This window comes from Pleurodeles waltl, chromosome 7, assembly GCF_031143425.1.
Source record: "Pleurodeles waltl isolate 20211129_DDA chromosome 7, aPleWal1.hap1.20221129, whole genome shotgun sequence".
In the NCBI taxonomy this organism is placed as follows: Eukaryota; Metazoa; Chordata; class Amphibia; order Caudata; family Salamandridae; genus Pleurodeles; species Pleurodeles waltl.
This window is the reverse complement of record NC_090446.1, coordinates 1,374,166,490-1,374,238,578: the sequence shown is the minus strand read 5'-3', so window position 1 is coordinate 1,374,238,578 and position 72,089 is coordinate 1,374,166,490. Positions and strand designations below refer to the sequence as shown.

General features: G+C 46.3%; 1 protein-coding gene across 2 annotated transcripts; it reads right to left on the bottom strand.

Moving 5' to 3' along the window:
• Nucleotides 1-16,136: 16,136 nt before the first annotated feature.
• On the bottom strand, nucleotides 16,137-49,678 carry LOC138246339 (ferritin heavy chain B-like). Of its 2 annotated transcripts, none has more exons than XM_069200851.1 (4): nucleotides 49,533-49,678; nucleotides 24,190-24,336; nucleotides 19,373-19,498; nucleotides 16,137-16,463 (listed from the first exon to the last, which is right to left on the bottom strand). In XM_069200851.1, exons 1-4 carry the CDS (start codon nucleotides 49,641-49,643, stop codon nucleotides 16,311-16,313), a joined length of 537 nt encoding a protein of 178 aa, XP_069056952.1. In that variant the 5' UTR covers nucleotides 49,644-49,678; the 3' UTR covers nucleotides 16,137-16,310. The 2 variants fall into 2 exon arrangements, with proteins under 2 accessions (XP_069056952.1, XP_069056953.1); XM_069200852.1 differs by lacking the exon at nucleotides 49,533-49,678 and adding an exon at nucleotides 27,871-28,250.
• Between the last annotated feature and the right edge of the window lie 22,411 nt (nucleotides 49,679-72,089).

The window sequence follows — 72,089 nt, the reverse complement described above, 5'->3', positions numbered from 1 at the left end:
ACACAAGTAGAGTTATCAGAAAGCAAGGTGGACACCGGCGTTAGAAGAACTAATGGTACGAGGCAACGAGGCAGCTCTGCTAGCAAGTGCACGAGGGAGCACAGGAGTTCAATGGACCCAGGGTCCCAGGAACCTCGTAGTGACCTGAGGCTGCAGTAATGGAAGGAGGTGGAGGGGGGGGTGTAGATGAGCACGAGAGCCAGGACCTGTTGGGCTGCCAGGAGCTGAAAGCTGTATGAGGATAGCTACAATCTGCAGTAGAAGCCACAGGGCGGGGCAAAAGGTGGCTGATGACCATCAGGAAAGTCTAGGGAGTAGTTAGATCATGAATGTAGAGGAACTAATTTTGGATGTTTAATGACAGACGAGAACAGGACCCACAAGTTATATTGAGAGAAAAGGAGCCACAGAAAGTGCAGAATCAGCAAGAGCAGAGTACATGAACAATGGGCCCAGAAGCCCCAGGGCCACTGGGAGCTGAAGGAACCATCAGCCCAGAAGCTGTGAAGAGGGCAGATGTATTTAGATCTGCAGTGTCAGCCACAGGGGGAGGGTCCCAGGATCCTCAGAGAGGTCATTGGGTTCAGGGAGAGCACGAGATGCATGCTGGCTAGATTCTGAAGGAGCTAGGGTGAAGAGCACATATGAGATACAGGGTGGCAGGTGCCAAAGGAAGTAGAGACTGTGGTGATAGGACAAATGAGGTAAAGACCCAAGAGCTGCAGGGAGGACAGGTACTAGAATGACGACAGGAACTGCAGGGAAACCTGGAAGCTAAAACTGCAGTAAGATTTGGGACGGCATGGAGAACCAGGTGCCCCAATGAGAAACAGGACTTAAAACTCGTGGCTGCAGAGAAACACAGAATCCTCAGTGTTCATGAAGAAGCAGGGAAGTCACTTGCTTAAGGGAAGCCAAGGGCTGCAGTGATTGGATAGGAGTGCAGGGTCTACCGACTTGCTGGTAGATGGAAATGGCACAGGGAGGACAGATAAGCATGAGATGTGGAGATGCAGGGACCCTATCTGCTGAAGAGATGCTCCAGCACAGGAGCAACAAGAAGATCAAGAGGTGCAGCAGAATCCAGGAACTGCAATGGGATCTGCAGTGGCAGTTCAGGTAATGCGCCCAGGAGCTACGGGGAGGACCGGAGCTGCAACAAGTTTCTTAGCAGTGAGCACAGAGCCCATAAACTTTGGTTTGGAGGTTCAGAGGGGTCTGGATCCGCTGAGGCACCAAAGATTGCTTGGATAGTCAGGAGCAGTAGAGAAGTACTGAGGGGTGGGGAAGTCAAGATCTACTGGGAGGCCATGACCTGCTGTGGGAATTAAGGAGCAGTGGAAGGCCAAGTGTTGCAAGGAGTTGAGAAGGGAAATTACCAGAGCGCAAAGCCAGGGGCTGCAGTGACACTTAAACCATAAGGAAATCAAGAGCTGAAGAGAGGCCAGGAATCTCATGAATAGGGGTAGGTGATATTGTGGGCCAGAAGTTGCAGGGTAGCCGTGATCTAAAAGGCCCTGGAGGTGGAGGAATGCCATGAGCTAAAGTGAGTCCTAAAGCCATGGAGTGCAGTTGGAGCCAGGAGCAGTAGCAGAGCTCACTGGTGGTATGAAGGCTGGAAGTTGTAGGGTGCCAGGAAGAGCAGAGCAGAACAGTTAAGAAGGGGGCCCAATGAGTTGTAGGGAAGCTGAGGGAGACAGAAGCCAACACAGGGGAGCAGGCGTCTTGGAGGCTCAGTGACTGCACTCAATGGAGTACCAGATGTTGCTTATTTGTGTTCCTGAGCCCTTTGCTCACATCAGACATGAGCATGTCCCGTGCTATGTCTCGTGAGTCTGCTATTCTTTGTTCCCCATGTGTGTACTGATGCCTTTGAAAGGTTCATTGGTATCTACACTACTTGACCTTATTGAAATCTCTGACTGCAAATACTCCGAGTATCATTTGGATCTGTTTCAATTCATAATGCAAATAAACAGATTTTCAGGGGTCCAAACCCTCCCCTCATTACATTGATGGCCCCTTCAGTTATAGAACAATAAAGGTAAGGTGACAGGTCCCGAGCACCATTTACTTGACTTCTGGACCATGATACTGGCCCTCAATTTTAGTGAGAAAGTAAAGGAAGAAAACCGGCCTCTATTAGGAGGCATCTTACCCTAATACATTTATCAAAATAATGTGTTCAAATAGTGCATTTGAAAGCACAGTTTTCACATACATTTTCTAAAAACCCATAGACTCTGAAAGGCACTTAATACTTTTCAAATCCTTTCACCATGTGCCAAGCCAATAAAACCTGACGCTCATTAGGAGATGATTGCATTTTTTTAAAATGTACCATGGATGCAACCATTTGTCAAAAATGAGCTCCAATGTGACAGGGCTAGCATTTTGTCATGGATGCGGTCATATGCCAGTGGCAGAATGTTTCCATTTATTGCAATGCATATAGCACAAATGACCCTTAAGTCACAAATTACTTCAGTATGTCAGGAGCAATATTTTGTCATGGTTGTCCACGTCACATATGTCAGGTTGCCCTCCTTTAAGGCAAGAATTACCTCCAATGTGCTAGTATCAGCATTTTTCTACAGATTTTCCATATGCCAGGAGGTACCTCTAGAATGCTGCTACCAGTATTTTAACATGAGTTTCCATTATGCCAACTTCTAGTGTGTCAGCAACCTGTATTTTGTCACAGGTGCAGGGGTGTGTAATTTAACAAAATATCTACTTGTCCATGGGACTGGTTGCTTCATAAATCTACTTGTCCTGTAAAAATATCCACTTATCCATTTGGTGCCTCATAGTGTTGTAACCGATTATGGCAGCAATCTCATTATATTAAAGCTCTGATAAAAAGCCTTTCTGATTATGCCAGAGCTCATGCTATGGTAGTGTTTGAAAACTATCAATTCCCTTATTTTGCCACCTTTTCATAAATCTACATACTGGGGCTGGGGGTAGCTGTAAGCAATAGTTCCAGGGTTGGAATGTACTTTTGAGTCTGTGAAAACCTACTAATTTGCAATTTTGGGGGGTTTCATCAGCTCTTCTCTAACCTTTTTCCATACTGATAAAGATCAGAAATGTACTCCTGATGAGGGCAGAAGTAAAACTTCTTCCAGGTTTGGAAAAAAAGTAGTAGGAGGGAATGTGAACTTGTAAACGCTCAACGGATGTTTGCATGAGCAAACCTACACATGCATATTTGCTTGTGCTAAAATGCAATTCACAAACACTTTTAGGAGAATGATTTCCTGGCCTACTTTTGTAAATACTTGTAAGATCATGAAAGCTGTTAATCTGCACTAATTCAAGAACATATACCATAAATGCACTTTTGGTCTTTAAAAATTGGACCCCTAATTAGGTCTGGTGTTAACTAAGACCTTTTGTTTTTGAAAAAATTCCATCGTTTTCTGTCTATCTATCTTTTGGCTGATTTTACTGAGACTGGTAGCAATCTTTTCTTTCACAAGAAGCATATTATCACACAAAGATGTGTTGTTTAGTGCCTGGAACTATTGTGGCAATACGTGCTTTTTGAGACCAAAACATATTTGTGGTTTTTGAAAATGGTTTGATGGTGAGAGTCTGGCAGCTCCCACAACAATAAAGTTTTACAAAAACCATGTCAAAACAAGACACACATTGACAAAACCAAAAGGCTGATCACAAATATCAGACCTATTGGCTTGATCAAGGATTGCTTATTTTCATGTTTCCAATAATTTTGTAACACTTGTTTTCCATTAAGAATATTTTTTGGATAACACTAGCAGGCTTTACTAAATGATGCTTCAAAGAAATGCTACTTAAAATGTTATAGTAGTTTAGCAAAATGTTTTTTTTCCTAGTTGCACTTGTTTGTGAACAATTTACTTTGAAAGCAAAGAATCATCAATCTTTCTTTAGAGCTTCTATAAATATTTGCACCTAAACATAGAGCATTCTGGGAGCATTATGCATAGCCTCTTATTATTAAACTTTGCAAACGTGATGTACATATTTTTATACTGGAACTACTGTCAATAGTACAGTCCAAGCTTACAACATTCCCTTAAAGCACTCACCCTAAAAATAAAGCCTTTGCATTAATGAACCATAAATAAAGGTTGGAGCAGCATTACCTTAACTACAGATAGTGCCCTTCCTTGATCCATAATTTGGTACTGCAACCTGGCAGCCAAAGAGTTTGTGTTGCAGGGGATTAGGCCTACGTTTCCCAAAGACAAAATAAACACAAACACTTGTTGTCTTTGACCCCAAACAATATACCTGGGTTTTGGGCTATAGGAATTCCACACCCCTGAAGGTGTCTGTCATGCTAAGAAATGTCCTCAAGTATGCAAGCACCACAGTACAACACTAGAATTACCTTCATTATGCGAGGGCCAACGACAGACCTACAGGCATAAACCCACATTCTCATGCACACTCATTTTTACTCCCACTCCCTTACACTGATGCTTTTTCTTTCTCACTCACTTGCCGTCACTCATTTTCATGGCTCACTCATACTTACTGACATTCTGGTGGTCATTCCGAGTTTGGTGGTGACTGAACCGTCAAAGACCGCCGGCAGTGTGGCGGTGCAGACCACCATATAACGAGTAAGGTGGTGAACCCAATGCAACACAGACAACTCACCGCCAGAACAGCCACTGCCGACAAGCAGCATCCAGCGGCGGAAGCCAACCTCAGGCTGGCGGAAGCCAATGTCCCGCCTGCGATATTCCGAGTCACCACACCGCTAGGATATCCAGTGCGGGCAGGCCGGCGCAAAAAATCTGGCAGAAACAAAAAGTACAAAAGGAGACACCCACTCCCAGGCATGCCTCAGCGGCCGCCATGGCACATGAACTGCTAATCTTCCCAGCGTTGTAACCCCCCATACACCTTCAGGGCCACCGACAAAGACGAAGACAACAACCGTAAGTACGCCTAGCACAGAGGGGAGGAAATGGCAGTGATACAATCCCACACATAGTACACATTCCTCACACAGACAGCTAAGGCCACACACAGGCACACAAAATATACGTCAATGGCAAGTACCCAATACACACACCAAGCCAAGCTGATACGTGCCAAACATACATCGCAACGCACACCAATACCACCAATACACCCCATAACCACACTACGACAACTCAATCACAACCACCTCAACGCAGGCATAGACAGGCACGTTGTGCAACACCACACATACACACACACTATGAACTCTATGTAGCAATGACACACAATCAATAACTGTGAACACACATCCAAACAATGATACAGGTGACACAACACGTATAACCAACAATCAAGGAAATCCACACATGCAGCACCATACACACGGACGCACACAACACCCCATACAATCACACAAGCAAGCAGTTACACACATCACAACATCCCCATGGCCCAAACCATCTACCCAGGTCTTGCAACAACACAGACACAATCCATACACAGACCTCACACACCTTTGCACACAGATGTCACACCACCATGTGGATGGAAACCAGGACAAGCATCTCAACTTGACAACCACAGCAATGTGGGTAGTTGTATTCAACAACAAATGAATTAAAAAAACTATATACAAAATGTGCCAATGGCAAGTTTAATGTCCAGAAATGCAGGACACATTGTCCATGAATCATGGGCCCAACTTGACTCCTGACAGCAAACAGGCCTCCACGTCATAGGGGCATCAATAGGACAGGCAGGCACCTCAGGGATGTGGGTGCCGCAGGGGAGGCTTGGATCTGGAAGGGATACATTTTGGTTTGGGCTTATGAGGGGTGACTTTGGCACTGGGACGGGTATATAGCTTGCTGGGTGGAGGAGCAGGGAAAACACCAGAGAGGGCACCCGAGGAATGAGAGGTAGAAGGGCCTGAGAGGGGCAGGGGGACACAGCATTTATGGGGAAAACGGGTTGGGATAGGTGTTGGGTTGTGTCCTTTGTGCCTCCTGCGCGACCGCACAATGGAATGTGGAATGTAAGGAATGTAGAATGTTGGTTTGTGAATGTGGGTTGTGGGCGGCAGTGGCAGAAGGAAGGAAAAGCTGTTACGTTATGACTCAATAAAACTTACTTCAATCAAGAGAGTGTCCGGATCTGATACTTTTCAGTGGCGACGAGGGTCCTGCTACATCTTCCGGTGGCCGCATGAAGATTGTGTCTGCAGCTTTTCCCTCCATCGGTGTTGACGTTGCTTCTCAGTGTCGTCGTACTGTCGTGGAAGTTCGCACTACTTCCGAGGGGAGAGGTGAGGAACTGCCGCCGCTAGAAGAATTTAACATTTGAGGATCCTTCCTCTCTCTCGCGTTCACCTTCGCGCATCTAGTGCGCATCCACCGCGTTTTGTGTGCATTCTCTGCGGCCATATTGTTGCGTGTCACGGTGACACGCACACCCTTGGTGACCATTTTGTATTTACGCAGCGGCCATATTAGTGCGTGTCACGGTGACACGCACACCTCCAGCGGCCATTTCCAGATTCTAGTGATACGCACACCTTTTCTTTAACAAAGGAAAAATAAAAAAATAGAAAAGATCACTTACAGAAACGTTTATTCAGCGCGTCATGGTGATGCGCACACCTATTTCTGTTGAAGGTACATTTGATTGTGTGCAATTAGTGGCACTTTGCTGGCTTCATTTTTGTACTCTGTTACCTATTTACCAGTTTTAATTTTACTTCACCCTGTTGTATTAATAACCTGTATCCATGCAGCAGTCCATTACACCACCACCTCCTTTTGTTCCTAATCCGACTTTGCCGGATGCTGATTGGGAACAGTGGAAAGAGGCATTTGAGTCATATTTAGATGCTCTTGAGGGTGAAACTTCCACTCAGGAATAAGGAAGAGGTCAGGGGCGGCAAGGAAATCTTTCTTATGTATACGGGGCGGTCACATGATTGAGGGTTGGGAGTGGAGGTAGAGGGAGTGCTCGTTTGACGTGTTGATGTGCTGTACGTGGATGCTGATGTGTGCAATGTCTGTATGCGTGTGGTGGCTGAATGTTGGGTGGGTGAGTGTGTGTGTGTGCATTTATTGGGAGGAGGGGGTCAGAGATGCAGGGAGAGGGAATGGGAGATGTGAGAGTGAATGTTGCGGTGGCATGAGCAAGTGAGGTGGATGTGCTGCAGGTGGCAGAGACGGTAGTTGTGGTGAGTGGGATATGGTGTGTGGGGTGTGTGTAATGCTGGTGCCATTGCGGTACAGCCTTATTGTTGTTCCAAAGATTTACAGTCCTCAGTCTGCTGTGTAGGCCTGCTGCATTGTCAGCTGCTGTGTGGCAAGTACCTGTTCCTGACCACTCAGGGGGGTGAACAATGGAGGATGTTACCTATGTTACAACTTTCCTGTCCCACATGTGTGTGACTACCTATGCAGACCCTTATATATGTGGTATCATAGCTGCTGGGCCTGTCATCCTGTGTATGTGTTCAAATGCTGTGGATGTATGTATTGTTTACATGCCTTACAACTTTGTCCCTGATTCCATTTCATTTTCCCTCTTCAGGTCATTCTCTGACTGCAAGCTGTTTTGTCTGTTGCCATTGTTGACACTGGAAATCATTACAATTTGGATTTACTTTACCTGCCTGGGTGTCCCACTACATCTGCCACTTCAACATTGTTGTGGTGCTGACATGTGTATTTATTTGCTGCTTGGAATTAGGATTGCCACTAAATACGATGAAGAGACGTTCACCATGACGTGTTTATTAAGTGTAAGATATCACAGTCCAGAGAAGTGGGGTATTGATGTGGGTGCTCATCAGAGTAGGTGGTACAGCTGTTTATCTCACAGGTCCTGCATCCATTTGCCCAGGATGCTGTGTACTAGGTATTGGACAGCCAACAGGGTTTGACAGTGGCACACAAGGGTGACAGTTCAGAAGAAGGATCACTTCCTGGTGGGGGGATTGGTCTTTGTCTGAGGTCCTGCAGGATGTCTGGATGTGTGGCTTCTTTTGCAGGGCGGGTCCCTCAGCTGCAGGGGTAGGGGTGCTGGTGGCCTGTGGGTACTCCTGCTGTGCCTCAATTCCAGTGGCAGGTGTTGATGTTGTTGCCAGTGGTGTTGCCTGACTACTGGATGTGGCCTGCTGTTGTGTTGAGAATGTCCGCATGATGTTGTTCATTTCCTTGAACTCCCCTAATATGGAGACCATGGTGGCATTGAGTGCCCCCTCCCACTGACACCAGGACCGTCATTGTCTTGGGTTTGCACCATTTACTCCTGCCCCTGTCCTCTGGGGCATACTGTTGTTTGATGTGACCTTGGAACACAGGTATGGGATGGTGGGCTCTGCTGTACATTGGCTGCCACCGGGTAAGTGGTTGCAGTTGTGGGCAGGGTGATGCTCGTGGTGGTGGACTGACCACTCATGCCTGATGGGCCAGGTTCATCATCCAAATCCATACTTCCAGGGGAGTCTTCCCATATTGGACCTGCTTCCAGGCCTGGGCTCTCTGTCACTGGGCTCCTCTGCTGTGTGTCAGTATTTGGGAGACATGTGCAATGAGATGTATTGTGCCAGATGATGGTATTGTTGCAGTGACACACATGGCTGTATGCCATCATTAACTGGATTTGCAGGTCAGTAATGGCATTGACAGTTAGCAGTACACTACTTGTGTTACCATCAGTGGAATGTTGCAATGTGCATATTTTGGAAGATAGTTCATGTTTGCCTTGCTACTGTCATTGCCATGTACTGATGTGCATTCCTCATACTTATTGGTGATGGGGAGTGACATGGTTTAAAGTGCAATTGCAGTCATGTGATGTGGATGTCATGCAAGGGTAGGGAGTGTTGCATTGTGGTAGATGTGGTACTTGCTGCAGTGTGGGGTATCCATGCACTAGGTGGGCCTGTCTGGGAATGGTGTCAGTAGGGTGCTGTGGCATGTAAGGGTGGGTATTGGGTCCATGGTGGGTTTGTGCATGTTAGGGTGGTGTGAGGAGGTGAGAGGGTGGTGGGGGTACATGTTGTGCACGGGACATGTTGGCTGGGGAGTACAGTAGACTTACCAGTGTCCAGCCCAGTAGGTATTCCCTTCTGGATGTAGTATCGCCAGGACCTTCTCCTTCCACTGTGACATTTCTGGGGGTTCCGGTGGGGGCCCACCACATGTCCTCATAACGGCGATTTGGTGCCTGGAAGCTATGGCCCGTACATTACCCCTAAGGTCGTTCCACCTCTTCCTAATGTCCTCCCTTGTGCATGGATGGTTCCCCACTACGTTCACCCTGGTGACTATCCTCTTCCATAGGTCGTTCTTCCGGCCTATGGATGTCTGCTGGACCTGTGCTCCAAACAGTTGCGGCTCCACTCTGACGATTTTGTCAACCATTACCCTGAGCTAGTCTTCTGTGAATCATGTTTTTTTTTGGTGGTGCCGTGGTGGTTGTGTTGTGGGTGGGGGTGTTTGTTGTGCAGGGATTCTGGGTGTGCTGTTTGTTGATGTGAGTTTGCGTAGTGGTATGTGTGTGTGCTCTGTAGGGTTTGTGTGCAGTGGTGTGTTGTGTGATGCGTGTTCAGTGTGATGGTACCTGTGGTATCTAGGTGCAGGGCCTCCTTTCAGTGTGCTCTTGCCTCGCTCTGTCAGATTTTCTGGTTGCAACGGATTCTGGGTATGTGTGTGGGGGTGTTTTGTAGTGCTGTGGACAGGTGTGTGTATGTGTCTCAGGTGTTGGGTAATGGTATTGTCCAATGTGGTGCAGTGTTCTGGTGGTGGTGCCTTTTTTCCTGCGGCAGTTCTGATAGCCAATGGATTGCCACCGTATTGGGTCTGTGGTGCTGATTTATAAATCGTTAATTGGCGGTGGGATATTCTCGGCGTGGCGGTGCTGGTGGTGCAGCCGCCTCCTTCACGCCGTCGTTTCGGCTGACAGTGTTGTTTTTGGGTGTATTCTGGGCGGTGTTGTGTGGGTAACTCGTAATACGGCGGTCTTCAATCCGCCATCACTGGTGGTCTTTCTGCTGCCGATTTCACTGCGATCTTCGGTGATGACCGCCAAACTCGGAATGACCACCTCAGTCTCACACATTCTCACTCACTACCTGTCACTGACTCTCACTCACACACATGCTTACACATACATTCACACTTGCTCAAGCATACACTCACAATCACTCCAATATAAACACACTCTCATGCATGCACACAACATACAGTTAAAAGCATTTTTGAATTACCTTAGCTGTTAACAAAGGTCCCATTCCAGCTAACTGTACTTCATTTTTTATTGCACTAACAGTGAATAATCCTATATTATTTATACTAGTGTACAAAAAAAATAAGGCGTGTGGAGTCTCCCCCATGTTCTTGGGATTGATTTTACCACTTCTGGGGCCTGGGATCACAAACACAGAGCCAGGAGTTGCAAGAGGGAAGCCAGAGGTCACAGCTGCAACCCTTGCAACCCCACATAATGCACATGCACATTCCAAACATTCCCAAAGGGCCTGAGGTCCAGCAATACATGAAAACAGGTGCAGACTACTGACAGCATCCCTGCTAGCTCCTTCTCAATACTGCCCATTCCTCTCAGAATCTGCAGGAGAAGCATGTTCCAGCTTGGGGAGGTTTGGGTGTGACAGACCTTGAAGGGTGTGCTGCTAGGCAACAATTTAACCAAAACCTTTTAGCTAAGGGGTCAGATTGAAACAGTTGCAATTTGCAAGTGTTACTTATTCCCAACTACACCAGCCTGGAAATCGCAAAGCTGCATTTATTTTTAGGCGAAAAGCTTCCTCTGTTCTTGCACTGCCCTTTGCAGCCTGAACTCAGGGGGTTGAAAGGACAGTGTCAGGGGGCAAACCAGGGGTCACAGCTGCAAACCCTGGTGACCCCTAAATTACGTTAATGATTGTACCTGACACACACCCTATTCTACCTAACACACGCCCTCTGTCGGCACGTGCACCAATACTTGGAAGCACCGTAATCAAGAAATCAATGTGAGTTATAGGCCTACTGAGTATGGATTGTGTTTCAGTTGCCTTTTTTACTTTGTGATATGGCTGTTTAGGAAGTCAATTGCTCTATTTTCCTTTCAGCCTCATGTTTCTCAACTACAGAGCCTCCCTGTGGTAAAGTATAGGGAAAAGTAAGAGTTTATTTAACTTGAAAATAATGGTAAAAAGATGTTTATTATTGTGAACCAATTTTATGTATTTATTTTAAGTTTTTTGAATATAGAAAAAGTCTACACTATTAACTTAATTTTTTTAATCTAATCTTTGATTAATTAATATATAAATTCAGTACACGATTTTGAAATGAAATTGAAATTCTTTTTCTGAAGTTTAAATAAAAAAAATACATTTCCACCTAAAGTAAAAAATGTTTTTATTATGCATTAATGGGTATTAAAAGTCCTGACTAGAATTACCATTAAATTATAGTTTAAATTAATCAAGTAAATTAGTTTCATTTAACTTAACATTATATCCTAAGGGGTTTTATTTTAAGTCCCAACTTCTATTATTTTCTATGGAACGGTATTACAGCACCAGTGGCAGGCCATGGACCTACCTCGACTCTGGGATGGAGTCATTTATGAGTGTTTTGGGACTCCATTGTGACTGCTGTAAATTTAGAAGTGCAGTTAGTGAATAGCAATGGCTTATCTCTTTTGTGGGTAGGTGCACAATCCTCCTTGAAGCCCTCCCTAAATCTCCCTTAAGAGCTGCGTACGCCTTCCTAAACATAAGTATTCCTTGTTTTTGTCTGAGGATCTTCCCACAGTAAAGCTTGGAGAGGTGATGTGGAGATTAACACTTGTGGGTTTGGGAAAAGTTATTTGTAGTACTATTACAGTACTAGTAAACATACCGCCAAATGCTAAATAGGTTGCCAAATAGGCCCACACGTTACTATGGTCCTGAATGAATCAGCAGAGAGCTGCAGTGGCAAAGCACTCCTAGTACACAACACAGCTGGGGAGCAAATCAACATAAAACATCTTTAAAACGAATCAAATGGAGAGAGAATATTTGGAACTGAGAACAATTTATTGTCTCCACTTATAGCAAGGCAGAGATTAGTGCAACAGTACAGAAAAGCATGTACAAGCCCACCTTGGGGTGCCAATTATTTGGCTGATTCCCAGGAGAGAACTCTCTTTAATTCGGACAGGATGGTAATCATAGTTGGGGTCCTTTTAGAAAAGTAGAGTGTTCCTGAGACAAGAGGTGGAGATGAGGTCGGTTGTACAGTTTGCGGCCCCCGGCAGTGGGTGAGTTCATGGGAGGCTGTGAGGGTGAAGAGCAGAAACCTGGTCTCTCGCTCTGCAGAGAAGGTGCCAGTGGCCAAAGGGGGTGGAGTGAGACGGCAGGCCGTGCAAACATCAATAAAAGAGTTTCCAGAACTCAACGCATGAGGCAGAAGAAAAGGGAACACCTCCAGTGAGAATCTGAAACTGAACAGGGTTGCAGACAGCATATGTTTAAGAACAAAGGGTGCGCTTTAGCGGTGATCCCCATGAATGGTCACTGGGTGCCACAGATTTGGAGTCTTGGGTATGAGGAACAACTTAATAAGTCTCTGGGACAGAATCTAAATGTCGATAGGAATTCACTGTATTCTCTAAGGGTGAGATTTGCAGTTGTACGACCCACCAGAGTACTCCACTGGGGAGGAAAACCAGACTTTACACGTTGCAGCATCAGGTCTCAAGTGGGGATAGTGTGCAATGAGGTGGGAATCGGTGACCTCCAGTTGCCAGCACTGTGGGTAATAGTAGCAGGTGTGTGGAGGTACACCACCCCAACACATATTTTCTTCTGGGTGCAATCCTATGGTGATCTGGGTTGCTGCACATCGTGGGGCCTAACTAGTCCTTGCAGACCCAGCAGCTTCCGCTTCCCTTGGGGCTTCGTTCCAGCAGCACAAGCAGAAGAGAGCAGGGTTCTCCTGAAACTTCATCTTCCCAGGGATGATTGGCAGCCACAAAGGCCAGTCATGGGAAAATCTGATTTTCAATATAATAGGCTCTGATCAGTACACAGAGCTCCCTCCTCCTTTCAATAAGATTACAGTAAAATAAGAAGATCCGGATGCCTGTGATGCCACTAGCTCCAGATAGGCAATGCTAGCACTAATGGTGGGGAAAGTGTAGAAGTAGAGATGTCGCCCTGCACTGGCCCACGTTCTGGTTCTACCGCTGAGGTGGTCTGGGCTCCTGCACATGGTGAGTCCTAGACTCATTTTGCAGACCCAGAAGCAGTAACCGGCCTTAGCTCTTTGCACAAGATACACAAGTCAGAGAAAAGAAAGGACCCAGATCACTAGCTTCCTCTTATACTCAGCAGGGACATCTTAAGACGTTTGGGGGCCCTGGGCCAAACGTATGTTGGGGGCCCCTGCAAGGAACAGCTTTGAATTTATGACCAATTTCAGCCTTTTCATGCCCTCTTTGGCCAGGTCACTAACACTGCTCAGGCACACTCCTCCAAATTCTAAGTGTTTATATCCAATGTTCGGGAATAGTAATGTGTTTTCAATATTGTAATATAGCAGCAGCTGATTAATTGTACAGAAAATAAACTCTGTGACCCACTGCCATTTCCCATATGCGACCTCTTGTTTCGATCTAAAAGGAACTTTTTTATAGATGTTGCATGGTGTTGAAACACATAAAGGGGGTCATTCTGACCCCGGCGGTCTCAGACCGCCGGGGCCAGGGTCGGCGGGAGCACCGCCGACAGACCGGCGGTGCCCCGCAGGGCATTCTGACCGCGGCGGTTCGGCCGCGGTCAGACAAGGAAAACCGGCGGTCTCCCGCCGGTTTTCCGCTGCCCTTGGAATCCCCCATGGCGGCGCAGCTTGCTGCGCCGCCATGGGGGATTCTGACACCCCCTACCGCCATCCTGTTCCTGGCGGTTCGCCCGCCAGGAACAGGATGGCGGTAGGGGGTGCTGCGGGGCCCCCTGCAGTGCCCATGCCAATGGCATGGGCACTGCAGGGGCCCCCGTAAGAGGGCCCCACTGTGTATTTCAGTGTCTGCAATGCAGACACTGAAATACGCGACGGGTGCAAACTGCACCCGTCGCACCCCTGCAACTACGCCGGCTCAATTCTGAGCCGGCGTCCTCGTTGCAGGGGCATTTCCTCTGGGCCGGCGGGCGCTCTTTTGGAGAGCGCCCGCCGGCCCAGAGGAAATGTCTGAATGGCCGCCGCGGTCTTTTGACCGCGGTGCGGTCATTTGGCGGCTCCCTCCAGGCGGGCGGCTCCCGCCGCCCGCCGGGCTCAGAATGAGCCCCAAAGTGATCATTTCTCTGCATAATTGCAGTAAAAGATTGCCATACAATTAAAAGAAAGTGGTGCCCGTAAAGGTGGGGGCCCTGGGCCAGAGCCCACTTTGCCCATGCCTTGAAATGTCTCTGATACCCAGGGATGACTGTAATCAGCAACAGACAGTCCCAGGAAAAAAGCTAACCTTGCATTACAATTGCGTCTGAGCACCACACACTGCTCCCTCCTTCAGTCTAGAACGGTCCCGCAAGATTAGTAGTCCATCAAACTCCAATGTGGGAAGATCATTCTATGTTAGGAAGAGCTTCATTAGATCACTAGATTCAGGGACTGATTCAGAGGAAGCAGCCAGCCCTTTTTTCTTGTCATTGAGAGCTCCGGGTGAGGCCTAGTAGTTTGCGGATCCTTTCCCAGAGCCGTAGCCCATCCAATGTGCTTTCACACAGGTGGACGTACTGTGGTCATGGCAGATAAGACATTGAACAGAGCTGGAGTGCGTGTATCTGTCTCTAGTATGGTGGACGGGCTTCTAAAGGTCAGCTTTTCCCTGGAAGGAGGTCACCTGCAATCCATTGTGGAGGAAGCAACAACAATGGCTTCCTTGCACCCATGGGTCGCCAGACAGATCCTGTCCATAGATGCCGGACGTTCCCCTTTTATGGGGCTATTGTTTAACCTGGGGGAGAAGTAGACATAAGCAAAAAGAAAATGAGAGACAGGGAAGGGTGAGAGATATATAGAACAATAAGGGGCAGAGTAAAGAGGAAAACGTGGTTGCGATACAGACAGAAAGAGACGAAGAATGGGGTTAAAGAGAGTGTAAAAAGAAGCTCTCACAGCCCCCCACTCCCTCCCAACCCACCTCCTGGGGAACTCCTAATGGAGTGATCCACTGAAATGAAATAAGTGAGACTCATTTCAAAGGTACAAGGCATCAATTAAGGAATGGGTGAGACTTCGGGAAATCACATGATTCAAGGCAGTGAATGAGTGGGACACCGGGGCACGATTCCCATAGTGTTAATGAATGAGACCCCAATCGGAGGTCTGCTTCCAGTGATGGATACATGAGTGGTACTCCATTGACGTAGAATGTCGCTTTAGAGCAGTGATTACGGGATGAGTGACTCTCGACTGAAGTGTGTGTGTCAAGGATATGTAGTTCTTAAATGAAATGTGTGGGGCTAGTGGGGTGGCTAGAGTGAGAGTGCACCGATATGTGTGAGGCCAGAGACAGATATCAGCTAGATCCACACTGAAGTGTGTGAGATCAAGACTTCATTGAAGTGTTTCAGGCAATGGATGAGAATGAGTGGGGCTTTATTAAGTATGTGAGGTCAGAGAAGCTAATATGAGAGACCCCTCATTTAAGTGTGTGGGGTCAGAAAAGTTGAACTGAATTAGACTCCATTGAAGTGTGTGGGGTCAGTGAAGTGGGACTGGGTGAGACTCAATTGAAGTGTGTGAAGCTAGGAATTGAAGTGAGTGAGACCTCAAGTGTGTGAGGCCGGGAATGAGACTGACTTCATTGAAGACTCCATAAGGCCAGTGGTAAGGAATTTGTGAGACTATACTGAAGTGTATGAGACCACTGGAGGGATGCGTTGAGACACCCTTAAATTATAGCACTAGTGAATGAAGTATGGGTGAGACTCCGATGAAGTGTATGAGGCTTTTATTGTGAGAGTACAAGTTTGGGATGGAGTAAGCAGGCCTCCATTGAAGTGTATAGTGATTTTGATGTACACAATAGTCTAATACTTTTAATAGGATAAGTGTCGCCAACCCTAGTTTTGATACAATAACAAAATGCCCTACCACCTCCCTTGTGGACAGACTGAGACCAGAGAAATTAGAAACCCTGAAGATCCTTTATTAGACATGCATTGAGGAGTCAGCAATATTGGGCCCTGCGGCATCGTGATATTGTATGATCCACCTCGCCAACAACATAGGATGAAATATCAATGATTACACCACTGACTGCGGAGCGCAGAGATGGATGGGCGTGGCTTGTGGTAATCCAGTGGCCTAGCTGCTCTCCCCCAGGGTGTGCTTGTCGAACAAGTACTCGCCCATGCCGTTTTGGGGCATGCCCAGGCGACGAAGGTTTGTGATGTGGTCCCCTCGTTGCTTAATAGCCTTGACCTGCTCCTCCAGGTACTCCTCCAAGAAGTCACCCAGCTGCGGAAAAAAACAAAAGTCAAAATCCATCAGAAAATGTGAACCCGGCAAACATCACCCTCCCGCTTGGGATCCAAACTGCTCTGATAATCACTGCTGTTTAGACTCAGAATCTGAAGTGGGAGTGTCTATGAGGAAATCCAGTGAGACTGGAGCTTCCAAAAGACTTTCATGTACGAGTCAAAAATCATATCAGAACCTTGCTTGTCCTATGGCTGACCCTTCCCATATCACTGGCCTTTCCACTACTCATGAATATTGAGATTATCTCTGGTTCCCCTACCATCTATATGTTGCTCCTTCAGTCTCTAGTTTTATCAGCTTGAAGAGATTTCTGACCAAAGGCCTGTTTGACGAGCTCTGTTGTAAAGCAGCGAATTCTATGATTTTTAGGATATAGGGAATAAACTTTACTGTCCATAGAGTAAGCCTCAGGTTCTATGAAATGATCTGCAAAATACTAGAAATATCTTTTGAAGCTACTTTAAAATTTTCAAGATCCACTATGCAATTTGTAGCATCATCAAAAATTATTTTTAAATCCCAAACTTTTTCTTTAGAATCCATGGAATGATCTTTAGTTTTTACAAAATGTTTGTCAGGATTTAAGATTCCCAGTCATTAGGATGTAAACATTGAGCTGTGGGATCTCTGGATGTTCTTTAGGATCTTGGTCATTAGGACTGAGGTACTTATTTTAAGATCTATGACACAATCTTTATACTAAAAAATATTTTTGCTCTACAGGTGTTTGTTAAGATCGACAACACAATATTTTGTATCTATACAATAATTCTTAGGATCTATGGCACACTCTTTTCGGATCTACAGGCCATAACTAGTTAGAATCTAAGATGCAATATTTAGGGCCCATGGGATAATCAACAAAAGACGATGTGTGGAATGCTTGTAAACGTCTCAATCACTGGCAATCCCTTGGCCCGCATTTTTTTGCACATTGTGCCACATCAGATTGGAATATGGTCTAAACAATTACCAAATAGGCTGTGTCTGAGATTAATTCAAGCATTCCACCCATCATTTTTTTCTAAATGAGCTGCCATAAGCGTGAGGGGTATGCACGATGTATAGATGTATACTCCGGGCATATTGTGCATTGGACTCCAGTTGCACCTCACTGATAAGGCATACACAGGCCCAAACCAGTCTGGGTTTCTGGTGTTCCTGTCTTTTGGGGACCTGCTCTGGCAGTTGAGGCTGGACTTGTTTCCATTGGAGAAGGATCAAGTCCAATTTGCTTACAGTCAGGCTCTGTCTAGAGTGGCATTGGGGGCAATGACACGATTAAATGGAGGGATTAACTCCCGGACTACATAACAATTTTTTTTTTCTAATTGAGACAATCTTTAGAAACTCCAGCATATTTGAGGGATATTTGACGTGATATTTAGAATCCAAGGAACACTTTTTAGGAGCTACAGCATCATCTCTAGGATCAAAGCACAGTGTTTACTGTCTATACCACATTTATGATCAGTATTTACGATTCATGGTGCAATGTTGGGATCTATGCCATGAGCCTAAGGAATGACCTTTCAGATCTGTGGTGTGACTTTTATGGTCTCTGTAATAATGGTTAGGATCTATTGAATGGTTTTAAGATCCGTGGAACAATTGTTAAGATTCATGGGACCATCTTTGTAATCCAGTGCATAATATTTTACTCTGTGGTACAATGTTTAGGATTTATAGAATTATCTTTATGATCTGTTACAATATGTTTATGATCTATGTCATGATCGTTTGGATCTAAGGAACAGCTTTGGGATCCACAACACAATATTTAGGGTGTATGGAACAATTTTGAGGATTTGTGGGGCAAACATTAAGATCTATGGCATGACCTTTAGGATTTTCTGAACAATATTATCATTGTAATGATCTGGAGGATAAATGGGATGAGTGCGGTCCATAGCACAATCTTTATGGTCCATGGCACAAACACTAGGCTCTGAGTTAGACTCTTTAGGATTTAGGTTAAATCTTTAGCATCTGCAACATGTAGTGAACGGAGCCAATGTATATATTTGGATCTTCTTTTAAATGCCAGTGCACTCTGGGTGTTGATATACTCTGTCCTAATAATAAGCAAAACCTTCATATGCAGAGCTCGTTACCACAAGTGTCTTATGGACAGAGAGGAGCCTTTGTTTATAGGATGATGCTCAACTGAGTGTCAACTATCTGGGGCGAGTAATCAATGGGAATGGTGATGGCCTGTGGGGGTTGATACCCATCAGGAAACCATCCTTTGGTAGCTGGTAATGCTTGAGGAGTATGCTTGTGTGAAATGTTTCACGATGCCATTGGAAAGGTGCAATCAGGAAATGTAAGGCTTTATAAAGTCTTTCAAAATATCCCAATTTCATCACATCTCCAGGGAAATTGCTACACAGAAGCTAGGCTGTAAAAAAAATTACAGCCTAGCTTCCCTGTAGCAATTTGCTTCACAAGGGTTTTCTGTGAGTGGGACATTATTGAGCAGGGAGTCGCTATTGATCCTGGCTGGCACTGGACACTACAGGTGCTGATCCATTGCCCCAGCAGGGCAGTGCTGTGCAAGAGAGGGAGCGGGACAGAGGGCTCCTTACTATCATGACACCATCAATCGGGAGTGAAGAATGGACAGTGATGTAGTAGTGCCCCCCTCAGCCCTTCAGCCCCCCTTTAGCTGTTCTGAGCAGACACTCATGACAGCAGGGTTATTTCCAGCTGCTTTGACAAACTGATTGAGTTACACAGCTTACACTGTATGCGTAATGCAAAGTGTATATATTTGAAATTATGTACCAATATACATGTTCTGCAATTTTGCAGCCCCCTTTTAGGATTCAAATCTCAGGGGGTGATACTCAACTAAAGGTTACTCTACTGGGGCTGTTAGTCACCTGGGGGTCAGTTCTGTCCATGGCCAGCTTGTGCAGGTCCAGCAAAGCCTGGTTCATGTTCTTCTCCATCTGCAGCGAAGTCAGCATGGCATCCAAAGAGTTACCCCATTCGTCCTGCAATGGCTTCTGCAAGAGAGGTGTCAAAGCATATGAAGATTAAATCCATACTCCAGGACTGTCTCTGGGGTATGCATGAGGAACAAAAGGACTAAATATAGGTGGAAACACACCCTAATAGAGCCTCTTTAGCACCCACATGGCACTGAGGTGGGGGGGAGGGCTTACGCTGCTGGAGTACAATAGTACTGATGCAATATGGTGAGGCGGAAGCTTAATTGCAAGACGAAAGTTTACAATATTAGATGGAAACTCACACTGTTGGGGGCCTATGGCACTGACAAAACACTGTAGGAGGAAGCTCACACTGTCGGAGCAGTATGCACACAGAGCACCGATAGAAGGAAGCTCCAACTGCTGGTTCAGTATAAACACAGGGCACTGCAAGAAGGAAGCTTGCGCAGCTAGTCCAGTGTACACATGGGGCACTGCTAGATGGAAGCTTGCGCTGCCGGTCCAGTATATACACAGGGCACTGCTAGAGTGAAGCTCGCACTGCTGGGCCAGTATGCACACAGGACACTGCTACAAGAAATCTCTCACTGCCTCTCCAGTATACACACAGGGCACTGCTAGATGGAAGTTCGCACTGCCGGTCCAGTATACACACAGGGCATTGATAGTAGGAATCTCGCACTGCAGTTCCAGTATAAAAAAAGGGCACTGCTAGATGGAAGTTCATACTGCCGGTCCGGTATAAACACAGGGGCTGCTAGAAGGAAGCTCTCACTCCAGGCCAGCATGCACAAAGCTAGAAGGAAGCGCACAGTGCTGGTCCAGTGTAGACACAGGGTGTTGCTAGAAGGACGCTCGCACTGCCTGTCCAGTATACAGACTTGTTTCTGCTTGAAGGAAGCTCGCACTGCCGATCCACTATACACAAAGGGCACTGCTAGAAGGATGCTTGTACTCCCAGTCTAGTATACACACAGAGCGCTGCTAGAAGGAAGCTTGCATTTGTGGCCCAGTATACACATAGGGCACTACTAGAAATAAGCTTGCACTGCCAGACCAGAATACACACAAGTTGCTGCTTGAAGGAAGCTCGCACTGCCGGTCCAGTATACAAACATGGTGCTGCTAGAAGGAAGCTTGCAATGCCAGCCCAGCATACACACACAGGGCTTGCTACAAAAAAGATCGCACTGCCAGACCAGTATACACACAGGGCGCTGCTCGAAGGAAGATTGCACTGCTGATCCAGTAAACACACAGGGCTCTGCTAGAAGGAAGCTTGAACTGCCAGTCTAGTATACACACAGGGCACTGTTATAAGGAAGCTCACATTGCCCGTCCACAAAGGGCACTGCTAGAAGGAAACTCGCACTGCTGGCCCAGTATACACACAGGGCACTGCTAAAAGGAAGCTCGCACTCCCAGCCAAGTAAACACACATGGCACTGCTATAAGGAATCTTACACTACCAGCCCAATATAAACGAAAGCTTGCACTGTTGGTCTAGTTTACACACAGGGCACTGCTGGAAAGAAGCTCACACTACCGGACCAGTATACACACACTGCACTGCTAGAAGGAAGCTTGCATTGCCGGTCCAGTATAGACACAGAGTTTTGCCAGAAAAAGCTCAAACTGCCCATCCAGTATACACACAGGTTACTGATTGGAGGAAGCTTGCACTGCCAATCCAGTATACAAACTGGGCACTGGTAGAAGGAAGCTTGCACTACCAGTCTGGTATACACACACAGGGTGCTACTAGAAGGAAGCTTGCATTTGTGGCCCAGGATACCCACAGGGCACTACTAGAATGAAGTTTGCACTGCCAGTCCAGTATACATACATGGTGCTGCTTGAATGAAGTATGCACTGCTGATTCAGTATACACACAGGGCGCTGCTAGAAGGAAGCTCACACAACCACTTGCACTGCCAGTCCAGTATACACACAGGGCACTGCTAGAAGGAGGCTTGCACTGCCGGTCCAGTTTACACACAGGGAACTGCTAGATGGAAGCTCACACTGCCGGCCCAGTATACACACAGGGCACTACTGGAAGGAAGCTTGCACTGCAGGCCCAGTATACATGCAAGCTCGCACTGCAGGCCCAGTATGCACACTGGGCACTGCTACAAAGAAGTTCGCACTGCTGGGCCAGTATACACACACTGGGAGTTGCTGGAAGGAAGCTTGTACTGCCATTCCAGTATACACACAGAGCCTGCTAGAAGAAAGCTTGCACTGCCAGTCTAGTATACACACAGGGCACTGTTAGAAGGAAGCTTGCACTTCCAGCCCAATATACACAGTGGGCACTGCTAGAAAGAAGCTAGCACTGCCGGCATAGTATACACACAGGGCCTGCTAGAAGGAAGATGCCACTGCTGGTCAAGTATAAACACATAGCACTGCTAGAAGGAAGCTCGCACTGCTGGCCTGGTATACACACACAGGGCACTGATAAAAGGAAGCTTGCACTGCCAGTCCAGTATACGCACAGGGCGTTGCTTCAAGGAAGCTTGCACTAACGATCCAGTGCACATACAGGGCGCCGCTAGAAGAGAGCTTGCACTGCCGTTCCGGTTTACACACAGGGCTCTGCTAGAAGGAAGCTCGCACTGCTGGTCCAGAATACACACATGGTGCTGCTTGAAGGAAGCTTGCACTAATGATCCAGTACACAAACAGGACGCGGCTGGAAAGAAGCTCACACTGCCGATCCAGTACACACACAGGACACTGCTAGAAAGAAGCTTGCACTGCCAGTCCAATAGACACACAGGGCGCTGCTAGAAGGAGATCACAATGCAGGTCCAGTATACACACAGGGTCTGCTAAAAGGAAGCTTGCACTGCCAGTCCAATATACACATAGGGCACTCCTAGAAGGAAGGTTGCAGTGCCAGTCCAGTATACACACAGGGCACTGCTAGAAGGAAGCGTCCACTGCCAGCCCAGTATGCAGACTGGGCACTGCTAGAAGGAAGCTTGCACTGCCGGCCCAGTATACACACAGGGCACTGTTAGAAGGAAGCTCAACACTGTCAGCCCAGTATACACACATGGCACTGCTTGAAGGAAGCTCTCCCTGCTGGTCCAGTATACACACAGGGAACTGCTAGAACGAAACTTGCACTGCTGGTTCAGTATACACACAGGGTCTGCTAGAAGGAAGCTTGCACTGCCAGTGCAGTATACATACAGGGCACTGCTAGAAGGAAGCTTGCACTGACAGTCCAGTATACTCACAAGGCACCACTAGAAGGAAGCTTGCACTGCTGGTCCAGTATACACACAGGGCACTAATAGAATGAAGCTTGCACTGCCAGTCCAGTATTCACCCAGGGCAGTGCTAGAAAGTAACTCACACTGACAGTCCAGTATACACACAGGGCACTGTTAGAAGGAAGCTTGCACTGACAGTCCAGTATACAAATAGAGCACTGATAGAAGGAGGCTCACACTGCCGGCCCAGTGGACACACAGGGCACTGCTGGAAGAAAGATGGCACTGCAGGTCCGGTATACACACAGGCACTGCTAGCAGGAAGCTCCCACTGACACCCCAGTATACACACAGGGCACTGCTGAACAGAAGTTCCCACTGCCAGTCCAGTATACACAAAGGGCACAACTAGAAGGAAGATTACACTCCCGGTCCAGGATACACACAGGGCACTACCAGAAAAAAGGTTGCACTGCAGGTCCATTATAAGCCCATTGCACTGGAAGCTTGCACTGCTGGTCCAATATAAACACATTGCACTGGAAGCTTGCACTGTCGGTCCAATATAAACACATTGCACTGGAAGCTCGCAAGGACGGTCCAGTACACACAGAGGGCACTGCTAGAAGGAAGTTTGCACTGACAGTCCAGTATACACACAGGGCACTGCTAGAAGGAAGCTGGCACTAATAGAGTCCTATTAAATAGACTGATCAGTGCTTGGGGAAACCCTGGCTGATGGATCCCTACAGTGCTGGTGGTAGTCTGCTGGTTGGAAGCTTACACTGCTGGACACATTAGTGCTCACAAGGCAATGCTGATTAGAAACTCACAGTGATGGAGTCCTATATCAAAGCCAGAACAGTGCTGGAGTCACAGACACTTCTGCAGTCCTAAAGCACTGATGTGGTACTGTTGTCACAAAACTTAAACTGCACATCACCCACTCTATCACCACTATCCTGACAACTCCAGCATCCCTCTAATTTCATCTGCCCCCTCTCTCTTCTACAATCACACCCCTTACTTACGCTTACTCCCACTTCACTTAAAGCCCCTTCACTTCTATAGCCCTCACTCACCTCATCACCATCTCAACTCACATTACTAACTGTCTGGCGTATAACATCTTCTCAGTTTAACACTTACATCAGTGTAACAATTCACTGTACCTGTAACTAACCAGCTCCTGTTTGACTTCCAGTGCCATTTCACTTCACTAGCCTGCCTTCAAGAGTACCAGCTCACCTGATCACCCCTCACCTCATCAATGCCTCTCACCAAACAAGTCCTTATAGCTTTAATGTCTCCTCACTTCACAAGCCACTTGGACTTCTTTAGTTCCTACACACCATCACCACCTCATATCACAAACACTCTTAACTCAGTCCTCCCATTTATCAACTCACTCACCTTGACCTCCTGCAGTAAGCATCATGCACACTCACCTCAACATCCTGCTGTACGTACCACGCGCAATCCCCTTGACATCCTGCAGTAAGCACCACGCGCACTCACCTTGACATCCTGCAGCACCACGCGCCCACCGCGCTTGTTCTGGTACTTCATTAATTTCTCAGCATGCTCGCGCTCCTCATGGCTCTGTTCCTTGAAGTACTTGGCCACGTGGCTCAGTGCCACGTCGTCCCGGTCGAAGTAGTAAGACTAAACAGAGAGAGAGAGAGAGATGAGTGAGCATACAAGGGAGCATATCTGCACTAGCAGCTCCCTTTGGCCCTGGACTCCAAAATCCATTCACAGAACATAGGAAGCTGAAGTACTTTCTGTGGACAGTGTGGATGAGCAGGCAGAGGTGTTTTTTTTATTGTGGTGAGTAGGGTATAGTCTACCACTGACAGTAAGTGGCAGAATATTGTTTTACCATGGGCTACAAGTTGTAACCATGTACTCATAATGAACAGAAAGGTGTAAGACTTGTAAATGATTACAATTATTAAAATTGTAGGGTGTTTTCACTAAGACAATCAGTGTGCATTCATTCTGGGCAGGACAGTGTAGACCTCATAGGTGTAGGATATGTGCTCAACATAAACAAGAAGATCAAGGGACAGTGTGGTACAGGTCATATGCTCACGATGAACAGGTAGGTCTAGAGTGTCTATTCTTCATGGAGTTAATACTACACAAAGATGAAGAGCATTTGAATGGAAGGATACTATTAATATCCTAATATCTAGGACTTTAAAAACGCATTACAGAGGACAACTAGACAGGTGTTGCTCAGGGTATGTGAGGTGACTGGCTTTCTGCAAGCTTCACCAGGGTTGTTTCCTGTTGCCTTTTCTCTTCCTGCTGGCCATAGACTAGATCATGAAGACATCCACAGCAAGGAGAAGGAAAGGAATCCAGTAGAAACCTTGGACACAGCTCAGGGCCCTGGACTTTGCAGACGATCTGGTCCTACTCTCCCATACCCATCTTCAGACGCAAGAGAACACTGACAATGTGGCAACCAAATCAGCGCAACTTGGCCTCAACATCCACAGGAGTAAAACCAAGATCCTGAAGGCTAACACTGCCAGCACAAGTGCAGTCACTCTTGCAAACGATGCACTGGAAGAAGTTGAGGCCTTCACCTACCGTGGCAGTGTAATAGACAACCAAGGCGGCACAAGATGCAAGAATCTGCAAAGCAAGGACTGCCTTCACTCAGCTATAGAAGATCTGGAGCTTCAAGGTTCTAATGCTGGAAACCAAGATCAGGCTTTATAACACCAACCTAAAATTGGTCCTTCTATTTGGAGCAGAAACTTGAAGACAAAAGTGACGACCACCAACAAAGTTCAGACCTTCATCAACACCTGTGTGAGGAAAATCCTACAAATACGTTGGTCAAACACCTTTAGCAGCAACGACCTATAACAGCAGACTTTCAAACTTCCTGATCATGAAGAAATCATGAAACGATGCTGGGGCTAGATAGGTCACACCCTCCAGAAGCCTGTTTCAAACCCCAACAGGCAAGCCCTGACCTGGAACACTCAAGGGAAAAGGAAAAGAGGATGGACAAGAGAGACCTGGCGCTGAGGCCTGGAGGATGAGTGCAAGGAGCTAGGTACGTCGCACCTGGAGTCAGACTGAAAGAAAAGCCCAAGACAGAGATAGCTGGAGAGTCCTGGTTGATGGTTGAAGGGTCAGTCTCTGAGATGTACCATAAAATGTAGTCTGTTGCAGTCCACACGGGCTGTCATTGTGAGGAAGCAAGGTTTGACTGCTGTCACTCCAGTGGGGACCTCACCTGTGAGACCATGGCCAGTTGATTCTGTTTGCAGTCCAACCCAACCCTATCTACTCCAGGATATGCCACACCTTCCAGACAGGCTGCGGTTGAGTAGGGAAGGGGACAAGGGGCATCTCAGACCCTAGATAAACCCCCACTCAAACAAGCACAGCCCATTTGCGGGAGCTGGAAAGGAAACTCTAGCTCAGTCTAGGGCCTGTGGTCTAGAATCCCAAGGCAGTGTGGTGTGACAATAGTCTCTGAGTTTTGGAGGCACTCAACAGCATCAAAGTCATCAATCAGTTAGTTGGAGCACTCAAGACAGAGCACCATACAGAGTTCAGTTTTATCAACTGCGTGATGTGGTTTCTCTCCCTCCACTGCTGAATGGTCAATGCCAGTCACACAATCATGGGCACAGTTGTAACTGTGTGATGTGGTGTTATATTATGTGTGGGCACACAGGACTTACTTCATTGTCGGACTCTGTCGTGCCCTAGTATTCTTTTCCTGGTAACCCTACGGATCACTCTGTGGCCAGAAAGAAGCCAAGGTGATCCTTTAGGCCTTGTATAGGCAACTGGTGGCACTCTAGGTCAGTGGGAAGTCCTAGACCTGTGACTGGCAGGTTCAGTCCTTCTCTTATACTCCTTTTGCAGGCATGGTTTCAATATTCTTTATGTGCCATCCTAGCAACTTTGGAGGAGCTTCCTTAACAGTCTTTGTCTCCCGGTGATGGTAGGGAATAGGCAGTGATGCTGTAAGTTTCCAGTGGGACAAAGCCACAACATGAGCACAAAAAGGAGAAATGCTTTCACACCTAACATTTGTCAGTCTTTTAGGGGCAGCAGGTCTGAGGCAACATAAAGGGCAGGCCCTGACAAAAGTTAATCCTGCACTTGAGAGGCGATTGCCGTCTCCAGAGTCCCCACACCTTCCATCTACTCTAGGGGGAATGCTACAAGAAAAAACAAAGGCACGACACAGCAAAAGGTCCCTGCTGCACTTCTAATGGGAGCCCAGACTCCATCTTCCCCACACTTCAGAGTCTGATGCTGCACAAAATCTTCAGGAATGGTAGTAATACACAATGCTAGTCTGCTGTCACTATGTGCTGGAAGGTGTGAGCAGAGTGCTCACTGTGCACACGAGGTTAGCAGTGCCCTTACTATAAACATGAGGGTGTGAGCAGTGTAGTTGCCCTATACAGGAAGATGTACTCAGTGTGCTCACTATGTACAGGGACGGGTAAGTGATGTATTTGTTTGTTATGTACAGGAAGGTGTAATCTGTGTGACCACGCATTATGGTCACTATCTACAGGAGGATGTAAGGAGTGGAATGTAGCGTGCACTCACTATACAGGGGAAGCTCTACTGGTGTCTTCACTGTGGACAGAAGGGTGTACGCCCTGTATTGACTATGTACAGGAAGATGTAAGCAGTGTGTTCACTATGTATGAAAAGGGCTAAAGACCGTGCTCCCAGTGCACAGAAAGGTGTAAGCAGTGTGCTCAATGAGTGCAGGAAGCTGTAAGGATTGTGTTCACTATGCACAAGAGATGCAAGGAGTGTGCCCTGCATGTGCAGGACAGATGAAGCAGTGCTCACTATGAACATAAGGGTGTAAGTAGCAGGCCCACTCCGCATAGGACGGTGCGATGAGTGTGCTCGTTATACACAAGAAGGTATACGGAGTGTACTCACTGACTACAGGAAGCTGCGAGCAGTGTCCTCGCAGTGGACCGAAGGGCGAACGCGGGGTATTGACTGGGCAGAAAGATGCAGGGTGCGTAGCTATCGTGGATAAGTTAAGAATGGAAAGAATGGAGGACTTAGGGCCTTGAATTCACCCACGAAGAGAGAGGCACAGGAAGGTGTACATTGTGCACTCACCATGATCAAATGCGTGTAGGCATGCACTAACCCAGTGCAAAAAGGAACAGGCTGTGCACTCACCATGGACAGGTAGGTGTCGGACATGTGCAGCTCCAGGTTCACCAGGCGGTTGATGGCGACCTCGCAGTCGTGGCTGTAGTTGTGGCGCACCTGGGACTCCATCGCGACAGCGGTAATCACGGAGGCGCGCGAGGGACTTTAGGAAGAAGTAAAAGTCAGAAGGAGAGCGAGGTAGAGGGGCGCGCGAGACGATTCCGTCCAATCACTGTTGACGCAAGAATCCGCCCCGGCACCGGTGTGAGGCGCCGGGGCGCGGAGGGGGCACTTATACCGGCGCGAGCAGTGGCGCAGGTGCGCCTGCACCAATGGGGTGCCTGGAAACGGGGCACCATGGTGAGCCCCCGGGGGAGGCGAGGTGTCCGTGCACGCGCCAGCTCTCAGGTTCCCATCCCTATCAGGGGCTATGGAAACGGATGATGCTCATTTATTTATCAGGGAGACGTGATATGACCGGCCGCGCCCAGGGCGTGGCTGGTACCCGGTGTGCTCACCAGGATCCAGGCTCCGGTTCGAAAGTGAGCAGTACAGACTCTCATCATTCTGGGGTCGGTTAAATGCTCATCCTTTGCAATAACGGTTGTTTTCTTGAAAGATATTCAGAAATGCAGGTTGGGGAGCGCAATGATGGCAGCACAAACGCTGTGCAAACCATAGCACTTAAAACAACTCGGTAGGGTAAAAAAACAAATGCAGTCCTTGTCAGGTAACTTGTCAGGTAACCCGGCCATCCACAACCCTAGACAGAACGACCGGAAGTTTGCGGCATTTAGGGCTAGACGGCATGCGGCAGGATTGCCGGGGCTATGCTGCAAGCATATCAGCAGCGTATGGTTTGATATAGAATTGATCCAACACATTCTGCAGCTAGCATTAACTAGGTAGCCTGACATGTTTTAACAAACATTCCAATGAAAGTATGCACGCGCTACACAAAATACACGTTTCTTAAGGCTAGGATACACAGAAACTCCTACTCAAGTTGTAATTCGCAAAAATAACAACTTTGTCGTGTATGGAAACACTTAATGCCCTTTCATGAACAACGTGAGATCTATTGCCCCGCTGCAGGAGGCAGAAACGCTTTCCCAGCCCATCAGTTGGGGATGTCAGTCTACACTATCTGGATGAAACAGTCGCCTCTTTCAATGCTCGCATGCACGAATCGAAGCTCGAAAGGCCGTTAGTTAACTTTCATGGTTTTTGTGCTAAAGGCTGGAGATTGCGCAGCCCGTTGAAATGAACCGGGTATGGCGACATCACTCCATTCACAACAAAGATTCAAGAATTGGATATGATTGTCTAACGCCATCGCAGATATGTAGATGACGCTCCCGGGAAGAAAGCGTTATGTCATGAAAATAATACATTTACACGACTTAGAGTAAAGTGGTTCAGCTGAATTAAATATGTCATCGGGCGATTTGTTTTTAATCTGTACTCTCCCGTTCAGCAGGGTATTTTTAGGTGTGTCTAGAATCAGTTTTCAATCTGTAGGCTGTGTGCATTGGAAAAGTCGCTCCCACCCCTCTTTTGTGCAAGGCTCATCATGACTCAGCATACACAAGCTATCTCTTCCTCACCATGAATTAGCAATTCTTACCGCGATGAGCTAAAACAATATCGGTATCATGTGACCCCCCTTGCAGCCGCCGCCCATCAGCCCATTCACCCTGCTACACAATGCGGTGGGTCGGACAAGGTGACCTTGAGGATGAGTCAAGCTCTCCGAAATATTGCGTGCTTGCTACTTCCAGCTGTTGCATCAGCGTGTACTCATCAGCACTTCAGCCTTGACTAGCTGAGGATGTATGTTAGGGGTGGGCGGCAACAAATTAACAGGGAGAGCCAAGGGTCTGATTTGGCCCTTAGAGCCTGTGCACGAGCCAAGCCCTGAAAATGTTTGCTATGTAAATTGTACAATAAATATAATGTAATATACAGAATATGCTGAGGTCTATTCAAGATTCAAAAAAGTGTATTTATTTAACATGTGGAATCTTTTTCGTTAATACTTCTTCACTCAATGGAAATGCACTGAGGAATAAAGTGATAGTTTTTAAACATGAACAGTTAGCGAACTAGGAGGCAAAACAGTTGCCATGTAAACCTTGTAGGGGACCCCTATTATTATAGATCAACACTATAGTCTATGAACTCAAACACAATAGGTTTTTGTCACATATTTGAAAGTACTTTCATATGCAAAAGAAGCTTTGGCAGAATAAAAAAATGCCTTAGGTCACACAATTTAAGCAGGGAAGCCACAATTTATCCAGGTTTTGTGGTTTCTCTTTGTACCAAATAGCTACTACGTGGGTATCTATTTCTCTCTCCTTTTTATGTTAACACATTGTTTTTGCCTCGTAGCACATTTTTCTGCATTTTTTACATAAAGTGTGTTGTCAACCACACACTTCCCTAGCTCCGTGGGACGACTCTGAGCCTATTTAAATATTATTTATGGCTTCTTCTGACTTTGACTCTCAGGTCCTACAGAGGTGCTAATAAATGCAAAATGACATCAGCGGAGCTGTGGGTGTGGACAGAGATGTTTAAGCATGGACGTCATTTAGGGGCACCAGGGGTGGCAGCTGCGACCCCTGTCTTGCCCTTTGCCCCTCCACCCGCTCCCCCCCTCCCCCGGCTTCAGAGGTACAAATTTCAGTGCCAGGAACACAGTGGCAGCATAAGGACGCCAGTTGGTGCGCCATTCTCTGTCTTCTGTCAAGTTGGTATTACATTTAACAGTGAAGAATAATATATTATTCACTATTAGCGTAGTAAAACTTGAGTACAATTAGCTGGAATGTGCCCTTCCACAGCAGTTGAGATAGCTAAAAAATGCTTTAAAATGTACCTTGTGTGCGTGCTTCCGGGTCAGAGTGTGTTTATGTGAGTATATGTAAGTTTGAATTTGTGTGTATGTATAAGTATGTGTGTGAGAGTGAAAGTGCAAGTCAAAGGGCATGAGATACCACATCTGCTACTCCTGGCATTTTGGTGAATGGACGTCTATGCGTTTAAGGCATTGGCAAAGTGGGAAATTGCCTTCGGCCTCCACCTTCCAAGGGGCCCTCTAAGACATGATCTTTCTCACTATTTGAACTAGGGGCCATCTAAGAACATGATCTTTCTCACTATTTGAGCCATGCTTACGCTACGCTATTTCTCTATGTAAGCTTCTATCCCTGTCTCTGTCTACCTTTACCTTTGAATCTTCCTTCCCATTGTCATCTGAAGGATTTATGGGTCCCATACATGCATATTTCAACTGCTTATGAAGGTTTCTCAAAGTTTAACATATAATTCAGTATTTTTTGGCACCATGTGGGCTTGAGTTATAAGGAAATGGTAAATGCATCTTAAAATTTTCCTCAAAAGGGGCTCCCAAAATAGGTCTTGCCTAGGGCCCCCAAAATCATTAACATGACACTGGGTGTGGACTGAGAGTTGCTAGGACAGTTGAGCACAGCGAATGAGAAATTATAACACTGACAAATAAAAAAGTGAGAGTCAAATGGATTGAATGCACAAGAGGAATATACATGGAAAGGAGATGAAAGGAAGGAATAGTGGCAGGAAAGATAAAAAGGAAGGGTGGAACGAAGGAGATGAAAGTAGAGGTGGGAGGATGGAATAAACAATAGAAGTAAAGTAGGAAGGAAGGAAATGAAAATGAAAATAAAGCAATAGAAGAAAGGATGTGATTATACATGATAACATAGAAGATAAGTTGGAAGGAAGGATAGAGCGACGGGAGAATGACAGATAAGATGCCAAAATGGAAGAAAAGATGAACAGAAAGATGAGAAAAACAAGGATATATTCTAGAATGGAAGAATTGCAGTAAATAAGGAATGTAAGGAAAGATGGCAGGATGGAAGGATAGATCAATGGACGAGTGAAGGAAATATGCAGGGACAAAAGGTATATAAAAGGCTTTTTTAAATATAAGCAACATCATCTGACATTTTGTTTTAAGTCTTTCTCAGGGAGACCACACCATTCGCTTGCTTATTGAAATTAGGGACAAGGTTCAAAGTAGGGGGTATTGTATTTTTCTGGTTACTCCCATCACTCAACCCAAAGGTATTGAAGTATTTTACATGAGCACCAGTTACATGATACAAGGTCACATTCGTTTTTTTTAGGCACAGGAAAATTAAGTGATTTGTCCAGAATTACAGGATGTTGCAGATATTCAAATCTGGGATCCCCATCCCTAAGTTGGCAGCGATGTCTGCAATGCCACATCCTGGGTAGAGGGATAGGGGCAGGCAGAAGGCACATCAAGACTTGGCTTGTCATGAGCTGGAGTATCCAACAGGACATCAAGCTGGGTCAGAACCAGGCTTCAGGCTCAAGCCTATATTGAGATTTCAGTGGCTCGCCCAAGTCTAATGGATATATGAACAGGCTGTGTCTGATGCTGGGCTGGGTTGTGCTGGTCTGGGACACCACCGATGAACTCAGATCCAGCAGGCTGATCTCGGGTCTGGGTGGGCTGAGGAGTAGGCACACCACACATTTATCTGTACAGGCACATTCATGAGCTGCTTCTGAGAAATAATGTTTATCGTACCCGTTACCGTGCCAGACCCTCAAATACTGAAATATTATCACAGGTTTCTCTTCAAAACCATCTGCAAAACCTATGTGTTTTAAGCCAATATATTTGAAAAATTGTGCTTTCGAGTGAATAGTTTTATTCGATGTTTGAAAATTGTTTTGTTGGAAACCCCCTTGTCCTCGAAGCATCCTCAAGAGGTTTATGATTGTGTAGGAAAGTACCCTCTTTCTTGGCATGGTTACCCCCATTTTCTGCCTGTTGTCCGTGTGTTTGACTGTGTTCACTGGGGTCCTGGTTAGCAGGACCCCAGTGATTATGCTCTCTCCCTTCTCACTTGGTAACTTAGTTACTGTCACCCCACATTTGGCATACCAGTGCCCCTATGTAAGTCCCTAGTATATTGTACCAGGGGATCCCCATGGGCCACAGTATGTATTATGCCACCCATGGGGAGCTCATACAAAGTGTTCTGCAGGCCTTCCATTGCAGCCTGCGTGAAAGGGTGCATGCATCCTTTTTCACTATAGGTCACGGCACCAGGTCACTGTAAGTCACCGCTATGGCCGGCCGTCCTAGCCCAGAGGGCTGCGTGCATGTACCTGTGTGTGACAGCACCCCTGCACTAGCAGAGGTGCCCCCATGAACTCCAGTTCCATTTTCATGGACTTTGTGAGTGTGGGGATGCCATTTTATGCTTGTACTGGACAGAGGTCAATTCCTATGTCCAGCTACATAATGGTCTCAAACATGTCAGAATCAGACCCCAATAATGTTGCCAATGTTAGAAGTATGATTCCATGTTCTCTGGGGGGCCCCTGAGAGGATCCCCAGCATTTCTCCTATCAGCCATCTGGGGTTTTCTGGGCAGCCCAAGCTGCTGCCACCCCCCAGACAGGTTTCTGCCCTCCTGCTGCTTAAACAGCTGAAGCCCAGGATGGCAGAACAAAAGATTTCTTTTCGGAGAGGGGGTAACACACTCTCCCTTTGGAAATAGGTGTTACATGGCTTGGGAGGGGTAGCTTCCCCAAGCCACTGGTATGCTTTGAAGGGCACATTTGGTGCCCTCCATGCATAAACCAGTCTACACCGATTCAGGGACCTCCAGTCCCTGCTCTGGTGCAAAAATGGACAATGGAAAGGGGAGTGACCACTCCCCTGTCCATCACCACCCTAAGGGTAATGCCCAGAGATCCTCTAGAGGGTCCCTGGGTTCTGCCATCTTGAAGCCAAGGTTGGCAGGGACCTCTGGGAGCATATGAGTGGCCAGGTCAGACAGGTGACGTCAGAGCCCACTCCTGATAGGTGGTCACCTGGCTGGATGACCAATCCCTCTTTCAGGGCTATTTAGGGTCTCTCTCTTGGGTGGGTCCTCAGATTCAGTTTGCAAGACTCCAGCAGGACTCCTCTGCAACCTCTACTTTGACTTCTAGCCACTGGAACCGCAACTGGACCCTCCAGGAACTGACAGTCTGCATCCACGACAAAGACTCTGCTTGCAACATTGTTTCCACTGCTCCTTCGAGCTTCTGCAACATTTCCCCAGCTGTGCATCCTCTGAGGACAGCAAGTCTTCAGCCTGCATAAGAAAGAAGAAGGAATCTCCCTTGGAGTGAAGGAGTCACTCCCCTGCAACCACAGGCACCAACTGCAACAACGACCGTCTGCGTGGATCTCCTATCATCCTGAGCTGCGTGGATCCTGCATCACGACTGGTAGTCCAGAGTAGTCCTCTTAGTCCTCTCTGCCAGCTGTCCAACTTTTGTGGAGGTACACCCTTGCCTTCCCACGCAGGACAGTACCTCGTGCACCGCGTCTCTTGCAGCTGCCAAGGCTTGTTTGCATCTCCTTTAAGGGATCTTCAGGCTCCATGTAGCCCAAGCCCCCAGCACTCCTTCTTGTGATGCACAGTACTCTGTGTGCTTCTCCTGCGGCGTGAGACCCTTCTCCACTAGTGCTGTGTGGGTCCTCTGTGACTCCTGGTTCCTCGTCCAGTGGGTCACCTGTGGGGGCTGCCTCTTCTTCTTAACACTCTATGCCTTGCTGAGTGTGACCCTAGGACTCCCCCGTGGGTTGAGTCCTCCTGGACGTTGCTGGTCCCTGGCAGCTCCACTTTTGCTTCACTGCGACTTCGGCCTTTGCCAAGGCTTCAATCATCCATCCGGCATGGCACGTCAACTGCATCCTCCAGGAACTCTTTATCTGCTCCAGGACTGCATTCCTGACCGTCTTCGTCCTACCGTCAACCAACTCCTGCATCCACAGCTGGGTGGGTAGTAGCTCCTGCTCCTCCTGGACTCTTCTGTGACTTCTGGACTTGGTCCCCTTCTTCCACAGGTCTTCCTCTTCAGGAATCCACTGCTGGTTTCCTGCAGTCTTGTCTTGGTGTTGCATTTTCTTCATTTCCTTCCTTCTGGGTGGTTTGGGGAAAATATATTAATTTACTCCTTTCCTCCTGGTCACTAGGGGGCACTGTGGTACTTACCTTTGGGGTTTCCTAGTACCCCCAGCTCCACTCTACACATCCCACTTTCCTAGGTGGGGGTCCTGTGTTCGTATTCCATTTTTTTAGTAGATCGTTTGGGCTCCCCCTAGGGTCACTATTGTTTAACTGCATTTGCACTGTTTTCTATCACTTTCTATGCCTATTTCTGATAACTAGTGCACATATTTAGTGTGTTTACTTACCTCCTATTGGAGGGTTGCCTATCTAGGGTCTTGGTACTGTGTTACTGTAATAAAGACCCTTTATTTTTGTAACACTGAGTGTTTTCTTTCATGTGTGTAAGTGCTGTGTGACTACAGTGGTATTGCATGAGCTTTGCATGTCTCCTAGATAAGCCTTGGCTGCTCATCCACAGCTACCTCTAGAGAGCCTGGCTTCTAGACAATGCCTATATTTTACTGAGAGGGGATACCTGGTATAAGGTGTAAGTGCCTTAGGTACCCACCACACACCAGGCCAGCTTCCTACAGATTGTACATTATATTTTTATTTATATAGCGACTACTATCCTTGCTGAGGCATTGAAGCACTTTGTGGCAAGTAGTTTGCTATTCCAGAATCAATGTAAGAGTTTAAGTTAAATAGTTGGTTCATTAGTAATACGTGCTTACTTTTTTCCATGTCGATTAGTTGTGGTAAGGTTGTTAAACTTGTGATTTTGAGTTCTCAGGTGTTTAGTTGTGTTTTGAATGGGTATAGAAAGATGGGAGTGGGTTAGAAAAGGGAAACTATTGATTGTTATTGGGAGCAGTATACATGTACATACGTTAGTTGGGTGTATTGGCTAAAAGGAAGGGGAGTTTGAAAAGGATGTTTGGGACCTCATAGTAGTCAGAAAGGATTTGGGATGAGTCCGAGAGAGGAGGGATGGGACCATGGGTGAAGGGAATGGTGTTTAAAACAAATACATTAAATTAACATATATATGTATAGAGACATACTATCACATTGAAATATGTAATGATATGCATGTATGCATATTAAGCTATACGCACGCCACTCAGTAAAGTTTTAGTAGCACGCCCAGATAACTTGTGTATGTGTCTGTTTTACTCCAGGATGATCCCATGCTGACTTAAAGGTGGGACTATTACTCTAGGACAATCTCATGAGTAGCACTTGTTGAACACTTTTGCAATATGTGAATGCTAATAAATTTTATTTTTTAAAAGATGTACCCGTAAAGTAGATCAAGACTAGAGAAAACACCCAGAACCGCTCTGCAGGTGAACTAGAAACGTGGTTGGGTACTTGCGCAAATACCGGAAAAGCACTTGTAAGGCTGCCTGCACTATCCTGTACTACAAAACAGTCCAGGCGGGCACACTACACTGCTATTTGTGGCTAAATTTTTATTTTAAAAGGGGCCCCAGTAGCCAATCATAAGGGTCCAACAACAGAGGCCTGTTCTGATTGGTGGATGGCAGCCAATCAGATGTGCTGAAACGGAAGGCTGTTGAGTTGTTACACGCTTTTGAGAAAACATTACTATGCTATGCTAGGGGATTTATAAAGCGCAAGGCAACCTGAAGGCATCCCAGAGCTGACAGAAAAAAAGACCCACTGCACCCTTACCAGAGGCGTCAACTAAAAGATCAGTTCTTAAATAACCAAGTCTTAAGGGGTTTTTGGAAACTCAACTCATTGCTCATGGATCGAAGGGCCAGGGGAAGGGCATTCTAGAGCTTGTCTACCTTTAAGCCAAACAACCGTCCTCCCCTTTTAGTTCTTCTGATAGAGAGGGTAGTGGCTAGATGTGACTTGGTAGATCTCAGAATCATTTGGGGGGCACAGTGGGACACCAGTTGGCAGGAGATGGGGGGACTGCTCACCTAAAAGGTTCTGTGCACAGTGCACAAGGATTTAAATCCAATCCTTTGTACAAAAGGCATCCAGTGGAGATCAATCAAGCCCTGCCTGGCTGATTAAAACCTAGGTATCCCTAACAACAAGCGTGCAGCTGCATTTTGCATGACTTTGAGTTTAAGGATAACTGCCTTGGGAGCACCTAGGTAGAATGAGTTTCCATAATCCAGGCATGAAATAATCAAGCCTGGACTACCAGCCTTTTCGAGGGCTGAGGAAGTAGAAGTAGGATCTTGCGGAACATACGTATGGCTCCAAAACAGGTGGCAGCGAAGTTGGTAGCCTGGGTTTCTATGGTCATAAGTTTTGCTAACCACACCCCCAGACTGTTTATGGCTGGTTTAGGAGAAGGGGGAGGGCTGAGACAGACTGACCAGTCAAGGGCCCTTGGGGGATGGGAATTACTCCCAAGGATCATGAGTTCTGTCTTGGCTCCATTCAACTTAAGGCAAGGTGTGCTCATGTAGCTGGCAACCTGCTCCAGGCAGAGTCCCAGGATTGACATTGAGGGATCAATGCTTGGGGCTAGTGACAAAACCAGCTGGGCATCATCTGTGCAAGAGACAATGGAATCCCCAAAGTGAGCTATGATATCCGCCAAGCGTTGCAGGCACACGTTAAACAATGTAGGACTAAGAGAAGACCCTTTCGGAACTCCACAGGTAACTGGAAGAGTAGCAGATAAGCAGGGCTTATCAAAAACCTGAAAGGATCTATCTGTCAAGAAGAAGCCAATCCAGTTTGGGGGTTTTCCTCGGACACCTGCCTTATGAATTCTGTTTAGGGATGTAGGGTGATCAACGGTGTCAAAGGTCGCACTGAGGTCAAGAAGAATAATACCAACTGTGGCTTCTAGGTCCAATCTCTTTTTCAGATACTCCACCACCACAAAAGAGAGTTTTTGGTGCTGTGCTTAGGCTGAAAGCCGGTTTGCGTGTGGTGCAGGAATGAATTGACCTAGAGGAATTCTGAAAGAAGCCCATTAACATATTTTTCCACCACCTTGCTTATGCCTGGAAGCAGAGATATAAGACGAAAATTCTGTGGACATATTGGATCAAGGTTGGGCATTTTTAGAATGGCTTTAACCATGGCGTGGTCTATGGTTGAGGCAACAAACCCTTCTCCAGGAAAAGGTTGACCATCTCAAGCAGGGTAGAGAAAATAGTCTCTGCACCAAGAGGAAAAATTCTCGAAGGTGCAGGATCAGGAGGGGATCTGGATTTAATTTTGCTAAAGGGGGCAGTAAAAGTATCCAGGGAGAGGGGAGGGAATCCCAACAGATAGGAAGGATTAAACTCCTTGATGACACGAGGGGGACTGAATTTAGCAATCCCGTCCCTCCTTTGAAAGGGGAGGTAGATACCAGAAATGCTATTATTAAAATAGGTGGTCAAAGAGTTACATTTGTCATTGGAAGGTTCAGAGAGTGGTATTCTGGGGTTAGATTCCAACAGAGTTTTAGTGATCTTAAACATCTCTCTAAGGGAGGTGGTCGCTTCTAGAATTCTAGCTTCATAGTAGGAGGCCTGTGCCAATCTAATTTCTTTATGATAGATCCTGACCGTTTTCTTATATTTTATTTAGCTCCCCATAATACTTCTGCCAGTCCCTTTCTGCAATCTTGCACTGACTTCTTTTTATTTTTCTGAATGAGCCTCTTCTTGGAGGTGGTAAGGACAAAAGAATGATTTAATCACTCTATAATCCTGGAAATGGCTTCTTGTGGATCAAAGCCCAAAGGCGGAATGGTCTTACTAAGGATGCCTGTCCACTGGTCACAATTTAACTGTGACCAACACCTGTCTTCCTGGGCCAGAAGTGTAGGGGATGGAATTACTAGCCTCGTCCCTGTCTGCTCATCCCGCCAAACAGTCTCTGAATGTGTAGACCAGCAACTCATTTTGTAGCTGTTCATTGATTAAATTGTTCTGAGCATTGTAAATGAAAGAGGATCCAAGAAATGGCATCTTCTCACTTACCCTCCATGACCCCGACCTTCCAATGAGGACTGCAGGATAGAACAAGAGGCCTTCAGGATTGCCACTTTTCCTACTACAGAGTAAAAGCTATAAAGCATAGTTAAATGTTGTAGTTGGGGGGGCAGGGCCACCAAGGTTGAAGTCACTTGGTAAAAGTTGGGGTGCTATTGCTTTTTCCTGGGCTCATACGAGCTCCCAGTCTAGCCTTATCAGCAGGGAGCCGGGCTCCTCTGTGCTGGGGTGATTGATCTGAGAGACGCCTGTGCCCGGATCTCCCAGCTCTTACCTTTCCCAGTATTGGATGGTTGGGCTCTGGGGTGACGGGGCTCCAGGGTGTTCTGGTGAGTCTTCGTGTGCGTATTGTGAATGAACTAAACATACATACGGGGTGGCACACAGCTCTGCACATAAATACTCGAATGAATACTTTTGGTTTTGACTGCCTAGTTTACAGTTTCACCACAATGCACTCTTCCATCTTCACTGATGAACTCTTAAGAGCCAGCCTCACGAACAGTAGAATACCTTCTACTGAGAGTATTATAAATGATCAACACTGCTCTTCATGGCTGTTTCCTCAGGTCCTTTAGGTAGAGCTAAGAGTAAAACCAAAATTGATGGTAAGTTTTAGAATATAAGAGTGATTAGCAATAAAGTAGGTTCACCTTGTGTTTCATGAAGTGCACACATCTGCTCGTTTTTTGGTTCATTGTTACATCATATATGTTTTACAAACTATTTTAGTATCTATTTTAATATCTATACCTCTTGGAGGTATAGATGAGAGTTTTGCAGTACAGCTCATGAATTTGCCCTTCCCTTGCCATTATAGTTAGTAGTCCATTGCCGCACGCTTCCCATGGCCTTGCTTATGAGTGACATAAGCCAGTGGGTGTGTCTGGGTATGCCATCCAGTCCACTGCTGTCTATCAACCTTTGCGGCATGTGCTGTAGAGAGATGACCACCTCTAGGTCCTTGAAGCTACATCTTGACAGTGATTGCAATGATGGGGACTGGGTGTGACCAGAATATTCGTAGGCGTCCTACAGAGGCGCAGTTTAAGGCCAAGTAATAGTCATAGAATGGACCTGGTTAATAGACCAGAGTAGTTGGAAACAGGGTCTGCGACGTCCACACAAGTGCGGCCTGCATTCAGGGATCCTTCTAATTGACTTATTCACCTGACTAAAAACCCCAATCAAGAGCGAATTCTCATGGACTAAGGTTAGAGGCAATGTTTGCTGGGTCACCTCAAGTGTGATTGTGGACAAACCACGTCATCTCCCTATGCCTGGAAGTGTAAACATGTGAAATGTAAATATGTGCAAGGCCAACATGTGGGAAGCATCTAGTCAGTGTTTCTAGTACTGTCCCTGATACATTTCCGGTACTTCCCTCATCTACTTACTGTAACAAGATCTCGGCTGCAGCCTGCACAGCGCCGTGTTCTCTGAGTAGCACCTCGAGTTATAACAATGTTCTTCCTGAAGCAGTCTTCTGTTCCTCGGGTACATAGTACATTACAGTGTTGTCAATGGTGTTCCCCGGGGAGCCTCTGCTCTGCAGGTTTGTAGCCCAGCTGGCAGCGGCGCCATCACACATGTATGAACACAGGGGCCACGGGTTTAATTCAGACTTAAAAATCCCTGTAGGGTAAGCACCTCATGAGGGCGAAAGGGAGTGTGAGAGTCATTTTAAAACCCTTGTGGCATAAGTATAACGGAAGAGAGCGGGGCACGCGCGACAGACGTTTCAACTCTTAAAGGTAAAGTACATTAGAATAGGGAAATAAACAATGAGAAAATTAAAGACCGTAACCCTCTTACCAGTGGTCTGATAATTCCATCAGGCCCATAACAAGTGTGTCTGGGCCTGTTGGGATTATAATATTTGCAGCAAGACCACAGCCCTTTGTAGGTTCACCCAGAGGTTTAATCTGCTGCAAGAACTCAAAGTGTCCGGATGGGATTCTAAGGACAGACATGTGGAAATCAGCAAGATGAGTTAGCATGTTATTTCCCAAAACTCATAATTCCCTTCCTTTCCCAGTCTTTAGCGGCTACAAGTGGCGGCTACAAGCGGCTACCAGTGGCCCTACGGTAGACTTCCGGTACAGTTAGGGGTTATGCTTTCAGAACTGGGTAGTTTCTACAGAGGAGGGCTGATTTGAACATTTTTACTGGGCTTGATTTTGATATCCAGCCCAGTCCTGGTCATGACCCCTCCCTCAAAATTACATAATTCCAGGAGGACCACTGGTAATGTGGGCAGAGGCGTAACAAAGACCCCCGCAGCCCCTGTGGTGCGGGGGCCCCGAGCTCCAGGGCCCCCCTCAGTACAGTACACTGTGCACGAGCGGCACACCCCTGACTGGGTCCAAGGGGAAAATGTTCCCCTATAGGTTCTTTGCACGGGGAAGGGGGGCACTTTAAAGTTCGTTACGCCACTCAATGTGGATTACGGTATAAATATGGTATAGGAGACGTAGGACGTTATGACAGACCCCTGCTAGGGTCTTCATCGTATCCTATGGAAATGAGTGTGCCTCGGAGGCAAAGGGGTTAACAAATCTTTGATGTATGATGGAGCGGAAGACACGACCAGATCATTCTTCTTGCCCAATCGTCTTTGACTCCTGGAAGGCCTCAGGAGTACTCAATCAGGCAATGGTGAAGGAAGTTTGCATTTTGCTTTAGTAGGTAAAAAAGGGCTATATTCGGGCTGCGTTGGATCCCTCACAGTCTTGGGCCCCGGATAGGGTGACCAGGAGTCTCGGATTTGCCACCAGTCCCGGTTTTTGCTCCACTGCCCCGGCAGTTTTTACTAAATTCATTATGCATGTATCAGTGTATGATTAGGTACCCGCCATTTGGGAAAACAATTTAATTAGCGCATGCAGTAGTCTGTGCAAACGTTGTATTTAACGTATTCCCCTTAGTGCCTCAGTAGCTGTGTTTTCTACGTTGGTGAGCGTTGTCATTCTGCGCCCGAGAGTCGATGTTAGATTGTAGTCCTACTTCTATTTTTGTGAAATGTCTCGATTTCGGGTTTTAAAAATCTGGTCACCCTAACCCTGGTGTCCTTTTGTCTGCTGCACTATTAATAGTTCCACCCCTCCACTGAGGATACAAGTTATTGCCTTGTACTCCAAGTGAGGCCTGATTGATATGTTGGTTTCATAAGCTTCACAAAGCACTTTCCAAAAAAAAGGCCTCTAGATGGCAGCAACGTTCAAGACATTTGAGTCCAATGAACGCAGCCTGAAGTTGCTGCGGTGTCTGCCGTCTCATGACTTCGGAAGGGGGTTTAAAGGTTAGGAAGCAGTAATGACACCAAAGCGAAAAATACTGCAATAATGATTTGCACCGCTTTTAGGACACGCGATGCCTCTTTGCGTTACTTTGCGTCAGAGGGGTATTTCATGGGTAGTGTGTTTCATGGGTAGTACATGGGTGTTTCCATGCAACCACCCATGGTTTATGATGCAAAATCCTAACGACTAACAGCAGGCAGCGTTTTGCACCAAAAAATAATGCCAGTTCTAACACTGTCGCTTTTCATTTTTTTCTGATTTTGCATGTGTGCTGCACTGTACAACACACGTCTAAAGTTGGAAAAGTTTTAAAGTTAGTTTTAGTTTGCTATTTTGTACTGGAATTATACCTTTCCAATACAAAACGTATACTTCACTATATTACAAAGGTGTGTGCGTGGCGCAGTGCCAGCATTAGGGAGAGGGGAGGATAATGCCATATCTCCGTAGATATTGCACTCTCCTTGTCACACAATACAGCACCACAACTTTGGGTGCTGTGCTGCGTAGCCTGGCATCTTTGTAAATCTGGCCTGAAGATATATGAAGGTTTTACAACAGACTTGTATTAGTATTGTAATGCAGATGCGACGCAAAGTCCTTTTCAGGATTTACAAACCAATGCAAATTGGTATTTGGTTGGTTTGTAAGAAAAAGTAACACAAATCGGTGTAAGTCACTGCTTTTCATTACTCTACATCAAGGGAGCATTCCATGGGTGGTGCATGGGTGTTTCCACCATGCAACCATACGTGGTTTTTGACTCAAAACACTGCGTACTAACAATAGTAGGCAGGTTTTGAGCCCAAAGTTAGCACCACTTCAAAGGGAGCGTTAGAAAGGAGAAATGCTTTTATTTTTCCTAACTTTTCCCACTTTGCGTGTGTGTTGCACTATGTAGTGTTTACCATTGAAGCAGCTGCAAACACCAAAGCGAAGTGGGGCCTCTACGGAGACCCACACATGTCCATAATGATGTATCCTGAAGTCATGTGGGAAAAAACAATAAATAGAGCGCGTGGCTGGGCGGGCAGATGTCCCCCAGAATGCCACTGTATGAACAGATGCATGGCATCTGTGCTATCTGTTGCTCTTGTGTCCTGCGCTCATTAGTGGTCACGTTCGGCCCGCTACCAGCTCTGGCTGCACTGTAGTTTCTGGTTATTCATGATCACACACACTGCACAGCTCACATTCAATGTGAAAAAAGTTTTAGCATAGTATTTTGTACTTAAAGGGTGCCCTTCCAGTACCAAACGTATGCTAGACTCACACAGGCACCTTTGTACTATGCTGCAAAGGTGTTTGCTTGATTGTGCACCAGAGCTAGGGAGGGAGGAGGACGGTACCATTTCTCTGTAGATATGGTGCTTTCCTTCTCGCTCCCTGTCACGCAACACAGCAACTCTGGATGCTGCACTGTGTTGTTGTACATCTGAGCCCCAGCTAGGAGCGAGACATCTGATTTTGCCCCATTCCTGAAAGCCATACTCTAATTGGCATCAAGTAAATCCACTCCATATCATGGCCTACAGGCTAATTTATGAGCTAGATTGCATCACTCTTGCACCACGCAACCTGGTACAAGAGCTAAGTAAACCTTATATCTGATTTATGAAGCTACGCAAGGCCACTTTGCATGGTCCAGAGTGACTCCATAAATCTAGAGTAAGGCAACGTAGCACAAATCACTGCGTTGCCTTCTCTGCCCTGGATAGGCATTCCGTGGACGTTGTGTTGGTGTTCCCACGCAAGTCCCATGGTTTATGACACATTTCCAGATTTATCAGAACTGGTAGACCTGGGAATGCGGCAAAAGGATACGCCTTCTAAGTGAGGTGTAAGGAGGAGAAATATCTGTATTTCTCCCCATTACTTTCCCTTTCTATGTGTGCTGCTGCAGTACGCACAGAAAGAGGAGTACGCCTCTCAGGATCGCTTTTGTGCAGGAAGGTGCCCCTTCCTGCTCCAAAGAATCCTGCATGCAACGCAGGAACCCTTGCGCCATGGTGCAAGGATGCTTGTATTGGTGCTAGGCTGCCAAAAGGGCGCCAGTGCAGGGGAAAGGCGGGAATTGTTGCATTGCCTTGAATCCAGGGCATTCCTGCCCCTTTCCTGTCACGCGCTGCAGCACGGTGACTGCGTGACATTCTCGTACACAGGCCCCTTGGTTTTCTCGGCCAGCGACTGTGCAAGCAGCTAACACTGAAAGTGACTGATTCTTTTCTGCCCCAGTACAAACTTCCTTTGAGACTAGGACCGAACGGATTCCTCCAATCAGGACACGAACGATGCCTGACCCACTTGGATGTAAATATGTATAGTTCCTATCTCCCTGTACTACTAACTGTGGATATGTTTTTTCCACGACTCAAACTCGCACAGAAAATCTCCCTGTTTCATCGCCTACCTAGGACTGGAGCAACTTATTCAATTTCAACTGTTAAATCTCCTACATCTGTTAAACACCACATACTCTCTACTGATACCACGTGCAACGCTTCTGATGAAAATGTTACTGCTGCGAAATAAATGAAATAAATAGACATACATTTGAAAAAATAAATCCTGTGCTCCTTCAGCAGCAGGAGGGATGTCAACTGGGTTTGTTTCTGTATTTTTCACGGTTGGCAGCACAGTCAGCAAATCGCCCCCATATCTGCCGGTGTCATAAACCGCCCTATCGGGAGGCACTGAATTGTTTATTCAGCTCCTGCAGAGAAGCACGTAATCAAAGTTATAGCTGCTCTCGGTACGTGTAAAACTGAAACTCAAACTTAGCACTTTGAAACGGAAAGCTGGGGCTTTGCAACAGAATCACATGATTAGGAAACGGCACAATCACCCAAAGGAACACAACCGGTGCAGTCAGAAGAGACAGCGGGTGCACAAAACAAAGCCTGCTTGGAGTAAATATGTTTGCAGAGATGCCCTAAAGTAGCCTTATGGCATATGGCTGGGTAGCTCGCTTTTAGCAATCACAAACTGAGGTGGCACTTCAGTAATGTTTCTGCACGCTGTGGCTCTGTGCATACAGTTCACAATTTAGCCTCATCAGTTACACAAAACGTGGCTCAAGACAGGAAAATCTTTCCACGCCAGGACCCCGCCCCCCTCCCCGAGAGTTTCATTTGACCTCCCCGTGCCCAGGCCTTGTTCACCATCTCTACCGCCCAGATGTTCAGTCTGCAAAATTTTAATTTTATTTATTTTTATTTATAAGTTTTGTGTAATACTCATCACTGTGAGGCTGCAACAGTGTGCTATGGGTATGGACGAGGAGGAAACTGAGGGCTTTCTAGGGGCCATTTCTAAGGGGCAAGAAGTTCTTACAATAGAAGAGCCAGATGTGTAGTTACTGACCGGGGGCTACATGCAGAGTAGATGTGGTGGGTTTTTAGGACTCTAGTGAATTTAATGTCCTTGCTGACCTGAGGCGCAGATGAGGTTCAGAGTTGTAGACTCAGGTGCAAGGATCTTTCTCTGCAGCGCTTGTACAGAAGGGACAGTAGGTGCTTGGAGGCTGACATTATGCATCTGTTATTCCAGTGGAGCGGAGACACTAATGAGATAGTCAGCTGCTGAGTAATGAAGAGCTTTGTGGGGTATGTGCAAGGTTTGGAAGTCTGCTCGCTGTTTACCAGGTAGCCAGAGCAGGGCCTTCCTTCCAGCACTGGCATGTACTGAGCTTTACAACCAAGGATAAGCCAAACAGCAACATTATGGGGGCTGTTAAGGGTTCCAAAAGGAGTCTCACCTTTACCCGCTTGCAATTTCACAAGAATCTTCAAATAGAAGCTAAGTAATAGTACCGGGCCACTTTCATTTTGCATGCATTTGGCAACAGGGACAAACTTTAAGGCACTTGCATTTGACAATGGCATAGGTTGACAGGAAGGAGATCAGGTTAATATGGTGCAGTGAAGGACTGGAACTATTTGTATCTTTCCCTTGATATCCTGAAACACTGAAGGAGGATGCTATGATCCAGTTTAAACAGTAGCTCAAGTGGAAACTTTGAGGCTTGAGGTCTCTAGTTTTAAGAAGCTGTTCTTGGCTGTTCAAGATGTTGGTTTCAGTGCACTGACAAGGATGGGATCCTCACTGATAGAGAGGAGTGCATTCAGTTGTGAGTGGGAGGACACCACAGTCCTAAATACCCTGGTGAAGGATAGAAAGCTAGACATGGACCTGAACTCTGAAGTTGGCAAAGTCTTAACAGCTCCACAAAGTTTTGTCAAGGTGGGCACAATGATACAATTCTCGAGACTGCTGAGACCACCCCATTCCAAATGCATGGAACTTGACAACACTAGTGACAGGCAGAGCCTACCTAGCCACATCACTATTACACTGTCGATGAGGGGGTAAATTGATTTCATCATCTTTGACACTTCCAATTCTTCCTGACTTTGTAATGGAAAACACAATGCATTGTTGCACATTTTCTGAATGAGTAGGGAGCTGTCAGAACATTTGGTCTACAAATTCTCTGAAGAGTCTGAAGAGATTCTTGAAGGGTTGTCACAGTGTGTCATTCAAGCTATGCAATGTATTTTCTTTGCGCTCAGAAGAGTGGTTATGGCCCCTACATATAATGTAGTTGTCTGGTAATGGGTCGGTGGTGTCCTCAAGTGAGACATCAGTAAGCAAAGCTCTGTCAGGGCCTGCATGTGTCTTAATTCAATCGATGACTAGGTCATTCATGTTGCAGAAGGGAATAACACAGGCCCCTGTGGTCTCTGTGATTCAGAGGGGCGCCCTTTAGAGTCCCCCATTCAGCTTAAGACCTATGAATATCTGCAGAGCACCTTTATCTTATTCTGCAGGGGGCCCGTCATGTCACGTTACGCCACTGGTTGCAGATCATAGGGGGCTGGTGATTACAGCACCTGGGATGCTGTGTCAGTACCACAGTGCTGGGATGACTGAGCAGGTATGGGAAATAGACCTGTGTGGTGGGCTCTATCAATGTGGCGATCAATCTTATGTGGGGAGGAAAAATAGCTAGCATGGAATCACAAGTCTTCCATGCCAGAGCATGTGGTAATCACAAAAACCATGATCTGAAATAATTGCAAATCCATTTGTGGTGAGGGATAACAGATTATGTAGCAAAGTGAAAAGCAGTGGGCTCAGGTACACTGATACCAAGTGCATCTTGTCTATGGCAACCTATAACTATGGATTTCGTTGTAAATACTATACTTTCAGAGTGTAATGTAGTTTGCTGGCATCTACTGCCTGGCGTAAAAATGCTTTGCAGATACCAGCAGGAGACTGGATTGAAAAGAAAGTGCATCTCAGAAAGATGTTCTCTGTGCAAACCAGTCTCCAGCAGGCAAAAGTTATGCAAAATTGAGTAGTGCAAATGTATGAGAAATTCTCAAAATTTCTTTTGACATGAAATTCGAGAATTTCAACAGCATAATTAAAATATCGCCCAGGCATAGTTCACAGTTTATTTCTAAATTTTGATAAGCCTCCTGCGCTCACTTGGAGATTAAGCTCTGTCATCTAATACCGGCAGCCATAGAGAAGGAACAAAGCAAGAACTTTATAAGTGTCCACAATTTTAGCTATCCAAACTGAAACATATTGGATAGCCTTTTTAAGCCACGCGTGCAAGCCCTCTGGCGTGTTGTAATCTATCTGTGGGCTTTTAACCACACCCACCGCACGCCCATCACTGTCACTCGTTCATGGGCTTGCCTTTCAAAAATCCTTTGTTATCATTGGTAAATGCTTTACGTTTGTCCCTCTTTGTGGCAGTTTTGTTACCTCCTTGGCTGTCGACCCTGTTACATGGATAATTGCACGTTTGCCGATATGTTTGACTGCGAGTAAACTTCTTTTTCCTTTCGTGTCTCTCCTTCGCGCTCACGCTCATGGCGGCCGTGGCAATTTGAATCAGCTCGCTTATGTCAACTGTTTTACTTTTTTTTTTCAATTTATGTGGCAAGAAAAGTCCAGTTCGGAATTTACAACGCTAATAGCTCTAACTAGAACATTTGCGAGACCCATTGCACTGCAAATGCTTGTTTGGTTAGCCAACTACAGGGGAGAAAATCCTCAGAATTCCAATTCTATAATTCCTTCCTTTGAAGCACCACAGGTAGTCATGTTGACTTTACTAATTACAAAAGCAGTGCAAGCAGTAACGCTTCTTTAGAGGAGAACATATATCTTGTAACATTATTGTCTAGCTTCTGCAAAACTTGAGCAGGTGTATATATAGTAGGCTGACACTAAGACAAGGGCTCCTCCAGAGGACAACAAGTGTGGTTATCCACCAGGTACTGTGTTTTGCAAGAAGAGAAAATGTTCAATCCGGATTGATAAATCACTTTCCTACAGCTAATTTCTTAATTAAAATCTTCGTCTCTGCACCTACACATCCATCCCATCTGCTTAGTTTCTTTGGAGTTCTGTAGGGAGGATGACTTTCCAGGTCGGATCTTTAAGAAAGGATCGTAGGTAGAATTATGACAAGCATCTCAAGACCTTCCTCTTAATGTTTCAGTTCTGAAAACCCAGACGTCCAATCCTCACACCAACACACTCCAAAACAGCACGCACAAATGAGGGGCTTCGTTGAGAGAAACTTCATTATGGACACTGAATTCTGGCCTGGATGAGCAGCTCCTAGACCCATGTTGGACACTCGTGTTCTTCAGCATGGTTAGAGACATCTTTACGCCACTCTCACAAAGTTAGATGACACCTCAAGTTCTCAAGACACAGATCTCTCTCTTTGAGCCTTGCCAACCCTGTGCCATTTTGGGGACATGAGTTGAAGGAGCTGAGTGCGTCACATTAAGACTCACTACACGGAAGGAAGCACCACTGTGAAGACAACTCTTGGATCAAGAGCACATGGGCATAAGTGTCTTTAGCGTGGAAGGTGCAGTGGCACCGGGGCTGGAGAATGAGGACCCTAGTGCAACCCAATTATGGCTTCCTTTTACTACCCAGCCATAGGGACTAGGGTTTGTCACCCAGGCCAGGCCACTGCAAGAACTATTGATGGTCTGACTGTTCAATGAGAATCTGTAGTGCGCGGTTACCCATGGGTATCAATCGGATGCTTTTACTGCAGCAGGTAAGAGGGCAAGCAATACTTGGACAAAATTTGCCGTTAACTTGTGCCGGGGTTGCAGGTGGGAGGCACTGACATTTGTGGGAACTACAACTTTTTTTTACTATCAACAGACATTAATATAGAACAAAAGAGAGGAAGGGAGAAAGAAGGAGGAAGAGAAAGAAACGAGAAAGAGGCGAAAGTGGCCGTGAAAAAAGAACAAGAAAGTGTGATGGAAGGAGTCAGGAAGCAGAGGGAGGTGGAAGAAAGAGGCGTGGGTGGAATCAAGACAGTAGGAGGTGCCCATGGAGGGCTCCCTAGGCACACCTTAGGCCCCTGCACCTACCTTCCGGGTGAGTAGCGCCCTCAACAAATTGATTGATTGATTGATTGATTGAACTAAGCATTGTGCTGGGCGGAGTTGCCCCGTTTCTGGGTTGACCTGGGGGTGCCCCATGGAGTCTTCTGATGGCTGCTAAGGTCTCCACTGAAAGCTCTCAGGAGATGGTAGGACTCTGAGGAGTGGTATGTGGCACTGAAAGCAATCTGATCTTAAGGCCTGGGGCTGTGAGCACTAAGCCCAGAACAGCTGGTTGGTGTTCCCTGACTTTAGACCCATGCAATGTGAAAAATTCACAACTTTCTTTAGAAACCGAAAGGAGGAACTATGGTTTCTTACTTCCCCGTGAGTGAAACAAGGTACTTTTATTCCACTGAGTAGCTGCAGAGTCTCTGACGCCAGCAGCTGCAGGAAGTAGCTTTGAGTTTGTGGTTGCAGTTAGTTCTCACTGCAGCAAAGGTTGTTACAGCCCTCTGCAAGCGACATCATGTGCACATGGGTCATAGTGCCTGGAAGTGATGGTGGGTTCCAGGAAGATGTACTCAATGCAGTGGCACACACAGAAGTATTGTTGTTGATGTGTGGTTTCTTCCTGTCCACAGGTGAAGGATCAGCCACGCCTCTGTATCTTAGTTTTTGGAGCCTCACCATATCCCACCGCGTTATTTAACATCCAAGGGTTATTTTACCTATGGACGTTCATTGACCGGATGGTCCTTGATGCTTCTGCGACAATATTGGGAAACGTACTACACCTCATGAACTAGGATGAGGAATTATCTATTTATCACGAGAATAAATAAAGACTTTACCATCAAAATATTGAAACATTACAATGCACTGCTTTGGTATCATGGTGTTTTTTTCTAATTAACTGCGGTTTATTGAGCACATGAGGCAGTGGTTGATAATTGGATAATTAATTACAGTTTGGGGAAAATATTGTGATATATAAAAGTAAGTTATGTAAGACTCAATTGCCTGTCCTGATAGAGTAAGACAATTTATTTATCTCCATGACGGTGGGTGGGAGCTGTAGCATGGGCCTGATTGGTCTAAAGATAACTGGGAAAATACAGACAAGGAGAGGCTGAGTAAAGTCTGATAGTACAGATAAAGGTTCCATCATATTAACCTAATTATGCTCATTTATTGACCTCTAAAAGATGGAAGGTTAAATCGGTACTACTGGAATTCTGACTAGTAGGAAACATCCTGGCCTCGGTAGCTAGCACAAGAACCACCAGAGCTGTAGGCAAATAAATGAAGATTCTCTCCATCTAAAGAGCCATGACCGTGGATAGGGTCGTGTTATTGAGAACATATTGCCTCCTCCTCGCCCACCCTGTGCACAGATGGAAAAGTCCATATTCTAAGTAAAATTCAAGTGTGATAAACAATCCTTATCTCCGAGCTCCGTAGTCTCTTAAAGTGGATTCATGGGACAGCGACAACAACACCCTGTCACAAGAGCACGCCAGTGTGTTCTAGTGATGCACGCTCGTGGCAGGAGGCTTGTCACAGGGTGTCACCAACATTCCATCACGCGCCCGACTCGTGGTGTGGTGCAGTTGCACAACTACTTCCCTAAAGACTTAAACAAGTGTTTAGCAGAATTGACAGAAATGAGAACAGATGCCTCAGAAACAGGCCAGCGCGTGCAATTGTTAAAAACCAAGACATAGGGTCACAGGACGTGTCATAGGTTTGGCACCAAGAGCAGAACCAAAGCTGTCTTATAGTAATGCAGACGGCAGAGCTGTCTCTGACTCTCTCCTGTGCTAGAGAGCCCTGTCTCATTCTTTATATGGCCTTACCTCGTCCTCAACCACTCTCGCTCTATGAAGCGTCTCCACATCTTCTGGACTCGGAAGAGATTTCTGTTTTGGACCACTGTTGCTTGAGCATCGCATGAGTACTTCTTGTAATCTTCTATACTTCGAGTCCATGTACTCCTCACCCCAGTCCATATCATGTATGGGTGAGACCTTAGCCTGGAAACAAGCAATGGTAATGAAGGTTTGAAGGGATTCCCCAGTGGCCATCTTACATATCCCATCAGATCAGATCCCTCTCACCTCTGCTCGTGAAACCGCCTAACATTTGGTGGACACACGGCTGCCTGTGACCAGAGGACCTCTCCTGGTTGCCCCATAAGCCTTTGTAATGGGCAGCATGACTCACGAGCTGTGGGTATCTTTTTCACTTGCCCACTCATCCAAATCTGTGAAACCGACTTAGGTTGGCACAAGATGTACTTGCACCCCCGGTACACACTAATCTTCGACACACCCAGACAGTACATAACCAGCCTCTCAGGTTTGGATGAGCCCTGGAAAAAGACATTAAAATGTCTGACTTTCTCTAATACATGGTCTATGATGCAATAGCCATCACAGGTGAAAAATAAAGGAATACTATTAAACATTACTGAATGAACTGTTTTTGCATCACTGAGCAATTATTATTTTAAAATGCACTTCAGGAGACCTTCATACTTCATACAAAGAAATTATTCCTATAATCAAGTTTGTTTCAACCACTATGGCGGGAGTGGCCAACATGGCAGCCGTTACGGACTTCAGTTGCTGAGCTCTAGGCTGCCCGCCATATATCCTGGGATAAACAGCCAGGTCCGTGTGCTCTACACCCCCGAATGAATGGTGGAGCGGAGCCTGCTGAGGGGACGGCACTGCTGGAGCACTAGGGTGCTACCCCTGAAGACAGCGTGTGAGCCAGGGTGCTTCCCAGGGTGCACATGCGTGCGTTGGCCTGCCTCTAAAAGAGCCGTGGGGATGGCAGATCACAAGCTACACCGCAGTACTGGTGCGGTGGCAACGCTGGCCGGCCCGCGTGCTCTCTGCCCCTGAACGAGTGGTGGAATGGAGTCTGCTGAGGGGACATCACTGCTAGGGTGCTACCCCTGAAGACTGCGTGAGAGCCAGGGTGCTACCCGGAGCTCTCGGGCGTGTGGGCATGGGCACCTGCCGCCAAGGGAGCAGTGGGGACTGCATATCACCATCTGCATTGCGATACTGGTGCAGTGTTGACGTTGGCCGGCCCGCGACGGCCTGGGGCGCTAAAGCAGTGGACTGCACATACTCACAACCCGAGCAAAGTTTGCAGAGAGAAGCCACTCAGAGGGTGAGACGTGTGGGTCTTAGTGCGTGGAAAGAATAGACCCTCCAATGATATGGACTTTGAACTGCAGAGCAGCAGCCTCCAATCACAAGTGGGTTATTGGATTTTAATAATGATTGCAACTGGGAGAAACAGCGCATTGAAATCAAACATGGTGGGTGGGGGGGGGCCTGTAAGACCTGGGCAGAGGTGAGAGAAATAATCTGCCTCGGGGACATTGTCATAGGCAGGACATGCTCAGGGTTAGGACCTGGGCTTCGGCCTCTTTGATCCTTGGCGACATCGGAGCAGCAGACTAGCGAGCTCCATGCATGTGAGGGTGAGCATGACACAATTAATGCTCATGACTTTATGGACATTGGTGAGTGCAGGCAAGACCCTCTATTAAACTTCATCATTGAGCTCTCTGGTCTAACTCAGCTGTCGAGACTGTTTTTAATGCAATGACAACCCTTGCTGTGACCATATGAACAGTTAGCATGCTGAGAAGTTATTCACACATACTCTGATTGACACTGCTGAATAAGAAGGTATACCGTCCGCCATGATGGTGCGCCCCATATCCCCAAAACCCACTAGGCAGGACACCTTAGGACTCGCAAAGCAGGCTCCCCAGATTGCTGGGCCAGAAGATTCACACATCAGATTAGACGCCACTCTTGGCAGCCACTCTGTGCAATTTGATAGGATACTGCTGGTGATAGCTGACTCTAAGACCACTTTGGAAGCTAAGATCGATACCGTTTCTATAGAAGTCAACCTCCTCAGAGCGACCATCGTAAGTTAACTGAATATGTGGATTATACGGAATCGGCGCTCACTGGTATGAGACCTACTCTTCAGGGTTTGCAGACACAGGTGCAAGAACTACAAGCAAAAGTCGATCCCGCTGTAATAATGTTGGGTTCCTTGGACTCCCGGAACGCGCAGAAGGACCCAAAGTCGAGCTGTTTTTGGAGAACTGGCTGATGTCATCAGTGCTCAAAGATAGAGTACCTACATTTTTCTCAGTGGAGAGGGCACATTGCATACCTTATAGGCCGCTGCAGCCTGGGGACAAACCACGCCCAATGATTGCCCGTTTGCTCAATTACTGGGATCAAGACTTGATTTTGCAATTGTTTTGTCCAAAAGGCCCCTGGCAATATGAGAATGTCCCAATAATGGCGTTTCCTGATTTTACTGTAGGGGTCCAAAGATGTCGTAACTCTTACAATACTGTGAAACAAAAGCTTCGAGAGCTCTCCTTGTCAAATGCCCGACTCTTCCTGCCCAAGCTGAAGGTTATTCATGATGGGTCCTGTCACGTCTTTTCATCCCTGGAGGATACCTGGACTTGGCTCCACGTTTAGGGCCTAGCAGAAATGACTGACAAAGAACAGGTCGCAGAGGAATGGCTGCGCACCGCCCGGCTCAGGCACAGATGGCGAGAGAACAAGTGAAAGCGGTGGAGGAGGTGGGGCTCCTCAGTGCAAACCTGTTTTCACCACTCTACCCTAACCACTCTTCAGAGGACAGTTCTGTGGCCGATAACTCAGAGACACCACTGAGCACTGGAATCCAGGGCCCTGAGCTGACGTCCCGACTAGCGAATGATTTGTTATAAAATGGTGATACTGAGCACCTTTCACCATACGTCTGGTCCACCGGAGATCTGGATCCACCACAATAAGACCAGATGAGTTTGTGGGCCGGGGGTGACTATTATGGTCAATGGCGGGTAGGCGAGTAGGCCTGGCACCTGTTGAAGAGTGCAACGCCTCCAGAGAAGAACTGAATTGAATGGCGTTTATATGTGATGAAAGTCAGATTATATATTCCTTGTTATTAATGTTTACTTGGGGAGATTAGACTGGAGACTCTCAGTCCTACTGGCGAGGGGGGCTGTTCAGTTATACATATTTGCTTTCTCTTATCTTTCCTATCTATATGCCGTAACTATTTTAAAGCAATGTGATATATATTACCATTGACATGTTAGGAACAATGATCGGAGTACTACACTGCCGAAACAGGGACATAGGGCCTCCAATCTTAAGGAACGGCAGTGGGTTCCTGGTCTTTCTATCCAGTGTCCTGAAGGGACAACATCAAAGGCACAAACTCAAATCACTCCATGGACGAATGTTCTACCACTTACACCCCTCGGTATAGGTTTCTAACATGGAACAATGTAAAATACAGTCATATCTTAAATGCTGCCATGTACATGTGGAAATATTACAGGAGACACATATTGTACAATCCACGCTTACTGCAATACAAACTAGATGGAGGAGTCAGATATATGGTATTACTGTGTCTGCTTACGCTATGGGAGTATTGATTTGGATCGCTCCCAATGTGCCCTATGTAGTAAGAGTGGCAAAGATTGACCAAGATGGCCGATGTGTGATATTGGAGGGACACATTGATGGCTTTCCATTAGTGATTGTAGGGATATGTATCCCAAATGTTGGTCAGATGGCTTTTCTTCATACTCTTACGCCTGCACTGCTACTGGACTATCAGACTCCGGGTATATGGGGATGTGATTATAATTGTGTGCCTGACATATTAATATAGATCGGTTCCCACTCTACAGGGCTCAGCGTGCACCCATGTGACATGCCGATTGCGGGAATAAATGTCGCAGCACCGCCTCTGTGATGTTTGGTGCCTACACGGCAACTTAGTGAAGGAATTCTCCTATTATTCACCAGTACATGACATTCACACAAGTCTTGATCTGTTTTTATGTAGAGCCTCATTAGATGGGAGAACTGAGGGCACTGAATATCTGGCACGCACGCTATCCGATCACACCCCACTGAGGTTTTCACTATTATGTGGCAGGGAGCGGTCAGCAATACTCACATGGCGGCTCGAACCAGAGGCTCTATTAGATCTCCGGTACAGAGAGGATCTTTTGATACTACTGCTCATTTATTTTTAACACAATCATAATATGGCAACTTCCCGGGCCTTAGAATGGGAAGCGCACAAGGTAGTGGTGTGGGGTCATTGTATGGGGGTGACATGGGGGGTCTGAAGAATGCTGACCGCTGAAGTGTCTGGACTAGAGACAGACATGAGAACTCTAGAAACGGAAATGGTGAGCCAACCCGCAGTGGCAGAGAAATTACATAAGCTGAGAGGGGAATATAAAGAGGCTCTTATGAAATTGGAGAGACATGATTATAGGCGACGAATGGCTACATTACACGCTGATGGAGACTGCCCTGGTCGGCTATTGGCCTGGTTAATCAAGGATGATAGATCTAGACAACCAATTGGGGCAATCCGGCTAACAGACGGGTGGATGGAGAACACACAGGTGACCATAAACTCTGCGTTCTGGGACTATTATCAGTTATTATATAGAGCTACACATCTGCCCCCAGAGGACCGTGTGCGTGCCTTCTTAAGCGATCTGTCACTGCCCACACTCTTGCCGATACAGAGAAGAATTAGAAGCATCACTGCAATTAACTGAAATTCAAATGGCCATACAACAGATTGCCAGGAATAAAACTCCGGGGACTGATGGTCTCCCTAGCCAATACAATGCACAATATACAGCCACACTAGCACTCAAATTATTGGAGGTCTTCAATGAGGCCTGATGAATGGGTCAGCTACCCCGAACACTTAGGGAAGCAGTGATACTGGTGTTACTTAAGCCTGAACGCAATCCATTAGATGTCCGTTCTTATCAATCCCTTTCCTTATTAAATCTGGACTGTAAAATACTTTGGAAAATATTGGCCAATAGATTACTCTCTATGAATCGCAGTATGGTACATCCAGACCAATCGGGCTTCATTCCTGACCGTAACACGTTTATTAATATCCAGCGATTACTCCATCTTATCGATATGGTACCCAATTGTAGCAGTAGGATGTGTGCGATATCACTGGATATTGAGAAGGCCTTTCCTTAGGATGGGGATTCCTACTAGCCACACTTACGCAGATGGGTTCTGGCCCTGTTTTAATAAGTTGGATTAAGACACTTTATGGAGACCCGATGGCGACGGTATTACCATATCGGAATGCCTTTGCTGTTCATAGAAGTTCTCGGCAGGGATGCCCATTGTCTCCCCTGTTGTTAGCCCTGCCTATAGAGCTCTTGACATGTGAGCTAAGACTTCGGGCGAGACAATGGGGCATTCAGATCCATGGGGAGTTGCACGTGATATCCGTATACGCGGGTGACGACTTGGTGTTCCTGCGCGATGCCCCCTCCACGCTTTCAAAATTAATTAACCCGATGGAGGGTTTTGGAGAGATGTCTGGGTTGCGAGTTAATTGGGATAAATTGTGTATTTATCTGTTAGCTCCGGTACCAGTGCTGGAACAGAATCTTCTTCCTAATTATCGCCTGAGATGGTGTCATGACACTTTTAAATGTCTAGGAATACAGAGTTATCACAATCCAGATGACCTCAGGGAGGGCAATTTGAATAAAGCATTAAGGGGGATACTTAATCTTTGCTCTCATGGCCTCTATGACCCTTATGGACCTCTCTTCCATTGTCTCCTGTTGCAATTACTAAGATGCTAGTATTAGCTTGTCTATTATAATATTTTGCAGCTCTTCAGCTTTACTTGCCTAGAACTTTCTTCAGAGAAGTGCATAGTATACTAACCAAATGGATTTGGGGTGGAGGCAGGTGATGAGTGACTTTGTCGGTGCTACAGAAACCACAACTAGAAGGGGGACTGGATACACCCGGCTATGAATGGTACTGTGCAGTGGCCGTCCTTCAGTGGCCAATGTAGTGGCTGGGGTCTGAGGATTGTTCGGAGAGACCCCAGATCCAGAGAGTCCCAATGGTGCTCCGCTGTTTTTCTGGTTGATGTCTTCGAGACCACACCAGATTGTGGAATGTAGGCAGATGAAGGTGGCTCGCCTGTGTTAAACAAGATATGTCATGGGCCATGATAATGTACTACCATATTAGCCCCCTAACCCCACTATGTCAGACGTCGGGCCACACTACCGTGCCCAGTCAAACTATGATGGAAGTGTGGAAAACAGCGGGTCTCCTGACGTTGGCCAATCTATACAAAGATGGCATCCTTTTATTGTTTCAAGAACTCCGAGATGGATTTAAGATTCCTGTTGGTCATTTTCTAACATACTAGGCGTTGAGGCGATATTTACTAACCACGTGGAGGGAGGAAGGTAGGGAGCCTCTTCGTTCCCAAATATGGCACACTTTGCTCACAAATGGGGGCACCAGGTGCACAATCACCATCATTTACTTGGTGTTACAGGACACAGCTGCCAAGGGGATCACACAGGTGCGGGCAAGATGGGATGCGGTATTGTCTGCTACGTTAACCGATAGTCAATGGACACAAGCGCTGCAACAGATAAAAAACGTTACTCGCAATGCAAGCTTTCGGTAAACACAGTTCAACTACCTGCATCAGACATACTTATTCCCACACAGAATAGCACAAATGTTATCAGGGGCAAGCTCGACATGTCCACAATGTACATCGGGGTCGAACTTTTACCACATGACATGGGCCTGCCTGGCTCTTCAGCATGCTTGGGACATGATAGTAAAAACTATTAGTGAATTTACGGAACACACCTGGTCACTTACCCCAGAATCCTACATAATGGAAATCAAAACACACGATCCAAAGGCAAAACACACACATAGATTCATTGAATTGGCTCTAATCTTCTTTAAACATCAAGTAGCTATGGATTCGAAAGCACCGGCTGCTCCGGGGATGAGGGAGTGTCTGAGAACACTTTTGGTATGGGCACGAGCTGAAGCTGCTTACTATTCAACTATGAAAATGCAAGGAGTGCCAGTAAAGGGTGGGGAATGTTGGGGTGCTTTTGTGGTGAAACCAGAAGCCAAGCATGACGAGTGTCCTCCCTGAGATTAGCCTTCAGGGAGACGTAATTCAATATCTCAACACCGGAAATCCATGTACAGCAAGACTCAGGAATGTCTAGGGTTATTTGGTGTGTTTGTAACGGATAAACTATACATAATGGGAACAGGTATGAACCATTGAATGGCATTAATGACCAGACCTTTAAAGCGGAGACTCTTGCTCTGATGGCCAGACATGATAATATCTATGATAATCTTATGTAATATTGAAGAATACGGCTATCTTTCTCTCTTCTTTACTCTTCTTTCTATGAATACTTGATAAGTGTGTGCCCAATCCACTAGTAGAGACATTTCTGGAACACATACAATTTGAAAATAATATGCTAGCTATACCTCTACAATGAAACAACATGCGGTTATTGTAACATATGTCAAGTTGGCTGTTATACGAAAAATCAATAAAAACATATAAACAAAAAAATTTAGACCACTATGATCTTTTTAAGCACATAACAAAAAGAAGCAAAAATAATAGATTAATGCATCATCCATCTTCACATATTGGCAACATATGTAAAAAGTCAACCAATACAAAGAACTACTCGTGTACAGTTCACATCAAATAATAAAGATATACCATGTCTATGTATATTATTTAGAAAAAGATTGCCAATGCTGCCTATGTTTTTACAGTACAAAGCTTTCTGAAAGTTGTGTCACAGAGAAAAAAAAACGTATAAACGATTAACAAGAACTTGTGACCTAAGCCCTGATTTACAGTTTGGTGGACGGGTTATTCTGTCACAAACGTGACGTTCCCCTTATTACAAATGACATAGGATATAATGCACTTGTGATAAGGTGGGCGGAATATGAGTCACATATGTGATGTTGTGACCCATCTATCAAACTCTAAATCAAGTCTTTTGTTCTGGTTTTAAAAGACTAAGGGCCGTATTTATACTTTTTTAGTGCCACGTTTATGTAATTTTTTTACGCAAAAGCAGCGCAAACTTGCAAAATTAAATTGTATTTTGTAAGGTTACGCTGCTTTTGCTTCAAAAAGCGGCGCGGATGCGGCGCTAAAAAAGTATAAATACGGGACTAATTTTCTCAGACAAGTTTTGTTTTAGGTAATATGTTTCATTAATAGTTAGTCATAGCGTTTATAGAATAGCAAGGGCTTGAGAAGATGTAGATAAGGAGGATGACAGTTGATACATTTTGGAAAAAAGTTTTCTTCAGAAAGCATAGTAAGGTAATTAATGTATGCCATATATATTATTGAGGTTTAGTCTTTAGATAAACCAGAAGGTCTGAAAACCTTCTGAGTGGAAACATAACAGGCTGGAAAACACAATGGCGGGTGAAGAAGTCAGTAGAAAGACAGACTCAGAAGACTATCCGAAACAGTCTCTTCTCTGCCCTCACCCCCTTCCCCCAACTCCCTAGTTCAATTGAGGACAAAGGGCCAGATGTAGGAAGCCTTTTGCGCCTCGCAAATGGTGAAAAACGCAGTTTGCGAGGCGCAAAAGGCCAAACGCGATGCACAACCGCAAATTGCGAGTTGGTACCGACTCGCAATTTGAGGCTGCGACTCGCAACTAGGAAGGGGTGTTGCCTTCCTATTTGCGACCGCATCGCCATGCAGAGTTGCTTTGGGCCCGCAAATGCGGTCGCAAACCAACTCGCAGTTACCATGCACTTGAAGTGGATGGTAACTCATTCGCAAAAGGGAAGGGGTCCCCATGGGACCCCTTCCCCTTTGTGAATGCCAATGAAAATATTTTTTCAGAGCAGGCAGTGGTCCTATGGACTACTGCCTACTCTGAAAAAAACGAAACCAAATGGTTTCGGATTTTTTTTATTTTTGCAGCTCGTTTTCCTTTAAGGAAAACGGGCTGCAAAAATAAAAATAAAACTGCTTTATTCAAAAAGCAGTCACGGACATGGCGGTCTGCTGTCTCCAGCAGGCCACCATCCCTGTGAGTGCTTTGACTTGCTATGGGGTCGCAAACTGCGACCCACCTCATTAATATTCATGAGGTGGGTCTTTGCGACCCCATAGCGAGTCGCAGAAGGTGTCTAAGACACCTTTCTGCATAATATTTTGCGAGTTGCAAATTGCGAGTCGCTGTGACTCGCAATTTGCAACTCGCAAAATATTTTTTTGATACATCTGGCCCTAGAAGCATTCAGGACAGAACACTGCTAAAAACTAGCACCTCATCCAATTATTCCCTCTTACAAGGAAAAGGTCATTCTCAGTGCATGCAGCAATGCTTTTGAACTTGTCAGCCAAGAAACAAAGTATAATATGCCATCTGAAGTTCAGAAAGGAAATAAAGATCTGGATGTTCCTGAAATAAGGATACAGAACCACCCTATCGCATTGGCTCTACTAAAACTAACAACTTCAAAGCTGGAAAAAACTCCACCATGGCTGAATATAATTGGTGCAGTTCTTGGACTAAGCTTACACTTCTCTGGGTGCCCTAACAATAATACGTGCTCTGTCTGCCTGTAGCTAGAGCAAACTACATCATACCTCCTTCCTCAGACTGGAACCACAGAAGCAATAAAACAAGGGGGAACCTTTGATCAGGAAAGACATAAGGCACACACATTCTATCAGGCACCCACCAACAACCTTATAAAACAATCCACAAAATACAGAGGTTATGCGTCTATCCGCAAGACATCTGCCACCCAATACTATGACTAGTGATGCAAGGCACAACTACAATCGAACTACAGTAATAATGGCTGGCATCTTGGATGACATTAATGTAGCCCATCCCTGTAGGACTCAGTTTGGCCCTCCATCAGTATCAGGGTCAGCCAATTTGAAACCCGTTCAATTCTAATAATGCAGCAACAGCTGGCATAAAGGTTGTCCGCTAACGCAGACCATCCCAGAAGTCCTCTTTCTCTGTAGGCCCCTGCAGGATTATACAGAATGGTGGCCTCCAAATGCAGCAAACTAGCCCAGAAGTGGTTGGTGTGTAGGTAGTCAAAAGTGGACCTGCATAAAAAACTGCATCCAACTGCAGCCTGCACTCTAGCTCCCATTCTTTCTCTGCTACCTCACTTTAAGCACCACAACCTAAAGAGCACTGCTATGGGGGCTCATATCGGACACCAGTTGCTTACCACATAGATCACACTGCAAATAAAACATTCTTCCAGCTAATGATCTGGCAGCTCACAAGAGGTAGGGAGTGCTTTATAATCAGACATTTGTCAATGCACTTACGGTTAAATGGGTAACCAACTACCATTTTGAAAAAAAATCACCTATTATATTATGGGCTTAGCAGTCAATATGGAAAACAAAGTTCTAGTCTACAATATTTAGGAGCGTGTCATGCGTGACACCTCCTGACATTTGTTTATGAAACAGTGACAAAGTACTGTTGCAGCAAACTACTCTCCGCCTCAATTCATCTTGGACATGAATTTGCAATGCAATGGGTCTGGCATTTGCTCGAGTTAGAGCTATTAGCGTTGTACACTCCTAACCGGACTTTTCTTGCCACATAAACTGAAAATGAAAAGTAAAACAGTTTCACATAAGCAAGCTGATTCAAAGCCCCACACCATGAGCGTGAAGGAAACACACAAAAGCAAAAAGAAGTTAGCTTGCAGTCAAATGTATCGGCACAAGTGCAACTATCCATGTAACAGGGTCGATGTCCAAGGCGGTAACTAAACCGCCCCAAGGAGGGACAAACGTAAAGCATTTACCAATGATAACAAAGGATTTTTGAAGGCAAGCCCATGAACGAGAGGTAGTGATGGGCGTGAGGTGGGTGTGGTTAAAAGCCCAAATGGATAACAACACGTCGGGAAAGCAGCTGCTATGCATGACTTAAAAAAATGAATTTCATATGGCCAGAGCGGGCACAACCGCATCCTGGCTTCCCAGATGTGGGCGACAAGCAGTGACATCATTACTGTGTCTTCTGAAATATAATAGTCAGAACAGTTTAAGGACACTTTGGGCCTCATTCGGACCCCGGCGGGCGGCGGAAGCCGCCCGCCTGGCGGGAACCGCCAGAAGGCCGTACCGCGGTCAAATGACCGCGGCGGTCATTCTGACTTTCCCGCTGGGCCGGCGGGCGACCGCCAGAAGGCCGCCCGCCGGCCCAGCGGGAAAGCCCCTTCAACAATGAAGCCGGCTCCGAACGGAGCCGGCGGAGTTGAAGGGGTGCGACGGGTGCAGTGGCACCTGTCGCGATTTTCAGTGTCTGCTAGGCAGACACTGAAGATCATTATGGGGCCCTGTTAGGGGGCCCCACGACACCCGTTCCCTCCATCCTGTTCCTGGCGGTTTTTACCGCCAGGACCAGGATGGCGGAAAGGGGGTCGGAATCCCCATGGCGGTGCTGCGAGCAGCGCCGCCATGGAGGATTCTTTGGGGCAGGGGTAAACCGGCGGGAAACCGCCGGTTGCCCTTTTCTGACCGGGGCTTTACCGCCGCGGTCAGAATTGCCCATGAAGCACCGCCAGCCTGTTGGCGGTGCTTCCGCGGCACTCTGCCCTGGCGGTTTTCAACCGCCAGGTTCAGAATGAGGCCCTTTGTATCCTAAAGAGGGAACTAAGTATGACAGATATTGTGTAACACGGGGTTCTTCTTGGTAAATCATGCTTGTGGGGTGTGTCGTGAATCAGCAAGGCCAGTGTGTGAACTGCTGGCTACAGAATGGGAGTCCAAAAGCGGGAGGATGGAGTGGGGCTAGGGGAATGGACAGAAAGGTTTGTTTACTAAAAATTCATCACATTATCATAGTTAGTGACAATTATCCTAAAGAATGCAAATGGAAGCAATCTGTACTTTAACTTGGACAAAAACTCAGTTGTGTACAAAGACGAAAGTCTGTGTAGATACATACAAATGATTTCGCAAATTTAGAATATTTCAAATGCAATTGCATCCAAACACTGGTGTTTCCCTACCCGTGGTGTTACTGATGCTAGGGTGTCAATAACCGGGGAGCAGTAAAATCTGGCCCATTAGGAATGGGGAGAAATGAGGAATTGCTAGGGGAATCAGTATTAGATCCCCAATTCCCCTGGTAATGTCATATTTTGGCTTGGAATTTCACCTAGACATTTTGGCTGCTTTCAGCTCGGGAAAGTAAACAGATCTGCAGTGCTCCGATGAACTTCATAATTGGTGGCTAGGCTTTTGAAGGCAATGTGAAATCTAATCTTTGAGTAGGGTATGTTAACTACCCTCAGCCACATTTTCTGCTAATGCTGAAAAATGCCTGAAGGTCCATCCTTGATGTTTTGAGACTTTATTTCACATCTTGGCTCCTGAGGCGAGAAAGTGTTGATTAGCTTGCTCAGCCGAAATGTTGACATAATTACTGCAATTTGGAAGTATTCTACCTTTCTCATGATCTAAGTCTTCAGACATTTGTATGTTCCCTTTCTTTCACCATTGCAAACACCTATGTCCACTTTTATAAACCTGTATTTTGCTTTTAGTTGTGGAGCATGCTTCAACACAATTTGGCGAACGGCAGCCCGGGTGATGGACCCTATGATTCACAGACCATTATTAATAAACTCTTTCAGGATTTGATTGGCGTGTGAGCGGATTCTCTTTTCTTAAACAGATCTGGCGTGGTTGGCTGAGAAGTGCATGGACTTGACCGGTTCCAGTGACTGAGGCTGGACCAGTGCTTAATTTGTGCTTGTTGTGTCCGGTGCTGAGCACCGGCACTTATTTTTGAGGGCCGGGGCTTACTCTTCTGCCTCAAGCATTTGCTGCGAGCAAAAGACACATATGGGAAAGATGGATGAAGGGAAAAACGAAAAAGCGTCACAAAGGGAGAAAGTAGAAAGCTGCAAGAGTGAGCTGAAGGGGGCAGGGAGTGGCTTTATATGGATTGAAGAGGCCGAGATGGCTTCAGGATTACGCCGCCTCAGTATTCCATGTTCACACATTTGTTTGCAGCAGCCGCGGATTTAAGAGGAGGGATTTGAGCACCAGCACCTTTTTATTTACAAATTAAGCACTGGGCTGGACTGAACGCCAGAAGACAATCCCAGGCGCCAAAGGGATGAGAGGATACTCCATGGTCTCTTAGTTGGAGAACAGCCCAGCATCTGGCTCCCCGATGTGGTCAATTTTAGAATGCTTTTACATTTATGAAACACAAAGGGGCGGATTTACCATCCTTCCGGCAACGCAGCACAGCAGTCAAAAAATCTGCACTGCCTTCCAAGAGAAAGAGGGAGCAGAAGAGCGCCATAACTGCAGAGATATGGCTCTCTCCTCCACTTTCCCTAGCGCCGGCGCTGATTTCAGCTGCTGTGCGCCACAAACACACCTTTGCTCCATAGTGCAAGGGTGTATGCGAGGGTCTAGCATGGGTTTTGTACTGGAAGGATACTCTAGACAACTTCTAAAATTTGTCATACTTTGTATGTGGGCTTCATAGTGCAGCACACATGCAAAGTAGGAAAACAAAGGGCAAATGACATTTCTCCTTTTAGCGCCTGATTTTTAAAGGTGTTCATTTTTTACGCAAAACCCTGTCTCACATTTTTGGTAGATAGGGTTTTGTGTCAAAAAGGGTGGGTGATTGCATGGGAACGCCCATGTAACGCCCCCTTGATGCAAAGTAATACAAAGCAGCGCCTCGTGCTACTTTGCATAACTTTTCCTCATTGTAAATAATAGATAAAACATCTTGTACTGGTTTGCGTTACTTTCATGACTCAAACCCAGCACAATATATTGGCAGATGTGCCCTAAAGTCTGATTGTGTTTATCGGCAATGTAAGAGTGTTTGTGTTTGAAACGGAAACAGTGTCATTTGGGTAGGTGACAACAGGATTTCATGCACACTAGTATTTAAATGTGCATTAAATCCACAGTATCAGAGCACAGGGCTCTAAATTAGGTAGGAGTGGGAGCAGAGAGTAACCAGAACCTCCAGTACAGACCCTAGCAGATGAAAAATCTCTGCCCTGGAAAAGGTTGTGACTGGAGGTCCCCAAATGCAAAGGGGTCATTCGGGAAGTGTGCGAAAAAGGATGAAAAGAGCTGTTCCACCCAATCTTTTTCTTCTTACCCTTCTATTGAATCCGCTACCGCAGGCATCTCAACGTGCACCTGGTTGTGAATGAGGAGACAGTAAGGAAAATGCGGCAGAGAAAGTCAAACGACAGAGAGCGCCATGAAAAGGGACTTCTGAGCGCGGGAGCTACCACCAGTATGGTAAAACAAAATGTATGTAGGAGTGGAGGAAGTGCACTGGTGGTGAGTATAAGAAGTATTTTCAGGCGGAAAATAATTTAGACATTGAACGCTTAAATAACCTTAAGAGAGGAATGAAAGATGCTAAGCAGACAAAGTCAGAACAAAGGGCAGCCCTGGTATAAAAAAGCCATGAATGAAAAGTAAGAATCTCAGATTTGGGGATTCAAAAACTTCACGAAAAATTGAAATACCAAATCAGTCGCTTGAGGGATAGAGTTAGGTCTTATGCCCCTACTGTGCCACCTTCTCCTTTTTTGTTAGGTCGCAGCCCAACTGACAGCCCAGCTATCTGGTGTGCTAAAGACATCTTAGGAAATTCACAAAGCTGACCTAGGAATGCATTCTGCTGGTTGCTTGCCATTGGCTTTGAGGTTTGTAACTCACATTTTCTTGCTTTCCATTTGCTAGTGTTATTTGTGTTAAGCTGTCCTGATTGGGTTCGTACCTTCCCTTGCCCAAACCTCATTTACAGTATACTTCCGAGTGCTCCCATTCCGTAAATAGGCCTGTAATCTTGTTCTTATATCATCACATTTGAGGTGCATTCAAAGACCACGGTCAAATGTCAGGTGCTGTCTTCCGAGGACATTAGTTTCCTTTTCTTCCTCTGACTTCAAAGTGAGGGGATTTATGTGAGAATTTTGCTGGATACTGGAGGTAGGAAAGAGCTTTTTCCTAGCACACAACAACATTTTAATGAACTGTGAAAGTATTTCAGAATATATCAGAAATAGGAACACAAATGAAGCGCATTTTTTGTTATTTCTGAAGTGTGTTGGAAACAAATACTTTTTTGCCTGTACACTGTATAGTTTTATTAGTAAAGTTGTATGTCTGTGCAAGTGTGAAAATGTGTTGTCTGTAATGGCAGTTTGCTACCACTCTACCCCACTCCACTCTACTCTGCACCATTCCACTCTATGCCACTGGGCTCTACTCCATGTCCCACTACGCCTCTCTACTCTACTCTGTACCACTCTACTTTATGCCAATGTACTCTTTGCTACTATACACCACTGCACTCTTCGCCACTCAAGTCTAGGCAACACCAATCTACTCTGCACAACTCCATTCTACTCCACTGTATTGTATGCCATTCTGCAACACTGCACTCTACGCCACTGCACTCTATGATAATACACTCTACGCCAATGCACTTTACTCTGCAACACTCAACTCTGTACCCGTGCACTCTGCGCCAACCCACTAAACGCCACTCTAATCTACTCTGCACCATTGCACCCTATGCCACTGCACTCTACAACACTTTACTCTATGCCATTACACTCTTTGTCACTCTATGCAACTGCACTCTACCCTGAACTACTCCATTCTACCCTGAAACAATCTACTCTATGCCACTCTCCTCCACTCTGCGCCATTCTACTCTATGCCACTGCACTCTACGCCACTCTGCTCTTAACCACTGCACTCTACGCCAATGCACTCTACACAATTGCACTTTATATCACTGCACTCTATGCCACTGCACTTTACACTGCACAACTGTACTCTATGCCACTGCTTTCTATGCCACTCTACTACAGTCTACACCACTGTCCTCTGACAATTAACTCTGCACTCTCCACCTTGTAAATACTTATAAAATTGTGGCAACCTGTACCTTTAGCAGGGAAGAGGGCAGCCGGAGCACACACTCACAAACACTCACTCACACTCATGCATTCACACATGCACACACACACACAAATCTACTCACATCACACTCCCAAATATTCATGCACACACACATTCACCAAACATTAAAAATAAAATCATACTTACCTGTACAGCTCTTCCCTCATTGGCTGACCTAAGTTTAGCCAATGAGGGAAGGCAGCAGTCCCAATCCTTGGAGGTCCAGATAGGGTTGAGACTGCTGCCTTCCCTCATTGGAGGGAAGACAGCAGTCCCTCGCCCATCACAGAGTTGGATGGGGTCCGTGAGACTGCTGACACAACTACACTCTCTCATGAGGTGTAAGTATTGCCCTTGGCACTTCAGGGCCTAGAACAGAAGCGCCCAGGTCTGAGGCAATCAGTGAAGCTCCGCTTTGTCACCAGGGCTTGGTGTGCTTTGCCAGGCTGAAGATGTCACACCCACAGGAGGTATGGCATCTTCAGACTGGCAAAGTTCAGCTCAGGCAGCCAGGAGCCTGTGCATTTAGCGCATGTCTAGCTCCTGGCTGCCTGACCTGAAAATAAAGAATTTATCAGGCTTACCTTTGCTCAGCCATTCTTTTTAGTGGCCAAAAGGTGAGGGGTTGTGGCCTCTCATCCCATTAGGACAGGCCACGGCTGCCTGAAAGGCCATAATCAATGCAAGAACTGAGAAGGGAACTGTGTGCTCCGCAGCAAAAGTACCACACAAAGAGAAGATTCAGCTGTATAATCATATAGCCTGACCATGGGAAGAGTTATTATTTAGTGTTTCCCTCGATACACGCAGAACAGACAGTACAGTGCCAGGTACATTTTGCAGGGCCCGCTGACTGGTCAGGCGTGAGAGGTAATAGACTGCACAGACGCCTTGCTGGACGAGTCTTTTCAAATACCCCAGGCAAGAAATAGAACATTGGGCCCACCCTGCAAGGACAGTGGCGTCCGCCTGTACCAGCTACCTCAGTCGGTGAGAGGGTGCGACCACCTGAGCCCTAAAGTGGCGAGAGAGTTGTTCTCTAGACTGACTGGATGCGGCAGCTGACTGGGCGAGGAGTGCGAAGATAGGGCACCAGGCCTCACTATCACATTTGTCACCTCCTGTTGTGCTGCATCGCAGCAGTACAACAGGAAGTACTCCCCCTATCTGTACCACCCAACATGAGCTAGAGAGATGAAGAGACTTCCCAGTAGAGAGAGGAGATCTTCAGAAGGATCACCATAGTGCAGGTCACACTGCACAAGAAGTGAGATGAGCTGCACTGCCACAGCCACAAAAGCAGCCGTGGCCCGTGCTAATGGGTTGAAGGGCCAAGCCACCTCACCTATTGGCCACTATAATGAATGTCTGTCAAGCTGAGCAAAGGACAGCCTGTCAGACACACTTTATTTTCAGGTCAGGCAGCCAGGAGCTAGACATGCGCTAAATGTGCAGGTTCCTGGCTGCCTGAGCTGAACTTTGTTGGGCTGAAAAAGTCACAGCTCTTGTGGGCATGACATCTTCAGCCTGGCAAATCACCTCCAGACCCTCCCCCTCATGATGAGGGGGAGTGTCACTGATTGCCTTGGTCCTGGGTGCTTTTTGTTAGGTCGCAACCTACCAGATGGCACAGCCCAGCTCAGTGCCAATTGTCAATCACTGACACCTCGTCACAGAGTGGGGTGGGGAGGGGTGGGATCAGTGACCCCATCCCCCTCTGTGAAGAGTGAGGGACTGCAGCCTTCCCTCACTGGTTAGATCAGCCAAGGAGGGAAGGCAGCAGCCCCAACCCTCCTGGCATCTCTGAGCCAGAGCTGTGCTGGTAAGTATGATTTTATTTTTAATGTTTGGTGCATGTATGCGTGCATGAATATTTGGGAGTGAGTGTTGTGAATCGATGTGTTTGTGCGTGCATAATGAGAATGCATAAGTATGAGTGTTTATGTGCATTTGTGCCCTGACCGTCCTCCTTCCCGCTAAACCTACAGGCCGCTGCTGCACATAAGTGCGAGAATTACAGCACACACATTGCAAGACAGGTCCAAGAGGAAAAAGATTTAGTGGGTCCACCTGTACACCCCTGCCAAGTACCATGCATTGCGGGTTAGAATAACGCAAGATAATGCTAGTTCCACATCAACGCACTAGTATTCAATGCCATGCATAAATTATTAGCTTTGAAATGGGTCGAGGTGCTCTGCTCTGTTAATGTGGTCTAGAACAATTTGAGCTGTGCAGAAGCTATTGAACTCCACAGTCAGAGAGCCCATCCTGGGTCACGCGGAGGTCATGGTCTCCAAGGTTACTAGGACCGCTTGCGAGTGCTGCTCCTTTCTCTTCACCTCTACCCTCTTCTGGACCCGGCTGAGGTACTTCACAGGACTCATAACTAAAAGGCAGCAGGCAGTCGGCCTTCTAGAGAGAACTAAGGGCCTGATTTAAATTTCAGCAGATGGGTTACTCTGTCACAACAGTGACCAATATCCTGTCCGCCAAAAGATGAATCCCGTAGGCCATAACAGGATTTATGTTATGGCGGACAGGTTATCCGTCACTGTGACCAGGCCGACAAGTTCATCCTCTAAAACGTTCAGAGCTTGCCCTGGCCGAGGGCAGAGCCCCAGCACAACAATTCTGACCCAGTGAGCAAAAAAGAGTGAAAATGACCCAGAAATGATGACAACCTGTCAACAAGTAAATTAAAGAAAAACAAAAATCCCTGACACATAGCAACAACAGACTTAATGAACTTTTAAGCTAGCCCCACGTTCAATAACTATACAAAGAGCTGTTCAGAGGCCACACAACAGTGTTCAGAAGCAACAAATTATACTCGGCTACTGATCCCACCTGAGGATTGGGTCCAAACTGGGCTCCCACCCTCCTCCACCCTAAAAAGGGAAATTCCCCCACCCCCATTGCTTTGTTGTTGGTGTAAGTCCTATGTCTGCGATGGGTATGCTGAATACAATTAAAATATACAAAGAAGGAGACCTTCTGGTTCAGTTCACTCGCAGTTACATTAATGCCTGTGTATTGTTAAAGTTGGAGGGAAGGGAGGTGGGGTAAAGGGCTTCCTCTGGTAAGTTGGGGGTGGTTGGAGTTGGTGGTGGGCGGGATGTGCAAGATGCAGAGAAGAATGATGCACACTATGCGGGCAACTAAAGCTACTTACATAAAGCACAAGACAGGAGGTAGAAACATAAAAAGAAAGCTCAAGTGCCAATACTGACATACATACCAGCCTTACAAAATGAGATGCATTAAGCTAATGACATGGAATGTCAGAGGCCTCAATAATTCCCATAAATGAGACAAGTGCCGTCCTATTTACAGTGGCATGAAAAAGATATAGTTTAGACGGGCTTGACTTGATCAATGAATACTAGAGTATACGCTAAAATGGATTGAATAAAAATTCACAGCATTTTAGTTATCATACGCAGGTGGCATAGCCATTAACAAGGCGTGGAGCCCCAATCCGCCTGCTCCCCATGACAGCAGTTCCAGAAGGGTGACACATAATACTACACAAGCTTGCACATGCAAAAGCCACCACAATTGTATGCACATGAGGTCCTAATACAGACAGCCCGTCCATTTTCAGCAAGCTATGGATCACAGTACAAAACTTTAATACAGAATTTATCATATGAGAGGGGAAGACTTTAACATAATAATAAACCCAACTGTGGAAGGATGCAATGGGAGCGGATTGACCCACCCACAGGCAGCAAATCAAATACAGGAAACTCTAGCTGACAACCCCTTGGTGGATGTATGGACAGCTAGAAACCCACACAAGAGAGAGGGTACCTGAATGTCCTGCTTTAGCAACTCATTGTCCAGGCTGGGCTTCTGGCTTGTGACAGTAAATATAGGTGTGTGGAAAACTTATACTGACCATCTCCCCGGAACTCTATCAGACCATTCTCCAGTCTTGCTGGAGCTGAGCATGCCAGGGCAGGCACTCAGTGCAATTTCTTTGAGACTCCTTACGGAGGGGGCCGAGATGCAGTATTCAAAGAGGAGATCTGCAAAGAGACAGAACTGATCTTCTCTTCCAATGAGCACACAGTGGATAGCCCACAACCCTCTGCGAAATGTAGAAGGTGGTCGTTAGGGGGGTCTGTATAGCCAAACAAATAGTGTTCCTTAAAGATATCAGAAAATAAATGGCTACTTTGGAATCAGAGCTGAAAACACTGGAGGAGACCTATGTCATAGAAAGCACTAAAGAATTCCTCGCGCATGTGTGAGTCAAACTTGATGAATATCAAGAAACTGCAAAAAGTATACTCAACTACTTGGGAAAAGAAGCGAGGGAAAGAGGGTATGGAGAGAGAGAGAGAGACGGGTCAAACAAGACAATGGGGACCCTACTCAGTCATCATAGAGCAAAGTCAATTATTAAAGATGGAAAATGGGAAGAGAATAAGCAAGATGGGCAGCAAAATAGAAGAATTCCACATTCACTATACAAACCTATACACTTCCAGAGCTAATCCAGAAGTAGCCATACTGGACCAATACTTTGACACAATAGCACTAGCGTGGCTGGATACAGAACACAGGCAATACCTAGGCATGCCAGTAATAGTGGAAGAAAAACCCAATGCAATTAAGAGACTACTGAATGACAAAGCCCATGGCCCA

Coding starts and splice junctions, on each gene's coding strand:
- LOC138246339 (XM_069200851.1), bottom strand. CDS start 49,643: ATGGGGCACCCCCAGGTCAACCCAGAAACGGGGCAACTCCGCCCAGCA. Junction 24,337..49,532: donor GGGCGCTACTCACCCGGAAG/GTAGGTGCAGGG, acceptor CTCTCTGTTTAG/TCTTACTACTTCGACCGGGA. Junction 16,464..19,372: donor TGGACAGAACTGACCCCCAG/GTGACTAACAGC, acceptor TTTTTTCCGCAG/CTGGGTGACTTCTTGGAGGA.